The sequence below is a fragment of the Nannospalax galili genome, unplaced genomic scaffold (genome assembly GCF_000622305.1).
Source record: "Nannospalax galili isolate Female #2095 unplaced genomic scaffold, S.galili_v1.0 scaffold180, whole genome shotgun sequence".
NCBI lineage: Eukaryota > Metazoa > Chordata > Mammalia > Rodentia > Spalacidae > Nannospalax > Nannospalax galili.
The window spans coordinates 1,469,031-1,538,846 of record NW_008348199.1 but is presented as its reverse complement, the minus strand read 5'-3'; the positions used below and the strand labels follow the sequence as shown (position 1 = coordinate 1,538,846).

The following is a 69,816-nucleotide window of genomic DNA, read 5'->3' as shown; positions in this document are numbered from 1 at the left end:
CAGCATTCCTCCATGGCCTGTGCTCCAGCTCCTGCCTCCAGGTTCCTTCCCTGAGTTCCTACCTTGGGCTCCCTGATAAACTGCAACCTGGGAGTTGTGAGCTGAATAAACCCTTTCCTCCCCAAGTTGGTACTGGTCAGAGTGTTTTGTCACAGCAATGGAGAAACAAACTAGGATACCAGGCTAATGGAGAGTCCTGACCCACTCCAGCTTATATACATGCAGGCAAAAAACTGAGACACATAAAATAAAAACCAGTCAATAAAAGGAAAGTTGTGTGTGGTGGTGGCATCTGTCACCCTAGCACTGGGGGAAGCAAGACAGGTCCCTGAAAGTCAGTGGCGGGCTAGTTTAGCTGAATCACTGAGCTCCAGGTTCAGTAAAAGACCCTGTGTCAAAGACTAAGATGGAGGGGCCGATAAGATGGCTCAGCAGCTAAAGGTGATTGCTGCCAAGCTTGATTGACCTGAGTTTGAGCCCCAGAGTCTACATAAAGAAAGAGAAAACCGACTTCACAAAGTTGTCCATGAGCTTTGCATGCATACTGTGACACGCAAACGCATACATACAAATAATATATAAAATTAAAATTAATAACAATGGAGGGAATGATTAAAGAAGGTGCCAACATCATTCACACATGTATGTGTGGGTGTGGTATATGTATGTGTACATGTGCACCCTCATACACATGTGCACATACATATACCATACCCACACATACAAGACCCCTCCACATAACCACATGAACACACACATACACCACCTTACACACGCAAATCTAGATAAAATAAGCACAATAAAAGACAGAAAAACTTGGTGACGTCTGCACTTAACTTCTCACTTCCCTTTTTCCCCAGAGCCTCTAGGAGCTAGGAGACCGACCGTAACGTCACACAATCTGGAGAAGAACAGAGACAGACCCAGGCACTGAAATCTTCTACAGAACTTTAAAATAACTATTAAAATGCACTAAAACCTCTCCCCCAAAAATGATATCCCAGATAATAAATGGAGGAATTTCAAGGAAAAAGAGTTCTACTAAAGAACAACATGGAAAATATGCAAATGAAAATATACTAATGAGCTTCCAACCAGACTGGAGACGGCAAAAGAAAAAGTGGGTGAATTTGAAGAGTTCAATAAAAATTAACCGAATGCAAGCACGACAGGGCAAAGTTTTTCTTAAAACCAGAGCCTCAGTAATCTACGGTCCTCTGCAAGAATAGCAAGTGCTCTTAACCACTGAGCTATCATCTCCTCCAGCCCCAATCTTTTTTTTAAAGATAGGATCACTCATGCCGTCCAAGCTAGCTTTGAATTTGCTATATAACCAAGGATGACCTTGAAATCCTAATCTTCCTGTCTCTCCCTTCCAAGTGCTGAGACTATGCTGGGTTTAATGCCGTGCTAGGGACAGAATCCAGGGTTTTGTGCATGCTGGGCAAATACTCTAAAAACTGAACTAGAGCACCAACTCCAGAATAAAGTTGTTTGTTTTTTGTTTCTTTGAGACAGAGTCTCACTATGTACCCTTGGCTGGCCTGGAATTCACTGTGCAGACCAGGCTGGCCTGGATCTCACAGAGACCCACCATGCTCGGCAGAATAAAGAATTTTTGGAGAACATATGACTTCAATAGATGCAAAAAATATCAATCTTTAAATAAATTAGGAATAGAAGGGTACTCCAGCAACTGCTAAAGAAATTCCAAGAAAATCTAAGCTAACAAACAGTGAATGAAGTATAAGGCTTTCCCCAGAGGCGAGGAACTAGACATGAATGTCAGCTCTCCGCACTCCATCTCCCCTGGACCTTGAGATGCTAAACATGGTGGTCTTTGTGCTCAGAGATTCTCATACTGAAAACCAGGGGAATCTCCACAAGGTTTCACAGGCCTGGCCCCAGGGAGGGAGTAGAGACCTAGAAGGCCAGCGGGCTACAGGCCCTCAGCCCAGACCATGAGACCAGGGACCTCAGGGCAAACTGTGCCTGCACTTTCCTGGGAGGTCGGGCTGGCTGTACTTGGGACCGGAAAGGCATCACTGAAGACAGATTGCTGGCAGGCAGCCTGGCCACAGCCGGCATCACTAATCCTACCGGACAGGATGTGACTGAGTTCAGGGAACTGCCTGCCAGGCTTTCAGAGTGCACAGAGGGAGGGGGCTGTGAGAGAGCAAAAGGCTTCAGCCAGGACTCTTTTATCCCCAAGTTCTATTTCATGGGGTGGGGGTAGAAGAGCTGTCAGTGAAACTTCCCACAGGGAGGAGTGAGGGAAGGGCCCCCAGGCCAGAGACTCAGGAAGTGAATTTGGCCCACTTGGGGAGCCCCTAGGTCCTGCCCTGCTCACCTTCTCTGCAGGGACTTAGAGTCTAGACTCAAATGCAAGGTCCTCAGCAGGCCAGCAGCTGGGGGCTGGAGGCTAGCTCTACAAGTCCCAAATCTGAGGTCTGCTCTTTGAAGGTGTCTCCTCAGCTCCAAGTGGGACAGAGCTAGCTGAGCCTGGAGCTCCCCAGAGCCTCTCTGGGTTTAGCACAGCCTCAAAGCAAGTGGCAGAATTAGCATCTGGGTCTGGCTCCCAGCCTCCCAAAGCTTACCAGAGCAGCTTTGACACTCACTCACCCCAGTCCCAAACCCTGCCTCACTGCAACTCATGGAGTCACACCCAAACTCAGCCCACAGTTCAGGCCAGTGCTTAAGACAGGACACTGGGTATCTGGGGTGCCAAGGACCAAGAGCCTGGGGTCAGGTAGAGAGGAAGGCTGGTCCCTCTCTGCCAGAGCCCCCAACACTCCAGCTAGCCTGCCAAAGATGGTCACTACCTGGGTCACCTCTTCCTGACTGGCCCAGTCCAGTTACTAGGGGGCAGCAGCAGGTCAGCTGGTCAGCTGACAGTCATCACCCGCAGCCTCCTGCTGCCATACTGCTCTGAGTCTGACTGAGGCCACACTCAGTGGCTGGGGACAGGCTGCCCATGGCTGAAGACCGCCCTCAGGGACTACCAGGCACAGACAGGCCTAGCAGGCAGGCTGGATCCTTGTTGGAGGTTAACAGGGGTGGGCAAGTTAAGAAGGGAAGAGACGTTGGGCATGGTGGTGCATGCCTTCAATCCCAGGACTTGGGAGGCAGAGGCAGGCAGATCTCTGTGAGTTCAAGGCCAGCTTGGTCTACATAGTTCCAGGCCAGCTAGGGCTACAGGGACACCCTGTCTCAAAAAGACTAAAATAAAAAGGAGGGGACTCACTGGAGGCTTATGGCTGAGCTGGGGGCCTTGGGGAAGGTCTAAGACTGAGACTCTGCCCATTTTCACAGGGCAGAGCAGTTCTGACAAGCCGTCTTTAGAGCCTTGTTCCCAGGGCAAGACCGCAATTCTGCAAGTCTGTGGTTTGTGACATAGCTGTGGTTTCTCTGTTGCCCAGCCTGGGGCTGTGGACATTCCAAAACATGGACAGTGTTATTATTATTCATTCAGAACATGGAAGATCTTACTTTGTCTGCCTCCATTTCCATCCCAGAGGGGCCCTGTCTGGGGCTGGTGCCCTTTGGCAACACAAGGGACAGTTCACTGTTTTAGAGAATGGAGTCCTCAGAGCAGGGGCAGGGTCATGCGGGGCTCCGTGGCCGCCCCCCGCCCACAGCATCTTGAACATTCAGGAAAATTCCTAAGCATGCCACATACTAAGATGGAGGCTCTCCGAGGGGTCTATTGGGGGCTATGTTCTGTCCAAGCTCCCGAGGTACTGGGTCACCGTACCTCGGTGGGCTTATTACCCAAGTTAGGATGAAAGCTTGGACTCTGGATGCCCCACCAAGTCAGGCTCAGTAAACCATCCTTACAAGGCCAATTAAAGGTACAGTAACAGAAAGCAAAAACAGAGATTTATTTAACATGGTGACATTGGAGACAAACAGAGGCCCATAACCCCCAGGTCTATCTGTCATATACTAACATGAGGTTTAGGTTTACACAGAAGGCAAGAGCTTTGCATAGCTAAACAGTGCTGGTCAAGGTATGGCCCCACTCATCTGTCTAGGTTCCAGTTTGTCCTAGGCTAGTCTGGCAAGTTGTCAGAATGGTATGAAATCACTTTCCAGGGGTCAAGCTATCCTTCTGGCTGGTACCAGCTTTAGCCTCTTCCTTCTCCTAGAATGAGATTCCTAGGGGGAAATTCTAATATCCTGGGGTGTATTTTCTCGATAGTCTGATGGCCAAAGGGAGGGCCGTTAAGAGGCTTTTTAGAGCATCTTCATCTTTGCCAGGATGGTTACAGGCTCAGGGGTTGGGGTGGGGCAACATGGGAAACCTGGGGCTGGATAGGGCTTGCCAAAGACGTGCAGCTTGATTACAAGGAAAAAAAACCTGGTACAAAATTGTCTTGGAGGGTTCACTCAACTGCACCCCAGGGGTGAGCCAGCACCTCTGGACTGGATCCAGTGGCAGACCCAGAGAGATAGCCAGGGGCATCTCCCTGACCCCGGCTGCCCTAGCTTGGAAGGAGAGGGAAATCCATGGGTCTGGCTGGACTCCAAGATCCACCCAGCTCCCACGGCCACTCTGTTCCGACAACCAACATGGGCCTGGCACAGAGGTGTGAGGCACAAGTGTGGATCACAGGTGCAATGCACAGGTGTGAGGCACAGACATGGTGAAAAGATGTGTGGTACAGGTGTGCGACACAGACATGGGGCACAGGCATGGCATAAAGATGTGTGGCACAGACGAGGGGCACTGGACTGGGGCATAGGTGTGAGACACAGGCATAGGGCACAGGTAAGGGGCACAGGAATGGGGCACAGGTGTGGAGTACAGGTGTCAGGCACACCTGCAGGGCATAGGCACGAGGCACAAGCGTGAGGTGCTGTCGGTTCATTTCAAAATGTAAATCTGTGGAGTTAGTCGGTCATTCAGCAGGCAGACCTCCAAGCATCTACCACGATGTCTTTGGGTTAGGTGGGCAGGGCAGTTGGTGCTTAGAGGTGTGTAAGGCCTTGGATTCAATTCTAGTAACATACATATGAGGAGGTGGGGAGAGAGAGAGAGAGAGAGAGAGAGAGAGAGAGAGAGAGAGAGAGAATCATCACTTCTTTTATGCTCCACAACTCACTCATGTAGCTTCACGGCCAGGACTGAGAAGGGCCTTCCCTCAACCCCTGCACATAAAGCCCAGACCAAACCCAACAAATGAGCCCAAAGGTTAAATTAAATCTCAGGTTCAAACGTGGAAGCCAAGCCAAGCAGGGAGGCAGACACACAGAGGGTCTGTTCATCCCTCCTTAGAAGCCTTGAAACGCTCCCCTTCAGACCCCAGCATGCTGCACAGCAGCTGCCTTTTCATCTGAGACCAGACTGGAAAGCGGAAAGGTAGGGGCTTAGCTGGGGGAGGTGAGGCCAAGGGCTGATGAGGTCGTATGGTCTCCCCTAGAAGATTCTGAAAGATGTCCACAAGGAATGGAGGCCCTCAGCCAAGGGAGGTGAACATGGTGCCGACCAGCCGACCAGGTCAGCCAGGCTTCCTTAGTTAGGACTTTTATATATGTAACATTTAGATGGCAATTAGGCACCCAGGGAAGGAAGCCCCAGCGGGTCTCACCAGGCTGGGAGTTCTCCCTGGGAGGTCACAATATAGGGGCCCTCAGGACAAGTAACTTCCAGTCCTGGCTGAGCCCTGGGTTCTCCGTGTTCCTACCAATGGCCTCACTTAGGGGCTCAAAAGCGTACAGCTTTATCTTCCGGCTCTGGGGGCTGTGGCCAAGCTGAGGGTCTCTCTCCTTTCCTCCCAGCTGCTGGGGACATCTGCAGCCCTTGTTGCCCACCCTTCCTCCACATTCAAAGCCATTTTGTCTGCCTTTTTATCTGTTGTGCTGTCATTTATACCTGTCCTCCTCTCCCAAGCCCCGGTGATGGCCTCAGACCTAGTCGGATAACTCAGGCTAGGGGGTCCCACCCCAAAATCTTTGTTCATAGATGCAAATGCCCTCCTGCTATAAAGAATATACATCACTAGGATCAAGATAAGGATATCTCTGGAGGAGAGGCTAAAACTCAGCCTAGCACTGTATAGTCTGGCACCACTCAGCCTAGCCCCTCATGTGGCCCAGGTAGGTCTCCCACATTCCACACCTCAGGTCACAGAACCATCTGTCTGCAGGCTCTCACCCACCCCTCACAGAGGCATCAAAGGCCCTGTTGACCAAGTGGGGAATTAGTAGACCCCCCCCCAAAAAAGGGCCAGCTCTCCAGAGGCTGTAAAGGAAGGAGGGAGAAGTACGTTTTGCACAGGGACTGAGACTAGTAATGCATATGCCTTTAATCCCAGCACTCCAGAGAGAGGCAGATGGGTATCTGTGAGTTTGAGGCCAGGCTGGTCTATGTAGAAAGTTCTGGTCAACCAGGGCTAAACAGTGAAACCGTTTCTGTCTCACACTGAGATTCACAACATTGTTGTGACACTATTCCTGGGGAGGTAGAAACAAACATCTACTCACCCCAGATAGGGGAACAGATCAAAGTAAGAATACCACCAAAATCACACTTGGTGAGCCATGAGTTTTACTGGGGTTACTTATAGTATGAGGGAGGGGTTACTTACAGGAGCAGAAATGACTCACCAAGAGCTGCATTGCTAACATCCCATCTGACATGGGTGACAGCTCACACACAAGGGCAGGAAATCTGGAGCACACTGCACAACCTGCAGACAGCTCAACACTTTACATCTTTGAACTTCTTTTCCAGGCTTGGCTTCTCTAAGATGGTCTCTCAGCAGTCCTTAGGTCTTATATATGCTTGGGAGGGAGGGACTTCCTGGATTTGGTCAGCTTCAGGGACTTCCTGAAGCCATAGAGTTGTTTACTTCCTGAGCTTATGCCTCACTGCAGGATGGGATGTTCAAAATATCTTGCTGTTTACCTCCCTCTAGAGTCAGTTTAACTCCTTTTTAATAGTCTGTTTTACCTCCGAAGATACAATGTCTTACCTTGGAGGAGACTGATACACACAGACTGATTTCCCTCAGGTGCAGATAAACAGAATCTCACCAATACCTCCAGGGCTCAACCAGCCTATAAACAGAAAAAAAGAAGATGAACTGGTATGATCAGAATGGACTGGTGTGATCAACGGGCACAATGCATCCCTTCCAAGGGACAAGGAGCCTGAGGGTCAGGGTAGACAGACTCCTTAGCAAGGGACTCCACCCAGCTGCAGAGCCTGTACCATGTGTAGCCAGAAGGGAAACAGGAGGGAAGTAAAGCAGATGTGGGAGCTACACCTCGGTGGGTAGAGCGCTTGCCTGGCATGCATGGAGCCCTGGGTTTGATTCACAGCACCACATAAACCCAGTGTGGGGCACACACCTACAATTCTAGCACTGGGGAAATGGAGGCAGGAGAATCAGAAGTTCAAGGTCATGCTGTGCAGCAAGGTGAGTTCAGCCTGAGTTACATGAGACCTTCTCAAAAAATAGAGGGCTGGGGGATAGCTTAGAGGTTAAGAGCACCGGCTGCTCTTGCAGAGGACCTGGGTTCGGTTCCCAGCACCCACAAGGTAACTTACAACTGTTTGTAACTCCAGTTCCAGGGATCCATCGCTCTCTCCTGGCCTCTGTGGGCATTTCAAGCACATGGTGCACTTACATACATGCAGGCAACATACACACATAAATAAAAATTAAAATTTTTAATGAGTAATAAATAAAAATGAAATCAAATATTGTCATAGGTCTGCAATGTCAACACTCAGGAGCCAGAGACAGGATAGTTTGAGGCCAACCAGAGCTACATAGCTAGGTGTCACCTCCAACAGATAAGTAAGTAAATAAAATGACCAAAATGAAATACAGTGTCAACATGAAATGATAGTGAATGTGGAGAAAGCAGTAACTGTCCATGGCAGATGGGGATGGGAAGTGTGCAGCCCTCTGGAAAACCATCAAGCTTCCTTCCACACTGAACATACAAGTACCATACGACCCAGTAATTACACTCCTGGGCATTTTTCCCAGACAAACAAAAACTTATGTTCACACAAAAACCTATATAGGAATGTTTATTGCAGCTTTGTCACATTCTGCAAACTAGAAACAACCCAGATGTCCTTCAGCAAGGGGAGGACTAAACACTGAGACATGCGGTCCCCTGAAGACAAATCCAAAGTTAAAGAGACTGGCTATGGGCACCTGGAACCAGCTGGCAGGAGTCACAAAAGGACAGCAGCCTGAAGACTCCGGTCCATCTTGCAGAATGCACACCAGGTGAAACCTTTCCTTTAAACCTACGGAGACTTGAATAAACATCTATCTATTCACCCCACATAGGGAACCAGCAACAGAACAAAGCTAGGAATGCCACCAAAGCCCAACTTGGTGGACCAATGAATTTTTCAGGTGAACCTGGAATTTCTTACAGGAATATGGGTGAGGGGTTACTTACAGGAACAGTGGGGCAGTTCAGGAAATCAGGAAACCTGGAACCATCGTACAACCTGCAGGCAACTCCACAGGTTTGAGAAAAAGCCTTCCAGACATCAGCTGCCGCTCTGTGAGCCTCTCCCAGCAAGCCTTACAGGTTATATATCCTTGGGGGAGGGGGGGGAACAGGGATCTTTGGTATCTGGTCAGTTTCAGGAACTTCCTGAGATTTCAGAATTGTTTACTTCCAAGTCTTAAGGCGCCTCCCAGTAGGATGGAATGTATCAATTTACAGTGTGTGGGTGTGAAAGAGAGACAGAGATGAGAGACAGACAGACAGACATAGGGAGGGAGGCAGAGAATATGTGAGTGTAAGCACCAGCCCCCATGTGGAAGTCAGAGGACAATTTGGGAGGAGGTGGGTCTCTCCTTCAACCTTCTTTTGAGGCCAGGTCCTTACCTCTCTACTGCTGTACCCCATGCTAGCTGGCTGGCGAACTTAGAGCTGGCCATACAAGTGCTGAGATTGCAGGTGCACACCACGAGGGATCAAACTCTAATTGCCAGGCTTATGTGGTGAGTGCTTTTGCTCTCTGAGTCATCTTCCTGGCCCCTGTATGTAACATTTCTGAGATGACCAGGTTGTAGAAATGGAGAACACAGGGCACAAGGACATCTAACAGTAACTTGGAATATCCTCATGATAACCAAATGCCCTCTATCTTGATGGTTATTTTTCTCAGTGCCCTGGTTATGATATCAAACTACAGTTTTGCCAGGTGTTACCGACAGGGGAAACAGGGTAAGAGAAGGCGTAGTTTCTTTCCATTTCTTTTCCCAACCCAGTATGTAGCCAAACATACATCCTCCTGCATCTGTGTCCTGAGTGCTGGGATTACTGGCACAGGACACCATACCCAGTTTATTTCTGTGTTAAAAAAATTTTTTTTACATTTATGTGTTTATTGGGGGCATACTTTATTATTTATTTATTTATTTATTTATTTATTTAGGGGGCATGTGCCATGGCCTGTGGAGGCCAGAAGACAACTTGCAAGAGTTGGTTCTCTCTTTCCACTTTGTGGGTCTTGGGGATCAAACCCAGGTCATCAGGCTTGGTGGTAGATGCTGGCCTTGCATTATTTTCTGTAACTATGTGTTATAATTATCTCAAAATAAGAAAGTTTGTGGTTGGAGAGATGGTTGAGTGGTTAAGAGCACTGGCTGTTCCAGCAGAGGACCCAGGTTCGGCTCTCAGCACCCACAGGGTGATTCACAACTGTCTGTAACTCCAGCTCCAGGCCTCTGAGGGTATTGCACCTATGGGTACATTTACATACATGTGGGCAAGCATACACATAAAATGAAAATAAGTGAAAATGTTTAAGTTAAGTTTAATTTGAAAAAAAGAAGGATTGAGTGTTTGTGGTCACATACCTGGAGACCTATTAGATGACCTCAAAGTCCAATAGTGGCTGAGCCCAGTTGTTAGGTAAGCTCCCACATCCCCCCCAGCACCTGGGGGATCTCACCCCTCCAAACAGTCTGCTCAGACTAGAAGCCTCTGGAACACCAAAACCCCTGGGTTTGGTCTGTATGGCTCTCTGCCAGGTAAACTCTCCCCCTGCCCTCCAGGCAGGCTGGCTCACTGCTGGGCCCTGTGGACCCCTGGGCCCACTCAGGGTCTGACCCCTTTCCAGGGTGTGGTCACCAGGAAGGCAGGCACCTCACCCATCACCCATTGCCCATGAGGACTGCTTCTGGGGTTGGGTGGGTAAATGATGGAAGAAATGTGAGTGCTGAGTATGGACACAAATATGGGCCCAAACTGCATTCCTAAATGTTCCTACCACGTCTACATGTGAAAACAACCAGCGACCATCCGCACTCAGCCTCCACCTCAGCCTCCTGGATAGACTTCCTGGCCCTCACTCCTCACCTGCCTCCACCCCCTGCATCGGAACAGAAGAGGTTCTGGGTGGGGTGAGAGAGTAAATGCAGGGTAAAGAAATCCCTCTGAGACCTTAGAGTGTGGACGCGGGTGTGGAGTGCTAGAATGGAATCTAGGGTGATGGGGGGGTGCTCGGTGCTCCCACCAGAGCAGTCCTTTAATGCACGAGATTTGGGAATGACGCACCGTCCTGATCCACCAGGAACTGTGGGTGTAGGACCCAAGGCCACGGGATACTTTGTGATTTGCTTTGAATCAGGGGGATGCTGACGGCTACAAGCTTTGAGAACCTCAGCCCTGGGCTGCTTGCAGATTTGCAAATGGCTGTCCTCTTTGGCCCGGGGACTCTGGACAGGGACTAAGTTTGTCAGATTTTTCCTCCAGGCTCAGGAATGGGCATGGGGGGAGGGTCTCGATGGGCGGTTAAGGACTGTCAAGGGGTAAGTTCTGGGCTCCTGCTTGGAGGCCCCCCTCCCGGGGATAGGGTTGCAACCCCCCGCTTCCAGGGCAGAGTGCAGTTCAGGGAGGGGCCGCGCGGCTGGCTGGGTGGGTGTGTCCCTGGCCTGGCTCACCGCACCCCTAGCGCGCCCCAATTCAGCTGCAGACAAGGCCTCGGTGGGCGGGGCCTCCGGGGGCGGGCCCTTGGTGGGCGGGGCCTCTGCAGCCCCTCCCTCGGCCCGGCTCTGCGCGGTGGCGGCGGCTGCGGCTGCGAGGGGACCGAGGTGAGCGGCGGGTCCCCGAGAGCAGGTGGGAGGGTCCCGGGCGGGGGGCGACACGCGCGGCCTGCGGGAGGCGAGGCTCCGGGCGGCGCCGCGGGTGGTGTGCGTGACGCGCGTGTACGCCCGAGTCCCCTGAGTGCCGGCCGTGGTGGGGTAGGGGTGGGGACGAGCTGCCCAGCAGGGGCGGCCCTTGCAGGGGTGCATCCCCCCTCCGGCATCTTCCAGGGACCCTCCGAGCTCATCCCTCGGAGCCCCCCGCCCCGCCCCCTTCTCTGAGTGTCTTGAGTTTCCGTCTCTGTGGGTGGGTCTCTCTGGGGTCGGTCCAGCCCTTCTGTCCAGCTACCTGGTCCACCGCCCTCCTTGCATCCGCGTGTGCCTCCTTCCCTTCGCAGCCTACCCCTCTCCATTGCCCCCATCTTAATAGAGCAAACAAAGATGGTCCAGGGAGGGGCACCCTTGTTTAAGAGCCATTGCTGGCTCAGGCACCCTCTGGCCTCTGGTCTGGGCCTTCAGCCACCTCCTGGCAGGAAGCTGGCCTTGTCCAGCCGATGGGGGCAGTGGGCCGATCCCTCACACGCAGAGGCCCTAGCATTTGGGGGTGGGTCTCCCTCCCTGCCCCTTGACAGGCAGGAACACCTGGCAGATCTGCCTGGCCAGGGCCTGGCCAAATCGCATGATCCCTCCACGATTCCTATGAGTAGGGTGTAATAGTGCTTTCTAAGTTTTTCCTCACCAGAGCCAAGGTGAGAGAGAAGTGCTCAGCTGGGGGAGGGTCTGGGGCCTCCCAGCCACAGGAGGCAGACTGGGCTCTGCCCCTGAGCCTCTTCCTCCCAGAGGCCACCACTTCCCTGTCTCATGGGTGGGCGGGGCTGTGGGGACCTTGTATCATGACATAGCAGGTGAACTGGTTAGAAATGCAGTGGACTGGACTGGTTAGGGATGCACTTGGCAAGAGCCTGGCAGTGCCTGGCCGTGCCTGCCTGTGTGTACAGAATCCCAAAGGCCTGGGGCCCATTCCCTGGACTAGACCCAGAAAGGTGAACATCCCTCTGTGGCCCCCACCAGAACCCAGCCTTGGTGAATCCCTCGTAGGGTAGGCTAGGTGTTCTCCAAGTTAGGTGTCTGGCCATCCATTCCTCCTCCATGAGAGTACTTGGTTTCTAAAATGCAGGCTTTCGGATCTGCCTGGAGCTTCTGCTGGGAGCCCCAGAAATCTGCATTTCCCTGCAGCCCCCCAGCCCTGCTGTGGTTCACATTCAAGTGTGAGCCACAATGAGACAAGGAAAGCCACCTCCTGAGGCTTGCTGGCAGCAGGGCAGTCCCAAGAAGGGCTCCTGCGAGTGGCCCAAGCTCTGCTGTGCCCCTAAGCCAGCCACTGCGTTCTGTGAGCCCCTTTCTCAGGGGATACAACCTCCCGAAGGACCCTATTGCCAGGTCTGGGGTCCTCAGTCTTTTGATGAATTGTGGGGCATGGGCTCCTGTGAAGCCAGGTCAGCCTGAGTAAACCTCCAGGCCCGCTGCTGGGGGACTGGTGGCCCTGGGCGAGTTGCTTTGCTTCTCTAGTCTTCAGTGCCCTCATTTGAAAATGGGGACTCAATATTCCTACTCATGCTGGGACAACCGGATCCAGTGATGTGCGGTGCCTGGTGCATCACCAGTATGCAGGACAAGGAGGTACTAGCCACAGGGTGGGTGGTGGTTGTGTACAGGGTGATTGTGCTAACGGCCTGGGCCTGTAATCTGGATAGTCACATTTCCTCACCAGCAGGAAAAGTGTTTGTGCAGACGCTGGTTGGCAAATGGCTTTTGTTTCTAATGGATGGCTTGAGAGGCCTGGGCTGGCTGGGCGGAAATGGCTGGGGAGGCAGAGCAAGCATGCTGTGTGACACCAGCTTCTGTGAGTGAGGCCGTCTAAAGGGTGACAGCACAGCCCCCTAGATAATTCCTGACACAGTCAGGTCAGCCCAGGTGTCCCAAGTTCTGCACAGTGTTCTCCCAGAGCGTCCAAGAGGAGCTGTCCTAAGCCTCCCGCAGGGAGATGGGAAAGTCATTCATTCATAAAGACCTTCTGGGCACATGTGCCATAAGGATTCAGAGCTGGAGGCTCAGATCAAGATGGCAGCGGTCACTAGTTTATATAGCGGGGTCAGGGAATCCAGTCCTGAAGCCCATGTGGCTTCAAGACCAGCCATTCACAAGTCAGAGACAAGAAAAACCGGGAAGCAAAACATTGGACCATTAGGAGTCGAGAGCATTGCCCAGAAGGAGGTGGCTTCTTAGTGACAATACAGCGTTATGCTTTCTTTTAATCACACTCCTCTTTCATGTCTTAAAATTGCATCTTGATGCACAGATTTTTCTTTAGAAGAGATAGAGTCTTGTCTAGGGCTGTAGCTCAGTGGGTAGAGGACACAGAGGCCTGGGTTCCATGCCCAGCATTACATAAACTGGGCATGGTGGCACACACCTGTAATCCCAGCACTGGGGCGGTGGAGGCAGGAGGATCCACTACCTAGTAAGTTTGAGACCAGCCTGGGCTAAAGACCCTGACCTTACCTTAAAAAACAAACAGGGGCTGGAGAGATGGCTCAGCGGTTAAGAGCACTGCTCTTGCAGAGGACCCGGGTTCGATTCCCAGCACCCACACGGCGGCAATGAACCGTCCTTAACTTGAGTTCCAGGGGAGTCCGAAGCCCTCTTCTGACCTCTGTGGCATCACACGACAGGGGTGCACTCACATTCAGGCAATACACTCATACACATAGAATAAAAATAATAAATAAAAATATTTTTAAAACAAACAAACAAAAAAGCCAGGCATGGTGGCTCACAGCTTTAATTCCAGCCATTGGGAGGCAGACGCAGGTGGATCTCTGTGAGATCGAGGCCAGCCTGATCTACAGAGTGAGTTCCAGGCAGGCTGGAACTAGAGAGATTCTGTTGAAAAAAAAAAAGAAAAAAAAGAAAGAAAGAAAGAAACTTCACTATGTTGCCTAGACTAGCCTTGGACTCCTGGGCTCAGGTGATACTCAGGCCTCAGCACCTGGCATGCTGGGCTTGGAAGCCTGGGGAGGTGGGGGAGGAAGGGCCAGGAGGAGGAGACTGTGGGATGAGGGGACAAGGAGAGGCCCAGAGTCAGGGCTGCTTGACCTGTGAGCCGTGTTTCTCTCCTTTGCAGAGTGAGGATTGAATACAGGACTTCAAGGACTAAGTTGGGACTCTGAGCAGGCTGCCCAGGTGGAGTCTGCCCGCCCTCACCAGGCCTGTGGCCTAGGCAAGTTCCCCAGCCTCTGGCTACCTCCTGCTTTGTCTATAAAATGACGAGAATGGCCACCACATGCCTTAATTGTCATCGTGCGAGTTATAGGATGGACCCTGCCAAGAGTGGTCTCTGTGAGTGACCTGTGAGGAGGGCTCAGGGAGGTGTTTGGGGTGACCATGGTGTAGTGATGCCATCTTACGGTGCTGTGGGCTCAGGGGAAGCCAGCCTCGCCGAGCTATGGTGTCACTGTGGGTCTGTCTAGGCATCAGCACTGGGGTGGCTGAGAGGACCAGGCAAGGACGAAACAGGTGCCCACTCAGTACAGAACGCAAGGAGCCCTCCAGCTGCCCTTGCCATCCATAACCACCTCAAGGAGGGGGGCAGAGTCCAGCTTTGATATCCCTGCTGATGTCTTTGTGCTGAAGCATGTGGGGAGGGGACAGGGCAAGGCCCCTTCTCAGAGAATTGCCAACATGCATGTCCTGTTCACAGGCCTTGTTATGTTCGGTTCTGTCCTGAAGCTTGGCCTACCTTGGAAGGAAGGGGTGTCCCTATGTTTCTAGCATCTGCTCTGTAATGGGCCCTTGGGGGCTTTCCCTGGTTCCGTTCACTTCCCAGCAGCCCAGGAGGTAGTCATGGCTGTGCCCAGGCAAATTTAGGCCCAGGGTCAAGCAAGGGTGTGAGGGTCTGGACCTCAGACCCAGGTCTTTCTTCCCATTTGCCTCCTGATAAGCTTTAAGGTGAGGCCAAGTCTCCAGGAAGCCTCCATGTAGGCTTCTTAGGCCCCAGCGAGAGTCCCAATCATTTTTTTTGGGGGGGGGGCGGGGGAGATTCTCAAGGTTTTCTTGCTGAGCTGGTTGGAGGCCATCATTAAATTGCAAAAGCATTTTGTCCAGCAAAACAGCTTACCAGCCATGGAGCCCAGAGGACAGCCCTCCTCAGCTCTAGACCTAGGTCCGAGTTCTGGTCTAATCCTGGACATTCCCTTTGAACCTGAGGAGTTACTCTCTGTGTGTCAATTTTCATTTTTCTAAGAGTTACTTATTTTTATTTTATGAGTGTTTTGCCTGCATGTATGTAGTAAGTACATGTGCATGTACAATCCCTGAGAGACCAGAAGAGGGTGTTAGAGTCTCTGGAGTTACAGTTGTTAGCTGGCATGTAGGTGCTGGGAACTGAACCCAGATCCTCTGGAAAAGCAGTCAGTGCTCTGAACTGCTGAGCCGTCTCTCCAAGAGCAGCACACACCTGTTTTCTCATCTTTAAAACAGGCTTTCTAGGCCAGGTGTGGTGGTGCACGCCTTTAATTCCAGCACTTGGGAGGCAGAGGCAGGTGTATCTCTGTGAGTTCAAGGCCAGCCTGGTCTACATAGTGAGTTCTAGGACAGCTGGGGCTACAGGGAGACCCTGTCTCAAAAACACCAAAAAAAAAAACAAGCTGTCTTGTGTGGCTCTGGAAGGGGATGCAGAGTGGAGTTACGATCCTGCAGTGCTGATAGCCGACATAAACCTGGGCTGGGGATATGCTGGGAAAGCCAATCACAGACATGTGGGTCTGCCCCTGTGTCACCCCCTGCAGGCCCTATGAGGTCATTGCACTATGGTGACCCCATTTTTCAGATGAAGAAGGTGAGGCAGAAAGGTCAGTACTTTGTTCAAGATCACATAACTTGTAAGACTCAGGCCTGACTCAGGTGACCCAAATGCTGCCCATCATGGCCATGTCTTGGTGGAGAGACACACAGCTGCTACTTGATTATTCCTGGTGTGAGGCAGCTCCCTGCCCTGTGATAGGGTTGTTAGTCTACGGCTTGAGTTAGGGGCTGAATTCAGCCCCTGGTGCGTAGACTCAACTGGACCAGGAGATCAGGCCCTGCTAGCTGGGAGGAGCCAGGAGGCTCACCATGGAGAGGGGAGACCGCCCCCCAAGTCACATCATTCATCTTGCCCCTCTCCAGTCAGGCCTGGGACTGAGAAGGTACCAACAAGGAGGGTGGATGGGACACGGTCCTGTGTCAGTCATGAAACCAGTTTAACCGTGTTGCAGGAGGCCTCCAAGGAGACTGCAGTCCCTCTGTGCCCACACCCTCAGAACAGTGCCCTTTTGTGGGAGTTTTGTTTTGTTTCTGAGACAGGATCTCACTCTGTAGGGCACACTTGCCTGGAAATCGCTGTGTAGCCAGGCTGACTTCAAAGTTTCAGCACTCCAGCCTCAGCTTCCGGGGAGCTGGGATGATGGGCGTGATCACCATGCCAGCTTTATGTTTTCATTTTCCAGTTTTTTGCAAATATATCCTCGGTGGGGTTGTTTTTACAGTCTCATCTGCTCACATGGCCGCAGCCAGCACCTGAACGTGTCCTGCTTTTTCCGGTACCTAGCACCTACAGCATCTCCCGTGGGCATCCCCTTACTGCTTCACACACCCCCGTCTGTGATGCCCCCCCAGGGCACGGCAGTGTGAAAGTCTATGACTCTAGGAAGGACCCGCCAAGTGGGAGCCAGAACACTGCATCCCAGTGGTTCTGGGAGGAGCAGGCGAAGAGGTAGATGAGATGGGAGTGTCTGCCAAGCTGCACCAGGCTGTGTGGTGGCTGCTGTTGCCGTGTTATTGTTATGTATGGCCTTCCTCCTCACTAAAGTGCACATGTCTGCAAGCAAGAGCCAGGTCTCACATTCCCATGCCCACTGAACCTGATGTTCTGGGTCCCAGTTAGAATGAACCTCTGTGTGGGCTACGTGCCAGGAGAAGCTGCATTGACCCATCCTGGTCTCGTCCCCTGTCAGTGGGAGACATTAGTTAGCTTCATTGTATATCCAGGTTGCAAGATGGTGATATGCCTTCCCAGAGTTATAGGACAGGAAGGGACAGCCCAGAAGGCTTCCTGGAGGAGGCAGCTGGCACTGGCCAGTAGGATGAAAGAACAGAGTTTGGCTGGAGTTCTAGGTACAGTGAAGAAGAGGGGCTTTGTACAAGGAGACAGCTGAGTCCAGCACCCGGCAAGGCAGAGTAGGTGTGAGAGTTGTAGGGTCATGGTATGCTAAGCCAAACTGGCCTGATGTCATCTTCAGCCAGGGACGAGAGGAGCCACCCAGCTACCCCTCTTGGCACCTGCCTGGGTATCATCACCTTGTGTTTGGGCAGGAAAGGGTGTACTATGGCTTTGAGGATCTAGGTATCCGCCTGCGGCCTGCTTTGTGAGCGGTGATAAAATATTTATCAAGAATCTGGCAGTCGGGCTTCCCTGCGCAGGGCACCACAGGCAGCTCCCACCGACGCTGTAGCTGGGCAGTTCCGCTGAGTCACAGCCCTGGAGCCCTCTACGCAGCCCTCTTGCTCACTGCCCTGTGGCCACGTGGATTCCTCATAATATGTAAGCCACCGGGTGGCCCCACGGCCAGGGCATCAAGCATTGTGAGTGTTGAGCCAGCTTTGGGCCTCCCTGGACCAAGGTCACAGGCAGCCAGGCCACGGTCCTCCTACCCTTGCCCACCCTGCAGCCTCTGGCTCCTAAGCAAGGTAGGTTCTCTGTGTCTCCATCTAGCATGGGGAAACGGAGGCTCCGTTTCCAGGGTGGGTCGGGCCTCATAAGAGCTGGCGGCCAGTGGTGATTTGGCATCTTGTCTGTCTGACCTCTGCACTGTCTCCAAGGAGCCCAAGTCAGTCAGGACCGGCTTCTGTGACCACCCTCATGGGACGCGGTGCTGTGGCTTCACGTTTGTGCTTTTTTTGGTTTTCTGAGTAGCGACGACAACAAAAACAGCGGCAGATGGCACCTTCCTTCTGCCGCGTAGAGTGCAAGAGCACCCGGGCTGCTGAGTCGTCTGTTCACCCATTCATAAAACACAGTGTGCACGCTCTGGCCAGCAGTTAGCTTAGGGGAGCTCTCAGAAGCAGAGAGGGCTGTGTTCTGTGTCTAGGTCTTGGACTTGCTATGCTGTGTGACCTCGGGTAGGTTGCTCCACTTCTCTGAGATTCATTCTTGGATCTGTGACTTAGGGATAAGTCACTTTCTGGCTCTGCTTTGTGTCCTCATATCCCTGAAGCCTGATGGGCCTAGATGGGCCTCTGGAAAGGCTGATATCCAGAAACATCCCGGCAGAGCCTGCGATCGGCTTGTCGGGCAGTAGACCAGGGGCTTGAGGATAGGACTCAGGGTGGGTGAAGTGTTTCTGAGGTTCTTGAGTTCCCCTAGGAAGCTCTTCTGTCCTTAGAGCTGCTGTGGGTAAGTGAGGGAGCCAGCATATGAGCCACTAGTGGGGACCCTGTGGGTGGCCAGGCCAGTGCTAAGCCCCAGTTCTGGCCAGGCCATCGTGCCCCTGGCTATCTGCCATACCCGCCAACCTCATTCCTGCCTGCTCTGCCTGCCCCTTGTGGGCCTCTCTCTACTGCTGGCCGTCTTCCCCTGCCTGCTTCTCCTCCTTCTGGGTGATGTTTCTTCAAGCCCCTGCAGGAAGACATCTTCCTCCAGGAAGCCTTCCTGGTTGCACCACTCCACCCCAGCGGGGTGGCCCAGTGCTCTCCGGTGCAGGCCCTGGGGTCCTGCTCCTAGCTCTGAGAGGCCCTTACCACTAGTACCTCTGTACCTGCTCAGGGGGCCTCACCGTGTAGCCAGGGTTCCCAACTTTGTGTGAAAGCTCCTGAACTCAGGGTTCATCAAGGTTCCGTAGTGCTGGATAAAGATGGAGGAGGAGGGATAGGTGTCCAGTGCAGCAGGATGAACCTCCGAGTGGCTCTGGGGCAGGGGACCCCCGCCCCCGCCTGACCGTGCAGGTTGCAGCATGTGGCCTCTGTTTTTCTTGCTTTCAAGGGTGATGGGAGGGTGATGGGGAAATAAGAGCATCTCAGCCTGGGAGACAGGTGGGGCTGCGGGAGGGAGACACCTTATCTCAAGGCCAGTGGGCATGCCCAGTGTCTGTCCACACCAAGGAGCAGGAGGGGCAGGGCAAGCTGGGGCTTACACACATGTACAGCCAAGCATGGAGAAGGACTTAAGGAAATGTCCTGCTGGGGCAAAGACTTTCTCAAGTGGTTCCTTTCTCTGTCACCTTCTGCGCTTTAAATTTGTTTCTAGAGTTCTTTCAGTGACTTTGGATGTATTAAGAATCTTGTGCTAAACCCTGAAGAGAGCTGTGAGGACATTCAGGGACACGGACTGATGAGGCAAAGGCTGACCAACCAGTCCGTTAGAGGAGGCTCAGCAGACACGGTCTGATGGGAGAGGCTGACTGATACCGTCTGACAGAACTCAGTGGCTGACCAAAGTAATTCTGAAGGTAGCTTTTTAGGGAGGCAGCTCAATCCACAGAACTGGACTCTTCTCTAAGCATCCACCTGAGGGACTTGTGCCTGTCACTTCCAGGTATCTACTTAGATGAAGGCTGCTCACCTGAGGCCAGCCCTCCTCCAGTCCGGCTCCCAGTGCTTTGCAAAACATAGGCACGGTTCATGTGACATGTCCCTTCCTTCATCTGTTTTGGTAAATTCAGGTTAAATGTCTCAATAATCTGATGCAGAAAACTTGGCTTCTTCAGTCAAGGAAAAGGGGAGGGACGGGGCAAAGCACAGCTGAATAAATGCTAACTTATTTAAGAAAAGAAATGGACCTTCTCTGTTGCCCTCTCACTGCTCCCTAGAAGTGTGGCACAGAACCTCACTTGGAACCTGTTCTTCTCATACTGCGTGCCCCAGGCTCCTCCAGCCCTTCCCACTGCCTGGCCTACTGTCAGGGGTCTCCTGGGCCTGAGGGCAGAGTGGGGTGGGGAGACGGGGACCATGCTGGATTTGTTTTCATTCAATAAACTGATGGAAAGGAACCCGGCCATGGAGCCCCAGGACCCTTGGGCTGCTCGGGGCCAGCCTGGGCTGTGCAGCCACAGAGGGCCTGAAGAGGACTGGTAGACATGTGATTAAATTGTCCTGCCCAGAGCCCTGGTGGCTATAGCAGGTGTTTGGCCAGGAGGTGGCAGCCCAGTGCAAGGCCTCCCATCTCCCCATGAAGAATGGGCCAGGGGCAGAGCCCAGGAGATAGCCCAGTGGGGACGTGCTTACTGTGGCCACTGAGAAGCCTGACCTGGCCCAAAGTGTGTGTGTGTGTGTGTGTGTGTGTGTGTGTGTGTGATATTTTTTTTTTAACTTGGCACTTGGTGGTTTTCATACTGCCTGGACCTCTGAATTGCCTGGGTCCACAGCAAGATTTACTGGGTAGGGGAAATCAGGACTCTGTGTGGTGGCACTGAGCACTGTGTGCAGCACTGAGCACTGTGAGCAGCACTATAGAGGTCAGCACTGGCCTGGGCGGAAACATGGTCGGGGATAGGGACAGGAGGTTTTTCTGGAACTTTGCCCCCAGAGGCACTGGTGCTGAACCAAGGCAGCTGAGGACAGGGAGGGTAGGGGTAGGAGGAGGAGACTGGGGAGGGGAGAAAGCCATGTGATCCAGGACTGGGACTGACAAAGCACAGGGAGAGAGGAGGGCTGGGAGGTGGGCTGAATCCTGTCAAGGAATCAGAGGGCTTCTCTTCTGCCTGCCTGCGAGAGGCTGGGGGGTAGGGACGGGGGAACCTGGTAGCTGGACAAGGTGGAGCCAGAGGTGATACCAGAGGGGTGGGCAGGCCAGCTGTGATAATGATGTCAAAAGACAAAATTACAAAGACTTTTTTAAGATCACAGCTGGCTTTTCTTTGTGATTCCGTTTCATTCCATACGACTGAAGGAGTAGAGCCAGTGAGAGGGCTCAGTGGGTAAAAGCGCCTGCCGCCCAGGCTGATGACCTGAGCTCCATTCCTGGAATCCACATGGTGGAAGGAGAGAGCTTCTGTTCTCTGACCTCCATACGTGTGTCGTAGCACACACGTACCCACAGCCACACACGCACACGTGAAATAAAGAAGTAAATGTAATTTTGGCCTTCTGATCAGCTTCTCTACACGAGGAGTAAAATCACAGGTTTAACAATCCCTGATAGCCTGTGCTTGCAATATTTGGGAAGCTGAGGCAGGGGGATCACTGAGAGTTCGAAATCAACCAGCCAGGGCTGTGTAATGACTTCTAAGCTAGCCTGGACTATAATGTGAAACCATGCCTCAGAAAACAAAAAATATTAAGGTTTATTTTACTTTTATGTGGTGTGTGTGTGTGTGTGTGTGTGTGTGTGTGTGAGTGAGAGAGAGAGAGAGAGAGAGAGAGAGAGAGAGAGGAGAGAGAATGAGAGAATGAATGTGTATGTAGATGCCCTCAAAGGCCAAAAGAGGGCATCAAATTTCCCTGGAGCCACAGCTACAGGCAGTTGTGAACTGAGCTGCCCAGTATGGGTACTGAGACCTGACCTTGGTTCTCAGTTCATCTGCAAGAGTAACCAGTGCTCATAACTGCTGAGCAGTACCCTACCATTCTAAATGACTCTCCTTTGGGAGTGGCCTGTCCCTGCAGCACTGAAGTTCCCCACTGCTTGAGGTGGTTCCATCCCTCATCACAAAGATGTTTGTCCCTCAGTTCTGTTGTTGCTGGACTCCAAGGTGACTTCAGGTTTAGGACACTCTAAAAGCTGACAACATAGACCTTGATTGTTCTTTGTACCTTCAGCATTGAAGTGAGAAAAGATAAGCTGGGATGGAATGCCACTGACTGACAGGTCTGTGCAAGGAAGTAATTGGGTGACCCAGAGTGAAGGACACGGACAGGAAATAGAGGAAGAGATGCCAGGCTTTGAGATACCAGGCTTTCATCCTTCTTTAATTGACCAGGGAGGGCCTGGGTGTTTAGCAAAAGCAGCTTCTAAGTCCCTATTGCAAGGACACTTCCCTGACAATGATTACTGTTTCCAAAAAAGAAAAAGCAGCCCAAGAGAGGTGGAGTGTGGGACAGAGACAGAACCTGGGCAAGGCTGGGTGGGAAGGAGGTAGGATGCTGAGGATCCTAGCAGGAGTGGGGAACAGGGCCTAGAGGGCTCAGAGGGAGAGGAAGCAGCACCCCAAAAATGGAGGCTGGGCCTGGCCTGCCTAGGGTCCTGGATGCCAGGCTTGGGAATTTTAAGTTTTCCTTAGAGGCACAGGGCATGGTCTATAGACTAGGCAGGCAGGGCAGGGATCCCATGTGGGGGGCTCAGGGATCCTAGCAGGAGGCCAGGTTACCCCCCTTTCTGAACCCATAGGCTGCTGGTCCCTGCAGAGGCTCTAGAGGGTAGCAGAGAGCCAAGGCCTTAGAGCCCTAGCATGGTTGGCCCAGCTGTTCCCAGAAGGGGTCTGACTTTAGGGAAGCAGGGCACAGAACAGGGAGGGACTCCAGCAGACTCCAGCATCTGCCTCTCACCAGCTTGTGACCCTGCAGTGACCTCAGGATTTGGAACCTCAGCATGAGCCAAGCTATGTCCTGGGCTGGGTGTGGCAGGTACCTGGGAAGAGTCTCTGCCGTTCCTGGTGCCCAAGTCCACTGGGAACCCCACCTCCCACCCCACCCCTGCAGAAAGTCTCACCTTCACACAAACTGGAAGGAGCCTGGCTGTGCCTAACAGGGTCCACCTCCACCTTTTCCCTAACCCTGTGACATGACCCCTCACCCAGCCCAAGGACGCTTAATCCACAGAGTTTTTCTCAGGGAACAGTTTCTTGGTTACAAAAGTTGGGGGTGGCTTGGGGAACACCACCCTGGGGAGTACCCTCCCCCATTCCAGCCAGCCCCAGCCAGCCCTAGCACTTCAACCAGGAAGTAAAGGACACAGGCCAAGGGTTGGTTCCGCCAGTTCCCCAAGTCAGACCTGGATTCTTGACAGGGACCAGCACTTCCTACCTGGCAGGGCTGGGCACAAGGTTCAGGTAACCAGAGAGAAGACAAACTTTCTCCGCCAACACCACACCTGTGCACCAGCATCTGGGGTAGCGTCAGAAGAAACTGATTCCCAAGTCAGATTCATTCTTTCCAAGGACTTTTTTTTCTAGGAAAAAGCTGCTGGCAAAGAAGGTGCCTTGTGCAGAGCGTGGAGAGGGAAGGCTGGCAGCCTGCTGGTCCCTGCTGCTGGCCTTTTGGGCCTGTCCACCACGCAGTCTGCCTTCTGGGCTGGGGCAGCTACGTGGAGCAGGCCAGCCACTTTAAGAGCCAAGGTTATGATGCCTTGGGCAGAGGAGACGGCTCGCTTCCCAAGTCTCCTGGAGTCTGTGTTTCTCTACTGGACAAAGTGGGGTAAGGGGTGAGGGGGTCTCTGGCATGCTCAGCATTGGAGTGCAAAAGAGTTTCCAAGGGGCTTGAACCTGGAGGAGGGTGTGCCTTGTTTGAGGACAGCAGTGTGTTGTCTGCTCAAACTAATGGGCTGGGAACTTAAAGCAAAAATTCATTGAGTAAGTTCTAGAAGCCTAAGACACTGGAGCCCCTCCTGTCTCCACCAGTATCTGGTGGCAGCTGGTGGTCCTTGACCTTGAGCTCCCGTGCCTGCCTCCCTCATCACGTGGCCTTCCCTCAGAGTGTCCGTATCCCAGTGTCTCTCTTACAAGGACATCAGTTACTTTACTCCAGTATGATGTCATCTCAGTCTGATGACATCCGCAAGGCTCTGTCCCAATCAGGTTACACTTTTGGATACTGGGGAGGAGTCTTCACATGGTATTGGGTGTCTGTGTCTGTGCCTGTGTGTATCTGTGTTTGACAGAGGGACTCACTGTGTAACCCAGGCTAGCCTTGAATTCATGGAAACCCTCCCTAGATTCTGAAATTACAGGCATAAACCACCACACTTGGTGTCAGCATGTACCTAGTGGGGACTTCAGGAGTGTGGTCTGAGTAGCCCAGGACTCAGCCAGGAGGCAGACTGGATCTAACTTGACCTTGTGATACTGGATGAGCTGATGAGTCATCCTCAGGAAAGAAGATGGCAGGGGCTGGCCTAGTTCTCCCTGACCAGAGCCTTCTGCTAGCACTGCCTTTGTTTGTGACACTGGTTAAGGAAATAGAGGCTGCTGGTCTTGCAGGGTCTGCTCTATGTTGGGTCCCTGATGGCACACACAGTCCTTGGAAGGGATAGGAAGGATCTGAGTATACGACCTTGAAGTTCACCCACCTGGGTTTGAATCCCAGCAGGCTCATTTTGGGGTGTGTGATGTTGGGTAAGTCACTTAGCCTGTGAGAGCCCCCCAGCTGGCTCACCAGCCATCTTTGGTGCCAGGAGTGGCTGCTACCTTTTGATTGTACAGAAATTAAGGAGTAGAGGCTATGTCTTACAGTGACGCATTCACCAGTGCTGGGAGCATTGGTATTCATCCCCCTTGTCCTCAAGAACAAGGACGCTGATGTCCAAGGAGGTGAGGGGCTTCGGGGGACGGTTTGTGCGGCCGGATCTCCCTAAGGGAGTCAGAGCATCTGACTCTGATGCCCCAAGATCCAGTCCCAACTAGAACCTAGTGACAGCACAACTAGGGTTCTAAAATACCAGACAGAAAGAACCTTTGGAATCTGGTATTTGAGACCTTCACAGATGGGGAACAGGCTTGAAAGGAGAGTCTCCAGGCATCACATAGATGAGGACAGGGTGTCAGAGGTGAGGACCTTTGCTGGTCAGAACCCCACAGATGTCCCAAGACTGGAAGCCAGAAACTTCAGAGGGAAGAAGCGACCAGGGTAGAGGATCGGGACCAGCTGGCTGGGTGGGGCCCGTGGCTCTGTGGAAAGGAAAGGCAGCATGGGGCTGAGGAGGATACAGGTGAGGTGGTGGCAGATGGCAGAGCAGATGAGACGTGAGCTGACCCCAGGGTGGGAGAGGCTCTGTCCTCTTGTACCTGGCTGTATTCCCAATACTAGACAGGCTGGATATAGTAAGTGATCAATAAATGTATCTGTGGCATATTTTTTAAGTGCAAGAAAGTAGCCCTTGGCTCACCAAATTTTGGTCTTCCAGCTCTACCACTTGAGCAAGCAATGTAACCCCACTCAGCCTGTTTCCTCATTCATGAATTGGGGGTAAAAGTCAATACTGGCTTCAGTGAAATAACTTGATATTAGGGTCTTCACCCCAGGCTTGGCACAGGGGAGTCCTGGGAGACCCCCTCCATTCATGAAACAGTGTTGCTCTATAGGACTAGTCCTTCCTGCCTCTGATGCTGACTGGCCATCTGACCTTGGGGTGCAGGGAGACCGGCCCTCTAAATCCCAGCCTATTCTCATCCCTTTAGTAACAGGCTCAGTGGGTGTTAACAGCCCTAGCTCTGGGTCCCTTCCCACAGTTCCTCTGTAACAGCAGAGGTTGCCAAGTTCCTGGTGTGACCCTGTGATCTTATGATTGTCGGCCCCACCACCATTCTGCATATCCAAGGAAGAGGTGGGTCACACGCAGGGAGACAGAGCCAGGCACACCCTCATGACCCTGCTGACCTTTCTCTGGCTGTCTGGGAACTGACTGTCACAAGTTTGTTGGGGGAGCAGATGATTCCAGTCAGCTTTGGGGGAGTGCCAGGCCTTGCCACCAGAGGGCAGAAGTGTTCTCATGGAGCCAGTGGGAGGAGAGCAAGGTGGGGGCATGCTCGAGGGAGGTCAGTGACAGTGACTGGGGTCTCTCTCCTGTTCAGCTGGCCAGACTCCAGCTCCACCCCGGCCACTTGCTGATCCTGACTTTGGACCCGTGCCCTGGCCTCCTGGAGCCACAGTTTCTCCGGCTGTATAATGGGACCCCCTCATCCATGGGGGGTTCTGCAACCTGTATGGAATGGGATGGTGTGCTTAAGCACTGCCTCTGTGTCCAGCCTCTTGTCTTTCCTACCCCAAGCTGGGGAACCCCCCCCCAGCTGGCTCCTTCAAAGTAGGCTTTCTGACCTCTTTAATTGACATGGGAAAAGGGCAGGTGACATCATACCATGAGCCTGTCCCAGTAGACTAGGAGTTGGGGATCTAGACTTGAGAGTACTATGCAGATGAATCCTCTGGGCTAGCCCCCCAATACCATCACACCCCAGAAATCAAAGGGGCCTGAAGGGAGTGTGTGGCCCTAACAGATTCAGGGTCTCTCTTCTTTGCCACCCAAATTCTCCAACAGCACTGGGAGAAGCTGCCCAGGTGGGCATATGGAAGTCCTAGAGGTCTGCTGACCTGGTAGAAGGGCCGGATGGACCCCAATCCACCTGCTCACCCAGGGCTCACTCCCAGCAGGAAAGCCCTGAGACTCTTTGGGGGTCTCACTTGGTGGTCCCTGTTCCCCGCCAGCTAGGTGTGGGTTGGATGAAGCTTAGGCCCTGGGGAAGGAGGGTGTGAATCTGAGGAGGGTCACTGGCAGCTTAGGAGAGGTGTTCACTTGTCTCCTGTGTCTTTAACCAAAGTTCTTAAGGCACAGGTGGCTGTCTCCAGGGCCACCCCAATACAGCCGTTCAATCCTCAACCCCTTGTACCAAGCTCAGAAGGTCCCCATAGGTGGCTAGAGGGCCCAGGGGGCATGTGAAACCCTTAAATTACCTGCTTGCAGGGGCAGCAGGTCCACCAAGAGCTGCCAGACAAGGGATCTTTGTCGGCCTCTGCCTCACCAAAGCTGGTTGCACAGGCTTTGAGTTTATTTTTTTCTCTGACACTGCAGGCTGCAGGAATACATTCAGGGACTGGACTTGGCCCCCAACTCCCCAGCTGTCTGCTCTGGAGTTTGTGATGGCCTTGGCTGTTCCCAACCTCTGCCTTGGATCTCTGGGCCCCAGGACGGCTTCCCCTTGCTGCCTGCCACCAGCCCCGACAGCCAGTGCCACCACACTGCCTGCCACCAGCCCCGACCCCCGCTGCCACCACACTGCCTGCCACCAGCCCCGACCCCCGCTGCCACCACACTGCCTGCCACCAGCCCCGACACCCGCTGCCACCACACTGCCTGCCACCAGCCCCGACACCTGGCGACACCTGCACCCCCGCGTCTCTTGCAGTCGGCTGGTGGGTGTAGACAATGTAAGTCTGTGCTGGGGTGGGATGGCTCTTTTCTTCAATCTCACTTTTATCTTTTCCTTTCTTTGAGACCTGGTCTCCTAAGAGCCTGGAATTTACTACGGAGCTCAGATTGGCCTCAAACGCAATACAATCCTCCTGCCTCAGCCAGGATTACAGATGTGCACCCCTACAACTGGCTCTAGAGATGTCCACTAAGTCCTACAGCCACACACCCTTCCACTATGTTATTTGCCCTACTTTCCAGACCAACCCCCTTTCCACAGTGCCTCCGTTTCCTGTCCATCATGGTCCCCTCCCTCAGCTCGGGCCTCCCATGTTCCTCTCGGTTTCTCTTCCAGAGCAGCCCATGCTGCCTTCCTCTCCTCAGTTGGCCCCTCCTGCTGGACAGGCAGTCTGAGGTCAGCCCTGTCACTTGCCCTGCCTGACTCCTCCAGCTGTGACGTGATGTCATCTACACAATTTGTGCCCTACTACCTTGCAATCCAGGTTATTTAAAAAGATGCAAATTTTCTCATATTTTAAGCCAGCTTACAATTCGAAATTGGGCTGTAGTCATAGCTCTCCTGGTGCACATAGGGTTCATGGGCAGCAGCTTGGACACATCCTGTATGGGGCGAAAAACCCCATACCCTGACCTGGGTGTCCTAGTGGAACAAGGGAGGAGCCAAGGAAACAGAGGCTGTAGACAGGTGACTCACCAAGGCCAAAGCTGGTCCAGGGGCTGAGAGCACACACATAGGCCTCTCAAGGTCAGTCCTGTGGGGCTGTGACAGCCCCCCCCCCCGCCAGGCTATGCTGACCACCACCTGCATACCAGCACCAGCTGCTGGACCCTCTTTCTATTCTTTCTCAGCTCAGTACTTTCATCTAAGGTTTTTTGTTTTGTTTTGTTTTGTTTTTTAATTAAAGGAAATCCTTGTCTGTTTGTGACCATGGAGTGTGGTTTGGGGTTTATGTTCTGTGTATGGGAGTGTGGCTGGGGCGTGGCTGGGAAGCCTCCAAGCCAGCTCCTTCCTGCTCTCTTGAACAGAGCTCCTAGCCAACCTGCCCCACAGTCCAGTTGATGAAGCGCTTTACACCTGCCTGGGTGAGCGCTCTTGCTTTTGCTTTGCAGGGGGGAGGAACTGAGGCACTCCCTAAACTCCACCCCTCAACCCTTACATCTCATCCTTACAGGCCTGGGTTCCTTGTCACCAGATCAGCAAAGCCAGTGTCAGTCACTGTCACCTCTACCTTGCTTGGTGGTTGGTGGGTGCCTCTAGTGTTACCCTCCCAGCCTGGTCCTCACTGGGGCCTCTGGGCAGCGGGAGCCATTGATGTTAAAGAGGAAGGGGAGCTCAGCCCTTCTCAGGCTGTCACGTCACAGCAGCCCCAGGCTCTTGGTAAAAGACTCTGAGAGTTTGGGGGTGGGGGGGCAAGTTGTCTGTGCTCGACTGCTTTACCCCTCCTCAGTCGGTGTCGCCACAGCAGACCCAGACTCTTGGTAAAAGACACTGAGAGTGTGGGGGTGGGGGGGCACGTTGTCTGTGCTCGACTGTTTTGTGTGTGTGTGTGTGTGTGTGTGTGTGTGTGTGTGTGTGTGTGTGTGTGTCTTTGAGATAGGGTTTCCCTGTAGCCCCAGCTGGCCTGGAACTCACTATGTAGACCAGGCTGGCGTTGAAGTCACAGAGATCCGCCTGCCTCTGCCTCCTGAGTGCTGGGATTAAAGGCGTGCACCACCACGCCCAGTTCTCAATTGCCTCTTAAGATGGGTGCAGGGTCCAACGTGCAGTGGGTGCTCAGAAAACACTGGTTGGGATTTAACATGGCTCCACTGAAGGATCTCCTGTTGCCCCAGGGCTGTTCTCAGAGCAGGCAGGCAAACCTGGTGGGAGTCCCAGGAGTTGGGCTGAAGGCTCTGTGCCAGGCCCTGGGCTCTGTGCTCATGAGGCCTGCATCAGGCTCTGCCTGCCATGATTGGGGGCAGAACCTCGGCAGTAATTTTGCCAATGGAGGCATCCAAAAGTGTTCTGGATGTCCCAAGGCTGTGGTATCCTGTGCCAGAATCATTCTGCCCAGCCACAGGGGCTTAGGAGACTTGCTGCCTTCTCCTTATCAGGAGCCTAGGATCCAGGGTGGGGAGCGTCTCCACATTCCATACCTGTAGCTCCCAATGCAGCAACCCTCTGGACAGCCAAGGTCTTTGCCTGAGGGGACCCCGTCCCTGGCTTCTGTCCTGAGTAGGGGGCCTAGGACAGGCTGGCCCATGCTTGGCCAAGGTAGGGTGGGGCTGCTGCTGAAAGCTTTGATCTGCAGTGGGAGGAGCCTGTGTCCACGTGAAGGGTCTGCAGGGATCTCTATGGTCAAAGCCTCCTCCACCCCCTGGGAGAGGTGACTGTAGACTGGGGACACTGATGGGGACTTGTGGGTGCCTGTGCATGTGCATGTGGGCAACCGCGGTGTTGGGAGCCAGGTGGGCACTTGGGGTTGGACTGTGTGTCCCCTTTGCGTGGTGGCTTCCAGTGGAAAGGAGGGATGGGGCTGAGCTCGGAACCCCTGGCAGGGCTGACAGGTCTGGTGGCATGGAGGCCTCGGAGACTCCAGATCCGCCCTCCCAGCACGAGGCCACGCCCACCTCCGGGCACGCCCACACGGACGCCACGCCCTCTGGTGGAGGCCCCGCCCCCGGCCTGCGTTTGCGCCGGGCGATGCGGACCGCGCTCCGAGCGCTCCACGCTGCGCCGCGCGGAGCAATGATTAACCGGGCCCGGCTGGCGGCGCGCGGCCCGGGGCCGAGGAGCAGGGTCCGGGCGGGACCCCGTGGGGAGGCCGGGCTTCCCGCTCGCGGCCCGGTCTCCTCGTAGAGGGCGCGGCCCAGCGTGGGCCCGCGGCGTGGCGTGGCGCAGGGCGCGCGTGGGCCGGGGTGAGCATGAGGACTCTCCGCAGGTTGAAGTTCATGAGTTCGCCCAGCCTCAGCGACCTGGGCAAGAGAGAGGCGGCGGGTGTGGACGAGCGCGGTACGCAGCAGCGCAGGGCCTGCGCCAACGCCACCTGGAACAGGTAAGGGCGCCCGGCCGGGCCGCGTGGGGAGGGACACGCGGGACACGCGCGGCGGGGCGGCACCTGGCACGCAGCTCGGCCCGCCGCCGGAGTTTACGGGCGGGGAGGGAAGTTAGTGCCGCGAGTCTCCGCGCCCAGCCCGCCATCCCGCGTGGCGCGCCCAGCCCGGGCCTCCCTGCGTGCGCCCCGGTGCTCGTGACGCTCCCGGAGCGGGGCTGGAAGTCGGTCCCATCCCGAGCACCAGCACCCGAGCCTCGCGGGTTCCCGGCGGGGGTGTCGCTGCACTCACTTCCTGTGTGTCGGGCGTGGGCGGTGGTTTTCGCCTCCTCCGCGCCGGACCCCTCTCCTCCCAGCTGTCCGCGGGGGTGCGGCGGCTGCCAGACATTCCTTAGGGGACCCTTCGGGGGCCCATCCCAGACCAAGGCGGATGAAGCCCCTCCCCGAGCTGTGTGCGGAGAGTCGGAGATAGTTCACTTGGCGGGATTCCCCAGCGAGTCTGCTCCCGGCCCTTTCAAAAATACTTATTTCCACCCAAAGGAAAATAGGGATGGAAGGAAGGGGGTGTGAGACGGGCTGTTCCGGGGTCTGTGGATGCTGCCCCCTCACGCCCGCACACACACACACACACACACACACACACACACACACACACACACACACACGAGTGCACACATGAGGCAATGAAACCTTGCCAGATGCGTCACCAGCTGTGGGCTCCACCTCCAGGGACCGGGGCTGTCACTTGGACGCACATCTCCTGTCCATCTAGTTTGTGAGGGTCCTGGAGACACGGCTGCCAGCTGGGACCCCTGTCGGCAGAGGCGGAACACAGTCAACTCATGGACGTGGCTTCTGCCCTCCACTAAGTGGCAGATTGCTTGAGAGCTGAGGCTGCCTGCCTCAGTTTCCCTGTCCGTACTGGGCCTGCACAGCTCTCCCCCGGCTTGGATGGGAACAGTGGAGGAAAAGAGGACTTCTGTTGGCCTGGAAGACCATACCACTGCCTTTGTTTCTGGCCAGGGTTTAGTGGAGCCAAGCGCATTTAGTTCAAAGCTCAGTTCCACTTTTTTCCTGCTGTACAATCTTGAGCAGTTTGCTTAACATCTCTGGTCCTCAGTTTCTTTCTGGATAACATGGGTGAATGAGTTTGTCCACCTTACTGGGCTGTTGTTGGGATAAATATAAATCGGGACTGGAGCAATGGCTCAGCTCTTACAGAGGATCTGGGTTTGAGTCCCAGCACCCACATGGCAGCTAACAACCATCTATAACTCCAGTTCCAGAGGACTCCAATGCCCTCTTCTGACATCCGAAGGCATTGTGCGAGAGACACATGCACGCAGTACACTCATACACATAAAATAATAAATACAATTTTTTTTGTCCTTTTATTCTCAGAGGTGAGGACCGAACCCAGGGCCTTGTACTTGCTAGGCAAGCACTCTACCACTGAGCTAAATCCCCAACCCCAATAAATAAAATATTTTTAAAAAACATATAGTAAGGCCCTCCTGAGCATAGTGCCTGGCACACAGTAGGTTCAAGTTCAGAACTCAAGTCTAAGCGCATTCCTGGGACTTGTGTCAGAGTGGCTCTATGGAGTCACCAGCAACAACTTGGTGGGCATTCCCTCACCCCATGTGGGAGAGCCTGATCTACCCTGGCTCAGAGGAAGAGGTCACCTAAGTCCTTTGTAGGTTTTTCCTTTGGTGGCTTGGCAGACTGCAGAGCCCTGTGGCCCCTTCATGGTACCTGCCTGGCCTTTGGGTGGGATACTCCCCTGCCTTGAGCTTCAGGATCCCACTGTGTCCCACACTCCTATACTGTGCCAGCCCATTCAGTGTCTTCACCATGTCATCATCCTAGCCAGCAAGGGAGATTCTGCCCTGCCCCAGCTCAGAGATGTAGGGGAGCCCAGAGCACACAGGCCTCATACCCCATAGGATTGTATGGCTTGTTGCCTGTTCCCCTCCCCACAGCTGTGCACTAAGACTCAAAAAAGGTGAAGGAACTTGAGATGGGCCCAGCATCCCCTCCCAGTCCCTGCCAGCCCACCCACCTCCCTATGTGTTCCTTGGTCCAGGACAGCAGTTACAACTTGCAGGTTCTAGCTGGCCAAGCTCTGGCTCTTCCTTCTGAGCCCAAGCATACCCCCTTTAACCTCTGACCCCATTAGTATCCCTGGATCCTTGGAGCCATGCTACATTGGACCCCCACAAACAATAGGAATGTGTTCTGTCATGGCTGGACATGGGACTTGGCCTGGCTGTCTCCCTCTGAGGGCTCTAGGAAGGATTCTACTTTGCTTCTGCTGGCTCTGGTGCCTCATAGCTTGCTCTGATCCTGCCTCTGCCTTCTCAAGGCCTTCTCTATCCAAGTCTCTTTGGTTTTGTAGAGGCAGTGCAGTGGGGTTTGGTTTTTGTTTTTGTGATGGTTTCTCTTAGCCCAGGCTGACTGAACTCACTCTAGTCTGATCCTCCTTCCTCTACCTCCCAAGTGCTGGGCTTACAGACATGTGCCACCTCACCTGACCTAAGTCTCTTTTGTTTGTGAAGTCACCAGCCCCCAGTTCAGGGCCACCCCACCCCAGGAACGCTATCTCAAGACTTGAACTCAGTACAGCTGCCAAGACTTCCCATTCAGGTCGGAGGCCTCAGCTACACAGGGACATCTGGGGACAGTGTCCAGCCCACCACAGTGACCCTGGTCGCTTCCCTGAAGTTCCCGCCACCTCTGTTGCTTGTCTACTGTGGGTTAAAAATACACTGAGTCTCGGGGCTGGAGAGGTGGCTCAGAGGTTAAGAGCACTGGCTGCTCTTCTAGAGGACCCAGGTTCAATTTGCAGCACCCACATGATGGCTAAAAACTTTTAATTCCAGTTCCAGGGAATCCAACGCCCTCTTCTGGCCTCTGTGGGTATTGCACACACAATGCAGGTAAATCCCTCATACACATAAAAATACATTGATTGGTGCCAGGCTTGGTGGTGCACACCTTTAATTCCAGCACCTGGGAGCAGAGACAGGTGGAGTTCCAGGCCAGTCAGAGCTACATAGTGAGACCCTGACTGTAAAAATAAAAAATAAACCATGCTCTCTGTCCTAAGAATCCAAGTACTCAGCCAGTTGTTTATCCGTTCATTCACTCCTTAATCCTAGCTGGGCCAGGCTGAGGTCTAGGTTCCACAGCAAACAGCCTGCCCTGGCCTGGAGCCCCCAGACAGAGCCAGAAAGTAAACAAGGATGCCAGAGGGGAAGGTAATTGCAGGTGGCACTCAGCACTGGGAGGAAGCAGATCAGGGGACACTGGCTGCCCGGCCCCTGCTTCCTGTGTCTACCGAGGGCATGAGAAGTGCTCTGAGTGAAGTGATGGCCGGGACAGTCTTGATGTCCTTCCTGCCTGCCTCGAGAACTGTCTACTACAACTACCTGGTATTGGGAGCTGTTTCCAAAGCATCTGCTGCTGTTTTCCCAGCAGGTTTAAGCTGTTTCGAGCAAAAGGACATGATCGGCCCAGCCTGCTGATGTGCCCCTGGATAGACTCTCTAGCCCCAACCTGGCTTAGTGACTTGCCCTCCTGTCCCAGGCCTCCAGCCCCTAAGGGCTCTGGAGAAATCAGATGTCCAGGATCCAAGTAAACCAGCTAAAGGGACCCACCTCTGTCCCCCAGCACGTGGGGGCCCTAGGCAGGAGCTGAAGAGAATGCACCCCAAGGTGCTGGACACTGAGCATGGTATGTGTGTGCTCTCTTCCCCAGTCCGCCTTCTCCCAGGTGGGCTGCCTTTCTCCACATACAGAGGAATGAGGCCACAAGAAGAAGGGAAGGTGATCAGGATCCCCTGATGTCATCATCTGGGGTCTAAACCAGGTCTGAGGGATGGGGATTCCAGTGTCCAGGGAACCTGTGAGTTCCTGTCCCAGTTGGGACAAGGTGTGTGGCAGGGAAATTGATGAGAGCTATGGTCCAGGGCTGGTGGTCCTGACTCAGATGTGTACGAGGAGAAGGGCCCTCAAGACCTTACCTTCCTTCCCGGAGTCCTGAAAGACTGGGGCTGTGACTGCTCAGACACTGGCCCCCATAGAGTCCTCTGCACCCATGTTCCCCAGCACCACTAAAGGTGGGCTTGAGTGAGTTGTTCCATCCCATAGCCCTTGAGGTGGGGCTTTAACACCCTCGACTTACAGACAAGAACTCGGAGACCATCCAGGCCCCCAGTATGAGAGGAAACAGAAGTTAAATCCCACTCATGTTTACCTCTATAGTGTGTTGTACTCCCCAGCCTTGGGGGCCTTAACCAAAGAGGACCGGACAGACCGGGCCCTGGGTTGGTGGTGTGGGGGTTGCAGACTTGGGCTGGTGTTCCTGACCCTCATCTCCCTTGCTTGCTATCTCTGTCCTGGGCGTGATCAGCAGGGCTGTGGTCCCAAGGTGGTCGTGCCCTGGTTTTAAGCCTGTGGATATGGCCAGAAGAGTTAGCAGATGTGGTTAAATTAGGTTCCTGGGCTGAGAAGATGGCCTTAGGTCTGTCTAGGTGGCTCTGTGTGGTCATAGGTTTTGTGAGAGGTGGGGCACGTCAGAGGAGGAGGGCATGACCAGGGAGCAAAGACCCCAAGGCCAGTATTACTGGCCTTGACGATAAGGAACCAAGGGATACAGGTGCTTCTAGAAGCCTGACCAGGAGGAATGTATTGCTGGAGCCTCCCCAGGAGGGAGCCCTGTTAACAAGATCTTTAGCCAGCTCCATGAGATCTCTTGCCTTCCAGCTGTCTGCAGGTCCCACTTGCTTTTAGGTCTCTAGCTGGTTTTTGCAGTCATAGGATGCCTGTGTTGGGCTCAGGGATTGACCTTCCTTCCTGGACACTAAGAACCTGGCTGATAGGGGGACACAGCTTCTCCTACTGTCCATCCTCTAGGCACTGTGAGGAGGGTCCCTGGTGGATAAGAGACCCCTGCAGCGTCGCTGGCTTGGGCCAGTGACTCATTCTGCCCCCTCCCTTCCCGTCTGGGCAGGTGACACTGTAGAGTCAGTCTGCCCTGTTAGGCCCAGCAGAACCCAAACAGCATTAGGTAAGTGCCCCGAGTACTCTCTTACCCAGGCAGGGCTGGTCCTCAGGGACCAGCCCTTTCCTCTCCATCAGGAACAGGGACTAGGCTGCCTCTTTTGACAGTGGATCTCAAGCTGAGCCATTGGTAGTGCTGGCTCCTGCTTCTCCTTGTGCCCTTACTGTCTGCTATGGGACCTGACCCACCTGCCTTCCTTAGACCCAGAGCCTGTCCTTCCCTGGGAGGCTAGAGTAGAGGGGTGGGGCTTCACACCTGGGGACAGGGGCATGGGTGGTTCTCTCTGGGCCCTCCTCCTGACGGCCCTCTGCCTCCTGTGGTTTCCTGGGGACCCTGTGCAGATGCTCTGACAGGCGTGCCACTCTGGTCAGGAGGCTGTGGCCTGGTTAGGCCGAGTTTCACTTCTCTTTCAGGACAAGTCACATGGTCTCTTCTGGCCCTCCCCACCCTTCCTCTCTCCCCAAGTAGTGCACAAGGTTTTTTTGTTTGGGCTTTGGAAAGCCCTTAGAGCCTCATAGAGCTTGGGAGAGTCAGAAGGAACGGAATCTAACCTGTTTACCCGCAAGGGTGAAGGCAGTGGGGCTGTGGGACAGAGTCTTGGCTTGCTTCTGGCCCTGCTGGATATAGTAAGCTGTGTAACTCTGGCAAGCTCCTTGGCCTCTCTGAGCCTCCGTGTTCTCTTCTGTAACCTGGGATCTGGCCACCACCACCATTTGTTGGTATTTAGAAGGACAGTGAGGAGAGGATCAGGAGGTAGCCCCTGGCCCTGGTATTGCCAAGATGTGGTATGTACCCAATTCACCAGGCTGAGGATTGTACTCCCCAGGAGTTGGGCAGTGTGCTTGCTCTCATTCTCTGGAAGGCAAGGAGCCCTGGAAGATGGAGCAGAACTCAAATCCAGGCCACCCAGGTGGGGGTGGGAGGCTGGGCAGAGGTGCAGGAGCAAGTGGAGGGTCGAGACACACCTCCACTGGCCCAGGGTGGCCAGCTCAGCCATTGGCAGCCTGGGGTGACGCAGAAATAGTAGCCAAGTTGCCTTCCCAAAAGATATCCATGGTCAGGGTGCCCCCCCACCACTGAGTGCAGGAAGGGAAGCAGCCTGGGGCAGGAGGGCTCCTTGGCACCTGTGCAGTTGTTTGCCAGGCCACAGGAAGTCGGGGAAGGGGAGGACCTTACCCAGGTACACTGATGAGGGATGGGCATCATGGTATCAGAGTGGGCTGGGGTCCCTCCAGATGGTGTAATGGGGGAGGAAGGCCCCAGAGGCTGGTACGCAGGCCTTGAGGACAGAAGGATTTGTGCCTGGGATGCTGGGAATCACAGTGAGCCTCCAAGGTTGGCCCTCCCCTGCTTTGGCTCCCAGGACATGCTGCTATCCTGCACCCTGAACTCCTCTGTCTCCGTGAGTGAGGCCCCGCAGCCTGGTAGGGAAGGTTCTTGGGTCTTACCACAGACCAAGTTCAAGGACAGAGCCGCGGTGGGGTCCGGGCACAGTCCTGCACCAGCTTTCTCATCAGAGCTGGTTGACTCAACACCATAATGGAAAGTAAATAACAGCAATGACTAAGGCCTTGATCTCCCCCCACACTTATTTGTTTGCTTGTTTATTTATTTTGCAATAAGGTCTCACTGTGTATCTCTGGCTGGCCTCAAATTCACTATGTAGACCAGGCTGGTCTTGAACTCACAGCCGGCCTGCCACTGAGCACTAAAGTTAAAGGTGTGTGTCACCACGCCTGATTTTTTTCCCCTCTTTTGCTGACCAAGAGCTCACTGTGCAGCCCAGGCTGGTCTTCAACTCTAGCACTGTCTGCAAAGCACAGTCCTCCAACCCAACATGCCCCCAGCTCATTAAGCCCATGTCTCTATGCTTGATTTATCTCATCCCGTTTAACAATAAAAACCGTCCTACACAGGAAGAGGTGTCACTGACCTCAGTTAATGAGCGAAAAAGCAGACAGAGCGCTCTAGCAGCTGTGGGCTCACTGCCTTCCTGGATCACTGGGTGCCGCTGGGGTTTGCATCCTTTGTGTTATGAATGGGGTGCAGCTGCACTGGCACCCCGTTGCAGGCCTGGATCACTCAGCTTCTGACAGGGGGCAGTTCTAGGCTCTTGAGCCCAACCTTTTGCTCTCACAGTGGTGTGGGTGGGTACCCTTAGGATCCCCAAGTCAGGTAGGTGTCCAGGCCTGGTCCTGTGTGGTCTCTACCAGCTGGGACTGGGAAGGTGCTAGCTCCCCACAGAGCTTGAGCTCAGCTCAAAGCATTCTTGGCCTGTCTGGGACTCTGCTGTTCCCTCTATAACACGGAGACCGGAAGTCCTGCCTGGACCCTGCCCTATGCAGGGGTGCTGCTCAGTAGAGGGAGCAGTGTAGGGCCAAGTCATTAGCTCTGTGACCTCTGGTGGAAAACTCAGCCCTTCCTTGTCTGCACAGTGGGCAGCAGTCAGAAGAAGGGCGGAGTTGATAAAAACACAGGACACCAGGGATGTGGTAGCTACCACCTGCTCTGTGCTGTGAATGGCAGTCCAAGGCCAGTGTCCCCTCTAGGTTGAATGTGTGGTAGCTGGTCCACATAGTGAACTTCATAGCCACAAGTGTGTCCTGGGGAGGTGACAAGAGCCTCCAACACTGGTGCCATCCTCCTAAGTCTGGAGTTTGTGGTGTGACGGGGGCAGCAGGTGCTGGGGTGCAGCGTGCATGGAAAGGGAGAGAGGGCTTAAGGATCTGCGGTAAAGAGAGGCTTGTCTGGCCAGGCATGGTGGCGCACGCCTTTAATCCCAGCACTCGGGAGGCAGAGGCAGGTGGATTTCTGTGAGTTCAAGGCCAGCCTGGTCTACATAATGGGTTCCAGGCCAGCTGGGGCTATAGGGAGACCCTGTCTCAAAAAGGCCGGGGAGTGGGGGGGAGGGAGGGAGGGAGGGGCAGTCTGATGTCAGAACAAAAGGGCTTCCAGGTATGGCAGTGGTTGCCCCACCAGAGCTATGGCAGTGCCTGGGGGCTTGGTGCACTGTGGGGTTGAGACACTCAGGATGCCTAGGTGTAGGGGACAAGTTTGTGTCACCTGCAGGACTTGGAAAGGACATCAGGAGTCAGTAAGGAACTGGAAGGTAGAGTGAGTGTCAGGGTGGCTTTGCCTGGAGCCCAAAGGCAAGCCAAGCGCTCACTGGACACTGAACGAGGTGCTGTTTGAGCCAGAGGCACGGCCCCCTGACGGGCAGCTCAGGACCTCACCTTCACAGGTCTTATACATAGTGGTGGAGACAAATTAATCCAGCAGTCACAGAAACATGCCAGGACATGACTAGGCTATAAGAGCTGAGGGAGCTGTAATCTGAAAGAAGGAACTGAGAAGAGGGAGAACCAAACAGGCATGTGCAAAGGTCTTGTGGCCGGCAGCAACTTTCCTAGCTAATGAAGAATGAGCTATGTAGGGGTGCTGGGGTTCAGCATGGTTTAGCTCAGAGGCTCCCTGAAGTTCATGGTGATAGAAGCTTCCATGCAGGACTGCTCAGACCGGTCCTTGAACCAAATTCAGCCTGTGGCCTGATTGTATGAATAAACACAGCCACACATCCAGGCCTTCACAGCAGCTGCAGGTACCTGGGTCAGCCCACAGAACTTGCACGCCTGACCCTTTGGCCCTTTCTAAACCTTAGCAGCTTCCTGTTTTGAAGGGTTTTAATCAGCAGGGGTCTGGACAGGGTCAGCTGCACTGTTCACACTGGGGGCCAAGGCTGTTGGGGTTGGGGCCTCACTGGCTGCCTGGGAGCCATGATGGGCTAAATGAGGGTGATGCACAGATGGGGGCAGACAGAAGCAACAGTGTAGAGACAAAGTCCGGCGGGCGCAGACATACAGAGGCCCAGCTAGGAGGAGCTGGGAGAACAGGAGGCGGGGTAGCCTGCCCAGGTTGGACTCCAGGGTATGTGGTAGGGCCTATGACCCACCAGGAGGTCAAACCTGGAGTTACAATAGTGTATAGGTAGTGCCAACTCTTAGGAGGGGCTGAGCAGACAGGACGGGAGGAAGGCCTGGTGGGAAGTGGGAGGGCCCATTGTCTCTTGGTGACCACTCTTCCGTTTACCCACAGCATCCAGAACGGGGTGATTGCTGTCTTCCAGCGCAAGGGACTGCCTGACCAGGAGCTCTTCACCCTCAATGAGGGTGTCAGGTGAGTGTCTGCCTGTCCTGGGGTGGGAAGCCACCAGGCCCCTGGTCCCCAGGCATTGGGGGCCAGCACTGGGCCAGGACAAGGACCCCCTGGACATCAGCCATTCCTGCTGGCCTGAGGACTGGCACCCCACCCTCCTGGAGACAGCCTTCTAGGACCATTAGGGTGGAACTTAGTCACTCGAGAGAATGCCTAGTTCCCAAAGCATGGAGCATCGAAAAGGATATGTACTCTGTCACAAAGAGGAAGGGCCCACCTGCTTAATGACCCAGTGTCTTCCGGAAACACAGTCCCAGCCACGAACGCCCCTCATTTCCTGTCACTGGCCAGGAACCAGGTTGTGAGGCTTCTGAGGAGAGCTCTCAGGCCACCACTATGAACAGCTATGGCTGCTGGGAGCCTGCATCAATGAAAGAGCCTGGAGCTCAGAGTGGCCAGGCGTCCTGCTTGTGGTCACGCAGCTGGTACAATGGTGGGTTTGGGCTCTATGTTGTTCACCTCCAGCCCAGACCCAGAGTGCCCTGTCCCAGGTCATAAGTAGTCTTGGAACAATCAGTAGCAAGCTTTCCCCTTGTTATTGAAGGCAGGGAGAAAGGAAAAGAAGACAGGGTCAACCATCCCACACCCATGCTCACCAGAACGAGCTCTTACATGGGTAAACTGAGGCCGAGGACAGAAGGGGCCTGGGCAGAGTCACAGAGAACAGGAGCAAGGGGCTTTCCCCAGCCCACTGATAGTCACTGTTCACGATGCCCTGCTGCTCACAGCCCGTCTGGCCAGCCCAGGGTGCCTGGTTTTCCTAACACGCTTCAGCTCTGGGAAATCAGTTTGCAGCAGCCTAAAGAATTGCTTGGCCTATGCAGGGCCCTGGGTGCCTTCCTCTGCACCGCATACACACGCGCACATGTGCGCATGCACACAAAGAATCTGCTGCTACTCTTACAGTGAGCAAAGGGGACATTTTAAAATACACAAAGCAGGTGGAGCCCAGTCCCCACCCCCGATCCCTCTGGTATTGGGGAACTCACTTCCTCTCCAAGAGGCCCCCAATCCTAGGGGCTACCCTGCTTCCTGGGGTGTGTGTGGGATAGGACACAGAGAGGCTGCCTTGTGCCCTGGCTCCTGACTGCGGACAACAGGCAGAAGTCAGAGTATGGGAGACTGGATCCTGGGTGTAACTTGATCTCGGGGCAGCTGGTTTTTAACCAGTGCAAAACAAAAGGCCAAGAATCCTTAAATAATGGTGATGGGTTTTCAGGGAAGCCTGGCTCCATGCCAACAAGTGCTGAGCGTTTTCTGTGCCTTGAAACTCTTCGCTGTCCAACACAGCCCTGAGGGGCCATGCCTTGGTGTTTGCATTTTATAGAGACACAGTCACAGATGGAGAGTTGAGTGGCTTGCTGACTGAACTAGAACTTGGGTCCCTGACTCCAAGGCCCATGGCCTTTCAGAACTGCATTCTGCTTCATGCCAGCCTTTCTCCTTCATGTGGCCATATTAAGTTAACTAGGTCTTGACCTGGGATGTGGCTCAGTAGGTAGAGTGCTTGCTGCATGAAACCCTGGACTCCATCCCCAAGATGCCATACATCAGGCGTGGTGGGGCACACCTGCAATCCTGGCACTCGGGAGGTGGAGGCAGGAGGATCAGGTGTCCAGGGCCAGCCTGGGATACGTGAAACCCTGCCTCAAACACACACAAATTAACTGGGTGTAATTATGTGTCAGTTCTATAACTGGTCACTGATTTTTATCCCATGAGAGTCTATAGCTGGAGCTATTGGCCACTGCATGCAAATAATGGGTCCCTCACTATAGTAGGGTCCATTATGGACATGGCTGGTGGTAGTCCCTTGGCCATGCCCCAGGCCTGGATAGGGATGGTGAGCTGTAATTGAGGACTTGGCCGTGTGTGGTTTGATGACAGAAACGCCTCATCAGTTTCCCCGTATGTGATAATCACAGAATATATATGACCTGCACAAATCCAGGCATAGATCCAGCTCCAGGCCTGTGGCATATGGTATAGCCTGTCCAGTGCACCCCAGCCTACAGTCTGGATAGCAGATCACTGTGCTTAACACTGGGCCACTGTGACATAGTGCTGTGTATCTGCACATCAAGAAGGTACAGCAGAGGTGCTCGGTGATGAGGCTGAAGAGATGGTTCCTCTTTCAGGGGACTGGCGTTCAGTTCCCGACACCCACGTCTGTTGGCTCACAAGTGCCTGCAGCTCCAGATGACACCCTCTTCTAGTCTCTGGGCATTTGCACATATAAACACACACACACACACACACACAAAATAAAAATAAATCTTAGGGGAAAAGATAAACTCAGTGATAAGTTTTTAGCCCTGTGGTTATCCTGTGTGACCCTGTAGCAAGGTGTCCTTGACAGACCTGCCTCTTGTCACTGTGGCACATAGCTGTGTAAATTTGTATTCGGGTAAAATTCATACACCATAAAATGCCCCCTCTTAATGTGTCCAGATCAGTAGTTGGAGCATGTTCATGTGGTCATATGACTCTCACAGTACTCCCATGACACGTTCATGACCCCAGAGTCCCTACCCACTAGCTGCCACTGCTCATGACCCAGCCTGGGCTGGCAAGCATGCCCACATCTGTTGCTTTCCTGCTCTAGACATTTCATGTGACTCATGCTACACGCTGAGTGGCCTCCCGTGTTGCCTCTGCACCATCCCATGATGCTTTCAAGCTCCGTTTGTTGGAGTGTGGATCTGTGATAGGTTTGAACAGAGCAGGAAGCTTTTAATGCATCCACTTGGTGTCTGATCTTGTGGGTGTGATAGAGTGCTGGATGTTGCTATGAGCATCAGGGCACAAGAGGTTTAGGGTTGTGGGAGTGTTTGGTTTTGGTTTTTAAGACAGGGTCTTACTCTGTCACCCAGGCTGGCCTTGAACTCATGATCCTCCTGCCTCAGTCTCATGAATGTCAGGATTATAGGTGTGTACCACTATGCCCAGCTTCCATGTGCAAGGTTTTACATGGACGTGTGATACCATTTCTCCTGGCATGTGTCCTAGCCAGGTCCTGTGGTAACTTAGGTTTCAGTTTGTCGAAGCTACCCCACCCCCACCCCCCAGTTGTGTGAGCAGCAGCGAGGATTGCTGTCCCATTGCCACCCACTCTTTCTGGTTGGGACCCTAACAACACCATGGGTGCTAGGGTGAACCCTTGTGGCTTTGGTTGGCATCTCTTGGTGACTTGGGTTGGAGAATCTTCCCAGTGCTCACTGGCCGTTCCTCTGTCCTCTTTGGAGAGGTGCTGGCCCCGTCCTCAGCTGCTTGTCATCGAGTGCACTGGTTGTCAGTGTTTCTTGGTCTAGCAGGTGTTTAACCTGAAGCCCTTGGGCCACGTGTCCTGGGATAGTTGTGAATGTGGCCCAGAATAGCCGTGGATGACACCTCATACACAGTGTCAAAGGATTGGAAGCCCCTGGTAGAGTCTAGACCTTACTGGTTGTCACCTGAGACCTTTCCTCCCACACCCCACACCCATGTCCCCTAACCTCCTTAGTGTCCTTTGAAGCATAAAGAGTTTTGGTGTTAAGGAAGGCTGGTTGCCTGCCTTCTCTCTCTGTCCCTCTCCCTCTCTTTTGCAATGATACTCCTGCCTCTGCCTAACTCCTGAGTGCTGGTATTACAGGTGTGTGCCCTGTGCCAGCCAGGTTGTCAGTCTTGTTTTTAATCCACAGAACCAGGGCACCAACTTTGGGTTCCCTGACCTGACTCTGACCTCGTTGTGCATCTTCCCAGCCTTAGTTTCTCCTTCTGAAGAATGACCACTGTGTGTTCAAGGCCAGCCTGGGCTACTTGGTGAGTTGGAGGCCAGCCTGAGGTACATAGCAAGACCCCCATCTCAAACAAGCAAACCTTACAAGAATAGTTTGACAGCGTTCATCAGAGTGTTGCTGCTTCTAATTTACAACATGTCTCTTGTTTCTCAATGCTCGGTATAATCTTCAGCAAATTACCTGAGAGGCAACAGTTTATTGTAAAATACACTCATGTTAAATGTGGACTACCAGGATGCTAACTTCAGGGTTCTAAGCATGTCCAAAGTGGGCCCAGCTGAGCTGTGATGTTCAGTAGATGGAGTGAGTGCATGTAGGTTTTTTGTTCGTTTACTACATGCGTGTTATATATGACAGGGTCTCACTTAGCCCAGGCTGGTCTCAAGTTCGATGTATAACCGATGATGATCTTGAACTCCTGGCCCCTGCCTCCTGAGTGCTGGGGTTACAGGGGTGTGCCTCCACACCTGGTTTTGTAAGTGCATTTTGGACGCGGGCATCTTCAGCTTGCAGGTATGGGGCAGCACCCTCCAGTCAGGGAGCACTCTGCCTGCCTTCACTCAGGTCACCTTGGTTGGCCAGGTTCTCTTTGTTTCTTTGTTTTTGCTTGGTGGTTTCTTTATCCTCACACTTCCTTTAGCTTGTCGTTACATGTTCTAGGGCTTGAGCCCAGGGCCTTGTACGTGTGAGGCTAGAACTCTGCCACTGAGCTGTGTCTCCAGCCCTGGTTTGTCTATTTTTATAAAGCATCTTGGGACTTACCACTAGAGAGCAAGGAGATGATGTGACCAAGTGCTCTGTGCGTGTGTGCGTGCATGAACTGGTAGACAGGAGATCGAGACCAGCCACAGAGTGACTTTGAAGGAAGTGCCATGGTTGGCCACCAGTCAGGATGGAGAGAAGCTTATCAGGTGGTCACTCAGTCAGGGTCATGGGAACTGGTGTCATTGAAACCCCAGTAGCTAGAATTCCTAGATGTCAGAACTGTGCAGGTGAACGTTACCTGTAATTCAAGACTAGTTCTAGTTCCCGGGTGGGAAACAGGAACCTGAAAAGTGAAGACTTCTGATCAGTTTGGCACTGCACATGAGGATGTGTGGAGATCAGTGGCCATGCATTTTCAGCCTGCGATCATTGTGGAATTCAAGAAGAGTTGTCAGCACTGTTCACAGAGTTGAGACTTGGATGCTAACCCAGCATGGGCTGTGTGTGTGGCCTAGGGCCATCATTTGGCCTCTCTGAGCCACTTCAGCCTCAGCTGTATGAGGGGAGCCCCAACCAGCATCTTCCACTGGGACCCTCGGGCTTCTCTTCTTTGAGTTGGGGAAGTACTTGGTGAGCCAGCCACTCTGTGGGCCATGGAGAGAGACCATGCAGGGACCCATGTTGCTGGACCGAGCAGGTTGGTCTTTGGCTGCCTAGATGTCTCCAGCCCTAGGCTCCTCTGATCAGTACCACATGGCCTCAACTCATTCTCATCTCCCTTCCCCCCACAGGCAGCTGCTGAAGACAGAGCTGGGGTCCTTCTTCACTGAGTACCTGCAGGTAGGTGGGCCTTGCTGGCCACAGAGGACAAGTTGCCCACTCTCTTTTTAAAAAACTTTTTTATTTACATTTTATGTGTACGAGTGTTTAGCCTACATGTATGTAAGTTTACCTTGTGCATACAGTGCCCAAGGAGGCCAGAAGAGAGTGTCAGATCCCTAGATCTGGAGTTACAGATGACTGTTAACTATCATGTGGGTGCTGGGAACTGAACCTGGGTCCTCTGTGAGAACATCCAGTGCTCTGGACTACTGAGCCATCTCTCCAGCCCCAGGTTACCCATTTTTGGTAGGTATGGAGAGCCTCCACCCCTATCTGCGGAGATTCTGAGGATACACTAGCTGTAACCCAGTTTCCCACCCAACCCATGCAGGTTGTTGTGAAGGTTAAATGATAAGCTGTAGGTGGGTCCTAAGGCCTGGCACACGAGGGGTCTTGAGGGCTCAGTGGAGTCAGGGTGTAGAGCAGGCTGAGTACCGAGGCATCTGTCCAGGTGCCACAGTACATGGAGTGGCGCTTGTGCAGTCAATTTGTCACTGTGGATCCTGGGGCTCAGGGAGATGAGGCTGCCCGCTCAAAACCACACAGCCAGGAGAACTGACAGCAGCTGCTCTTTGACCATTGCGGGCACCCGTGTCCCCATCCAGATGGGGCGCTCACACAGGCTCACAGCAAGGAGCCCACCTTGGCTAGGCTAATAGGTGAGACAGGATGGGCCTGTGCTTTCTCACATCACAGGGCTTGAGGGTTTTTAAGAATTATTAATAATAATATGAGTCAAGAGTCTTTCTGTGTTAGCCCAGGCTGGCCTCTAACTCACAGTCCTCCTGTGTCAGCCTTCTGGATGCTAGGATTGCAGGCACATACCAGCATGCTCAATTAGAAATACTACTTGGTGGCTTTATTGGAGTCTAATTCACACCGCATGCTTCTCACCTTTAAATAGGTCAGCGGGTTTTAGTATGTGTGCCAAACTATACAAATATTGCCACAGTTTTGTTTATTTATTGAGACACAATCTCATGTAGCTCTGGCTGGCCTCAAACTCCCTGTATAGCCAAGGATGACTTTGAACCTCTGAATCCTCCTGCCTCTACCTCCTGGGTGCTGGGGTTATAGGTATGTACCACCACACCAGTTCATGCTGAGCTGGGAATTGGAACCCAGGACTTAAGCCATACTAGGCAGCCACTCTAGCCAACAGGTATATCCCCTGCCCACACCTTTAGAGCATTCTAGCCAGCATGCAGTCATTCCTAGCCCTCTTTCCACACCACCCACAAACACATGTACCTTCTCTCTGTAAATCTGCCCATACTGGGCATTTCCTATTGGTAGATGCATGAGATGTGTGGCCTTTGGCATCTGGCTTCTTCCATTCCGTATCGAGTTCTGAGGTTTGGCCCTGTGGCGGCCTCTGCCTGTGTTCTTCATGTGGGCACATCCTGTTTCCCTGCTCAGCTGTGAGTGGACACTGGCTGGGGCCACTTTCGACTGACGAACCCTCAGCATGCGCAGGTCCCGTGTGTAGTGGCTAAGAGGCCAGGCATCCCTCTCCCCTCGTAGTGCTGTTTGTTGATTTGCTTCTGAGGCAGTGTTTCGCTGTGTAGCTCAGGTTGGTTTTGAACTCCTGACAGTCCTGCTTCAGCCTCCTGAGTGCTGAGTTGGAGGCGTGTACCACTATCACCATACCTGGTGGCTGAATGTGTACAGCAGGCTGCACATCTGGCTCAGCCCAGCACTGGAGGCCTCAAGCTTGGTCTGTCCGTTAGAGGCTCTCCCTATAGCCACCTCCTGTCCTGTGATAGCCAGAGCAGGGTCAGGGCTTACCTTGCAGGGTGGCAGGGGTTTTAACTGTAGCTGAAGGGTGGGGTCTTGTGTCACTGCCCCTTGTCTGGGCCTCTGCTGCTTGTTGGTAGATTCTGGGGGTCCAGCTAGCCAGCCTACTCTGGGACTCCGCAGGCTAGTGATGGCACTTCCATCGACTTTCAGAACCAGCTGCTGACGAAGGGCATGGTGATCCTGCGTGACAAGATCCGCTTCTACGAGGGTGAGTCTGGGACCACGTGGCCAGGTTGGCATGGAGGTAGGGGACTAGCATGGCCATGCCCGTGGCCTAGTTATAATTGGTGTCTGAGACAGTAGCACAGCAGGTTCTAGGTGAGGGGTGGCTTTCTGGCTAGGAGGGCTTGGCAAAACAGAGGCTTGGGCAGCAGGATTGAAGTCTGTACCCAAGAGGGGAACTTGGGGTTCCCTGTCCCCCAACATTTTGGAGCCCAGGAGGACTGTGAGACACCAGGGAGAGGCCCTCTGCTTTATCTCACTGCCTGCTGGGACCCAGCTGCTCACCTTTTCACCACGTGACAGAATACCTGACGAAAACAGCTCAAAGGGCGCCGTAGCTCCGTTTGTATTGCTTGATCAAATACCCTGACGACAAGCCACTGAGTGGCGAACGGCTTTATCTGGCTCATGTTTCAAGGTACAGCCTGTCATTGGGGGGAAGTCAAGACAGGAGCTTGTCCGTCCACAGTCAGGAGCAGACAGACAGGAGCGCACGCTGCCTGCTCGCCACCCCTGTGCTCAGCTTCGTTTCCCCTCTCTGAGTTCAGAACCAACCCTCACCCCTACCCCCAAACCCCTCCCTGGGGAATGGTCTCACGCACAGTGGGCTTGGCCTTCCTTCATCAGTTAATAATCAAGACCATCCCCTACAGACACTCCCACAAGCCAACCTGATCTGGATGATCCCTCATTGAGTCTCTTCCCAAGTGATTCTATATTGTGTCAAGTTAACGGCGCTAACCAGTATGTTTGGCTCACAGTGTAGGACGCTTGGCCTGATCACACTGAGTGTGAGATGGGGCTGAGTTTCATGGCACAGCAAAGCTGCTCAGTTCTTGGTGGCCAGGAAGGAGAGAGACAGCAAGAGGAAGGGACAGGAGCAAGGCATATCCTTCAGAACCCTTCTCAGTGTGTGGCTTCTCTCATGGTGACAAAATACCTAAAAAGGCAGCTGCAGGAAATAACTACTTTGCTCATAGTTTGAGAGTACCCCTCACCATGGTGGTAACAGGCACAGTAACAGGAGCGCGAGGCAGCTCGTCACATCTGCAGTCGGGGAGCAGAGAGACATGCAGCTAAAATTCCTTCTGGGAGGTACAGACATTGTCCAGCAGCTCCCTAGGTCCCTATGACAAACAGAGGTCCAGTTTCACAAACTGCGGTTTGGGAGAGCAGTAAGTTCATGGGGTTTCCTCACAGGAGTGTGGGTGTGCCACACTGCACTGAAAAGTTTTAGTCCAGGCGTGGATGTGACCTCCCCACCACTGCAGGAAATGGAGAAAGCCTCCCTAGGGCCTCCTCAGCTTCTATACCCTTAGCCCCTACTGGTTGGTTAGGAGGTGTGGCTGACTCTCTCTGCCCCTCCTTTCTTTAGGAGCTAAACAGTTAAGTTTGGCTGTGATGATCCTAGGTGAGTGGGTGCAACCAAGCTTGGGTGAAGGCATCTGTCCATAGTCTGCTGATTGGAGGCCAGTCCCATGCAGCCGAATGAATGCTGGGGCCCAGCTCACATTCTTCTTTTTATATAGTCCTGGATGGTGCTGCTCACAATGAGGGTGGGTCTTTCCCTCCTCAGTTAAACCAGCCTAGAAACTCACAGACATACCCAGAGGTATGTCTCCTAGGTGATTCTAAATCCTGTTGACAGTATTAACCATCGCACCTAGTGACCCACTTCCTCCATCCAGGCCCCACCTGTAAAGCCCATTCAGCTCCGAACTGGTCTATGGGTCAGTCCAGTGATGAAACCAGCACCCTCAGGATCCACTCCCCTCTGCAGCACTGATGGCTGGGAACCAAGTCCATAACACACGGGCCTTGGGGGCTACTTCATATCCAAACCCTGAGAGGACTCTTGTTGCCTGGGAGACAGACTAGAGAACTGGCTAGGGTAAAGGTCCTTGTTCCCACCTGGGGACAGCAGAGGTAGTGGGCAGTTTGTTCTAGGTCATACTGCAGGGAAGGGGCTAAGACAGGATTTGAACCTGGCGCATAATGCAACGGCATACACCCCTGGTCCTTCCCAAGGTCCTGCAATCCCAACCTGCCTCCCTGCCTGACTCGGGTCTCATCATTGGGTAGAGGGCCTTGACCTCCTGCTGGTCCCTGGCACTTCAGACCCCAGGTATTAGAGGGTCTTGGGGCAATAGCCAAGGTATGCTTCCTTTAGGGAGGGATGGGTGTGTGGCAAGGCCAGTGCCTAGAGGATTGGCACACACCAGTTCTCATTTGCAAATTCCCACTGAGCATCTGGCCTTGTGCTGGCTTCATGTCCTGTGAGCACCTGAGAGGTGCCTACTGTATATCAGGTCCTGTGCTAGGTTCAGATGAATGTTAGGAACATTTGACAAGCGCCTATCATGTGTCGTGCTTTGTGCCAATTGTGGGTTCCATAAGCAGTTGGCAAGCACCTGCTGTGCACCAGGTTCTATGTTGGCTTCAGACCCTGAACATTTTACAAGCACCTACTGTATACCAGTCCCTGTGCTGGCTTCGTGCTATGAGCATTTGATAAGCACCTCCCTACTGTGCATCAGGCCCTCTGCTGACTGTGGACTTTGTGAGCGATTGTTGTGCACCTCTGTGGGCCTGGTAGCAGGTATGTGCTCACTCTGTTATAGTCTGTCCCTGGCCTGTTGCATCTCCTGGCTGGTTGGGTGCCCCAGCAGCCCTGTGAAGGAGACACAAGCACTCAGTTCTGCTCAGGCCACAATGCAGTACTTGTCAGAGCTGGATGTGGAGCAGGTGGCTGGTCCTCGGGGTTATACTTGTCACTCACTAGCTGTTGGGTTCCTTTGTCAGTCCTTGCTGGGCCCTGAGCAGAGGGCTGTCAGCCCACCTCGGGGAACAGGAAGCTGAGGCCCAGAGGCCTGCCTCATTCCAGGAGACTCCTGTTCATCATCTGCCCACATGTGTCAGGCAAGGCTAGCCAAGGCAGGACTGAGAAAACCCTGAAACCACTGGACTTGAGCAGGAGGCCCAGGGAGCCCAAGTCCAGGGGCTTTCTGGAGAAGTCAGCAGCCAAGCCTACAGCTTGGCACCAGGAGTGTTTGGCACCTGAGGAAGAGGCCTCCCACGTCCTCCTGACCAGCCTGACACAGCACATTCCCCGCGGTGCCTGCGCCTCCCACCAGCGCAGCCAGGGGAGCTGAGTCCTCAGAAAAGGGCAGCTTTGTGAGGTCTGTGAGGCCTCAGCTGGGTAACTCTGGGCCTCAGGGAAAGGACAGAGGGCGGTCCTGAGAAGCATTGTCTGACCTGGAGGCCTTGGGGCAAGCAGCAGGCAGCAGGCCACTGTGAAACATGACTTACTTACTCAACATGTCAGCCACCAGGGCCACCTACTAAATGGTCAGTTGAATGATCTCCATCCATGTCAGGGCCCCAGGTAGTCTCTGGGGACATAGAGATGGAAAAACTCCATGGGGACAGAGACATGGATAAGGTAGTGACAGGCCTGCATACTGAAGATCAGGGTCAAGGGAGGCCCTGGGGAGGGCAGGGCTCGTGCCACCTTGGTGGCCCCTGGATAGGGCCTCCACGTGTGTCTGCTGAGGAGCCCCCCCCTGTTAGACTAGTGACAGCATCCATCTGTGCCCTGGTCAGCCACCTTGGCCTCCCTTCCCAAGGTTTACCCCATGAAATTCCTTCTCCCTTGAGATACTCCCTGGAGCCAGCTGTGCCCTCTGTGTGTGACTGCTGGAGGGGATGCATGGGGGGGCAGGTGGTGGGTACCTACCCCCTCTGCAGCCTCCAGTGAGGCCTCAGACGTGAGCCCACAAATGGCGATTCCTGGAGGTTGGGCCAACTAGAGGCAGAGGGCAGAGGGCTTCCTGCAGGAGGACCTCTGGCCTGGCACCTCACAGGAATGTACCCAGCTAGCCACTTGGGGTCACAGTAGTCTTATGCTGTCAGGGCTGGGATCTGCTGTCTCTCACTTAGCCAAGGACCTGAACCCCATGTAGCTTGTGTATCCATGCCCCAGCAGCCCAGCGTCTTCCCCCTCCCTGCGCCATATAGTTAGTCCTCCCTGTGTCATTTCCCTGTGGTCGTCCCTGGGTGTCTGTGGACTGGAGCTGGATCCACCTGGCTCTCTCCTACTGGTTCCCACCACTCTGGAACTGAATAAAGGAGAGCTTGACTGTCCAGTGACAGCCAGCATGGAGCCCCAGCCTGTCACACCCAGGCTGGTGCCTCTTCGCTCTAGTTTCCTCCTCCTCTACTTCTGGCTGAGGACCAAGCAAGGTGCACGCACTCACACAAGCCATGTCACATTAGCAGCAAACACTGGGTGCTTTGACATAAATCCCTAGGGACTTCTGCCCAGTTCACAGATGGTGCTGCTGGGTCCAGGTGGAAGAACTTAGGAAGGTCCCCAGCAACCACAGAGCAAGGCTTCAGGTCATGTGTCTGACTCTAGCCTCTACTGACCCCCCTTCCTAGTAGATAGCCCAACCCACAGTCCCAGGCAAGAGCCCAGCCAGGGAGGGACCAGGCCATTCTGGGCCTTGGTCAGCATGCGGCTGCAGCCAGGACCTACATTCTGTGTCTTAGAACATCTGCTTTCTGCAGCGTGCGCGCCCCGTGGGCTGGAGGATGGCCTGAGCTTGGTGGCTCACTGCCCTGGCCAGTGCCCAGGGCCACCCCACAGCCAGCCGGGACTGAGCAGCCTTTCTTCCTGTAGGATGGCAGGAACTGAAAGGACTTTGTGTGTGGAGCAGGGTTCCACCGGGCCATGAGCATCCGCCTGCCCCAGGCATTCCTGCTGCCTCCTGGTCCCTGGAACCAGGTGTAGGCGTCCCTGGAGCCAGGTGTATTCCACTCTGGAGGACTGGAGCCAGCCTGCTCCATGGACCAGATCCCTGTGTTCCCTACACCCTCACCTTGCATAGACTTGAGGCTTTCTTTGGGGGAGAGTTCCACAAGTGCTGGAAAGCTAAGTAAGACCTTCTTGGGGTGCCTCCTCGTTCCCATGGAAACTTGGAGATAGGCAGGCTGGCCCGCAGTTGAGGACCCTTCCCTGGTGCTCTGCCTTGGCGATATGCACTGGGCCTGTTTGTTCTAGACCTAGCAGCCCTTCATCCCAGTCCTGTATACCCTGGTGGATGTAGGTCTGTAAGCCACAGAACCTAGAGCCAGTTTGGGGCTCCCTAACTGCCCTGTTCCCCAAGGGCCACCCACTTGGCAGATGGTGCCACCCTGCCTGGGGCCAGCCTTGTCCCCACAGCTTGTCCAGGTTCCTTTTTCCTATACAGCTGCTTTTTTTTTTTTCCTCCTTTGGTGGAGGATGGGGAGGGGTTGTCACATGTCAGGAGATGTCCGTCTGGGAAGTCAGCTCAGATAACATGTCCTCTGAGAAGCCCTCCTTGCTGACCCTCTGGGCCCTCAAGGCGGGGAGCCAGAGACTGCAGCCAGTGTCACTGACCCTGGAGGTCACCCCCTCACCCTTTGTCTCTCCCAAGACCATTCTGTATCCTGCTTCCCTGTCACGTAGCAGGTCTCTATAGCTGTGTCCTAGTCAGACAGCAGAGTATAGGAAGCAGGTAGACAGACTCCCCGGGCACTCGGGGCTGTTGAAAAGGTCTGACAAGATTGGGATGGGAGCCCAGTTCTTGTGCAGGGCACACCCAAGCAGAGGGACAAGAACCAGCTGCTGGCGTCCACTGCTGCCAAGTCCTGGCCTGAGCACTTTTTTGACTTAGTCTCCTTTGACCCCTATAGAAGGTGGGCCTTGTCACCACCCCACACAGGGAAGCAGAGGCATGAGAGGTAGAGCAATAGGCAGGGGCAGATGAGGCCTCAGCAGGGACTCTGGGCACTGCCCACACTTGCTTAGCTCCTGATCCTGGGTGGCTAGGAGGGTCTGCCAGGGTGTCTGGACATGCTGAAATGGCTCCTCCTGCCCACAGGACAGAAGCTGCTGGACTCGCTGGCAGAAACCTGGGATTTCTTCTTCTCCGATGTGCTGCCCACACTGCAGGCCATCTTCTACCCTGTGCAGGTGTGTGCCTGACACATGGGGGTGAGGGGAGCCCTGGGTGCCCACTGCATGGACCAAGGATGGCTCTGGGAAGGAGGCTCTTACGGCCTGGGGGCCCCTCTGCTCCAACCCAGGCTGCCTCTTCCAGGCACACCCATGGCCCTTCACATTCTGTCTCAGTCCCTGCAAGATCACATCATGCTGCTCCTGGGCCTAGATTTGTGAAACACAGCCACAGAGCAGGGCTCTGCCCACCATGAGAGGCCTTGGGGGTCCTTGAGAGAGAGATCATGTGGGAGAGAATGAGGGAGGGGCTGAGGTCATGGAGCCCATTCCCAGCTCCCACCCGAGACGTGGAGGGGAGAGATGAAGCCATGCGTGATAGCAGTGGTGTCAGTGTGCCGCTCCCTGTGTCCACAGGGCAAGGAGCCATCAGTGCGCCAGCTAGCCCTGCTGCACTTCCGGAACACCATCACCCTCAGCGTGAAGCTGGAGGATGCACTGGCCCGTGCCCACGCCCGAGTACCCCCCGCCATTGCACAGATGCTGCTGGTGCTGCAGGTGCGATAAGGGTTGGGAGACCTGGGATGCAGACAGGGAGATGGTGGGAAGAGACAGACAGCAGAGAGGGGTCAGATTAGGCTTCAGGACTGGGGTATGAACTGGACCAGAAGTGTATTCCTCATGGTAGGGGTGGGTCTTCATGTCCTGTCAGTCACTGGGGCTGGGGAGCATGCACCACGCACACACACTGGTTCCAGATACTTGGTACAGTTGACCTTCCTCAGGGAGTCCAGCTGTTAGCAGCCCACTGGTGTAGCTGGAATAATGGCCCTGGCCCCAGGAATGGGAAGCCCTGGGCCACCAGCCTGCAGTGGGCACAGCACCTTACACTGTGCCAACTCTCCTTACTGTTACAAGAATGCAGGGTCTGCCAACTGCCCCATTTTGTCACCCTGACTGACCCTCACAGGTGCCAAGTCCCCAGTACATGTGGAAATACTTTGAAAACTGTGGTCTGTGGATCAGGTCTGGGGCAGAGGGAAGTAGTCAAGATTCTGTAGCATGAAAGGGGCTACAGTGCAGGGTTTGCAGGAGCCGAGCTGGATGCTGGCCTGTGAGCAGAATTTCCATAGATTTGGTCTGGTCTGATTGGGTAGAGGCTGGAGCCATCAATCTTACCTTCTGTGCGAGAGGAAGACCTCCTAACAGGAGGGGCATGGTAGGTATGGAGATAGGTAACGGGAGCCATGGAAGGTTCAGTCCCCAGGGGGCTAGGGGCTGGGATTTCAGGGGTGGGAAATGGCAGCCACGGCCTGCATGGTGCTGCCCCCTGCTGGCTGCTATGTCTTGTGCCACTTTCTGGTTACTGCTCCACTGTCCAGGAATTTAGGACCGCAGCCTCTACCACCAGTGCCCCACCTACCAACTGTCCCCATTACCTGTCTCCATGCCTACCGTGCCCCTTTGATGTAGTCTGCCGTAAACTTGTCCCATGACCTCATGTTTGGCCTCCACTGTTTAAAGTTTGGAGTGGATCTCACTTTACAGCTGTTGGTTGCCGTGTATTGAGGCCTACTATGTGCCGCTGACGCTCCCCTCCCCCATCACAGTTCCTCCTGGGGGTCTGAGTGATGGGGTTCTGGTCACACTCAATAGCCATGTGCCAGAGGCCCCAGGCCTGTTTTTCACTTGTGTCAAGGGCAGGGGAGATGTAACTTCATCAGACTTACAGAGGTGTGGCTGGAGAGACGGCTCAGCAGCTAGGAGCATTTGTTGTTGTTCTAAAGTTCGGTTTCCAGCAACCACATCACGTGACTTACAGCCTCCTGTAGTCCAGCTCCTGGGGAATCTGATCCCTTTGACTTCCACAGGCACCTGCACTCTTGTGCACCACACATAGCTCATTAATTTAAAGGGTTTTTTTATTTTGCAGGCTGGACAGATGGCTCAGTGGTTAAGAACACTGGTTGTTCTTGTAGAAGACCCGGGTTCGAATCCCAGCACCCACATGGCAGCTAACAACTGTCCATAACTCCTGTCCCAGGGGATCTGACAGCCTCTTCTGACCTACATGGGCATTGCACGACACGGGTGCACTTATCTACATGCAGGAAATACATGCGTACACATAAAATAAAAACAATAAAATTTAAAGGTTTTTTTTTTTTTCTGTTTTTGAAGCAAGGTCTCCTTGTAGCCCCAGCTGTCCTAGAACTCACTATGTAGACCAGGCTGGCCTTGAACTCACAGAGATCTGCCTGCCTCTGCCTCCCAAGTGCTGGGACTATAGGCGTGCACCACCACGCCCAGCTTAAATTTTATTTTTATGTGTATGAGTGTATTATCTGCATGTATGTTAGTGCACCCATGCTGTACAGTGCCCACAGAATCAGAGGAAGGTGTCAAATTCCCCTAGAACTGGACTTAAGGACATGGATGATTGTTAGCCTCCATGTGGGTGCTGGGAATTGAACCTGGGTCCTCTGCAAGAGCAGTCAAGTGCTTTTAACCGGCTGAGCAGCTCTCCAGCCCCAATTTAAAGTGTGGGTTTTTTTAAAAAAAAAAAAAAAAAAGAAAAAAGAAAAAAAAAAACCTTCGAAGATTTACAAAAAATATTTATAGAAATGGAATAGGAAGGGATATGGTGGCACATACCTACAATCCTGGCTCTAAAGCGTTGAGGCAGGAGAATCTCAAGTTCAAGGCTAGCTTGAGATACATAATGAGATCTTACCTCAGGAACATCCAAGGGCTGGGGATGTGACTGACCTTTGAGCAGATTAGGGGCAGGATCTCAAAGGATAAGCTAGGTCCTCCTGGGTTAGGCCAGCTCATGTCTCCTAAAGCACCCCCAGGACCCCAGGGCTTCCAGGGTAGATCCTCCTATGGCATGGGGTGTCCAGCCATGGAGGGAACTGGAACAGCAAGGAGTATTCTCCCACCCGGGGGTTCGGGGGGGTCTGCAGGGACAGGCTACTTGGGTCCAGGTATGTGAACCCCACTCTCTTGTTGCAGGGAGTACATGAATCCAGGGGCGTGACCGAGGACTACCTGCGCCTAGAGACTCTGATCCAAAAGGTGGTATCGCCATACCTGGGCACCTATGGCCTCTACTCTAATGAAGGGCCCTTCACCCACTCCTGCATCCTCGGTAAGGGCCCCCTGGGGCTAAGGCCGGGGTGACAGTGGTGATAGAACCAGGATTCCTTGGGGAAATCTGCTGTAGTCACGAAACAAGGCTGCCCCTGGTGTGTGCTGACCTGGACCCACCAGGTGGAGAATGTTGAAGGGTGGCTGACACCCCCAGAACAGGAACTGAGGACTCCCCACAGAAACCCGCCATTCAGAGAGCCTCCTGCATCCCTAGGGTGCCAGTCTGTGATGCAAGTAGACAGAGGGCAGCCTGGCATATCCCTCAGAGGCCATGTCACCCCCTTGTTCAGCAACATTAACTTGGGCACCTACTGTGCACCAGCCCGGAAACCAAGCCCCACTCTCACAAGCTCTGGTCCAGCAGAGAACATGGGCCAATGAGTCCCTCTGGTGACTGCTGGGCTGCTGAGTTGGGGAGTATCCCAGACCACAGGAACATCCAGGATACAGGGTTAGAAGGCTCACCATTATTTGGGGCGATAACTATGGCTATAAAGCCCTGTAGTGGGGTATCTAAGCTTGGGCAAGATTCTGACAGCTGAGAAACATCCACCTACCAAACCTTGTGTGGCTCAGGACAGTGGGACTCTGCCCCATGGAGGGACCCTCTGGCCTCCTGGTCTAATGCCTTGTCTCGCTTATCAGTGCCACCCCATGGCCACTATTGGGAACTGCAGGTACATACATGGAAGCCTTTCTCCTACCTACATGGTCCCACTGCTTGCTCAGCCTGAAGCTGAGAATGTCAGATCAAGTTCTCGAGCTGAGCAGAAGGCTTTCGCTCCTGGCAGGCAAGAGCTGGTAGGGCTAGGCCAGCACCGGCAGCTGCCAAGCCTTTTCCTGCATGGCCCTTGGAGGATAGATGCTTGGCCTGAGCCTCTACCCAGAGGCAGGATCTGAGATGGGCAGGGAGCATGGGGGCCAGCAACCCCCATCCAGCATATGACTCGTCTCTCCCTGTAGAGAAACGCCTTCTACGACGCTCCCGCTCTGGGGACATCCTGGCCAAGAACCCGGTGGTACGCTCCAAAAGCTACAATACACCACTGCTCAACCCCGTGGCCGAGCACGAGGCAGAGGGTGCAGTGGCCGGCAGCACCAGCATCCGCAGGCACTCTGTCTCTGAGATGACGTCCTGCCCTGAACCCCAGGACTTCGTGGACACACCTGGCCAGGGCCCTTCAGGGGACTTCAGGCCGTCTCCAACACCTCACTTGGGGCCCTGCCCCAGCAGACTGTACCCCCCTGTCCACTCCCCAGAGCAGGACCCAGCCCATGGCTCTCCACTTACCTCGAGCCCAGAGACACTAGTGGACCAGATCCTGGAGTCTGCAGACTCAGACTCCGAAGGGATTTTCATTGACTTTGGGCAGGGAAGTCATTCCAGTGTGTCTGACTTTGAGGCGACTGGGGGCCGGCAGAGTGTGGTGTGAGGACAGAGGTCAGCCTCATGTTTTTACCGATCTGTATGTTTGCGTGTCTGTGTGGTATGTGAGTGTGAGACTTTTTTACACTGTCCTGACCCTGCCAGCCCCCTTGTCATAGCCTTGGTCACTTTATATAACCCCGGTGCATTGGAAGTCCACTTCCCCTGCCTGCCTGGGGCCTGATTGAGGGGTCCAGCTGGCGCCACCCGAGTGCACACTCGGTCACCTCATATGGGGTACACAAGGTGTCCTGCCTGCCCCAGCCTTCAGCGTCCACACCCACCCAGGAAAATGTGAAAATGGTGGATTCTGCCTACGCTGGCCCAACTTGGCCCCCACAGTGACTGGATTCAAGCCGCAGCCAGACCTGGCAGCCTGCCCTTCCTCAGTCTGGGGTGTCCAGGGGACAGGAAAGCATGGAATAAAACTACAGCTCCTGTCTCTTGTCTGGCCCCTGGTGTCCATCTGAAATCCCAGTCTTCAGACGGTGGAAGGGCCCAGAAAGCACATAAGACTTGAAATCTTAATAGGTGGTGCTTTGGTGCAAGACAGGCCCTACTGTAAGGGTCCTGGCTCCTGCCCCAGCCTCCAGCATTGGCTGGGTGTGACCCACTACAGCCCAGGATGGGGGGGTCACAGAGGACCTGGTCCTTTGTTAGGGTGTCGGAAGAGTTGCTAAAGACCCTGGCTTGGAAGGGACAGGCTAGCGTTTCCAGCTCCACCTCCAGACCTTGTTGCCAGCTAAGACCTAAACCTTCCCTGTCAGCAACTAGGTTGGTGCCATTTCCTGCCCCAGGTTAGTGGCCCTTGGAGTGTTCTGAGACCTGCCCAGCCTAACAGGAGTTATGCTTAGGGTGGGCCTCAGCCCCTTTAGGTGCTCCTCTTAAAGAGCCAGGGGCTGGGGGGGTCTTCCTGGTGCACCTGCTCACCCCCACCCCAGCACCCTTCAAAGCACACGCACCTGAGTAATGTCTGCTGGAGGTGGAGAAGACACCATCTCTGAGCAAACAGAGCCAGGGTAGGAAGCAAACCCTTCACCTGGTGCTTAGGCCAAGGGGCCGTGTTAGTCCTTAGGGTCTGCTGGAGAGCTGTTTAGCTGGAGGAACCCCTCTCTGCCAAGTAGGAGAGGCAGACCTGGAGTCCCTGCTCCTTCCAGTGGGTCCTGCTTCAGTCTCTGTTGTCTGCCATAGGGGCACAGGCTGACCTCACAGGGCTCTGGGGAGATGTTCCATAGGCACCTGGGGGAGCAAGAACCAGCCGCAGGCAGGATGTCCGCAGGGGCCTGAATCAGGTGGGAGAATGCTCAGCTCAGCTCAGCTGATGATGCCGAGATCCCTGAACCACCACCCTTGGCTCCCTGTTCAGCTGGCAGGTTGCTGCAGGCTCTCGTGGAAGCAGGATGGGCCTGGGACCCCTTGGAAAGGTAAAGATCCACCACATGAGGTTCCAGTGCAAGGAGAGGTGTTGACCAGGTGTGCAGAAACTCACATCAGATGGTGGCATTCATATACACACTGCTAGGATGTGGGACTCACCGTTGCTAGAGTCCTTACTGCCTCCTTGGAAGGGACCTGAGCCAAGTGGCCTGGGGTTTCTGCCGCATCAGCCCTTGGGGGACCCACACTGGCAGAAATAAGTTATTTTGTAGTTTGCAACCCTGTACCCCAAGCAGGTCCATCTCTCTTCTACTGAGCCCCTAGACCTGCTTTTCTAAGAAGCTAATGATAGGTCCAGTGGTTGGCTTCCTCTGCTGCTGGTTCCATGGGTTTTCTGGAATCCCAGCCTGTCTGAGACCTACCCACATCTCCAGACCTTCATGTGTTTTTCAGACACATCTGGGAGCAACAGGAGGCTGCCACCCACCAAATTAGTTTGGAGAAAGATGCTCAAAAAGGTATCAGGAATGACAATCCCTGCTTACACATTGTGAGGCTCCAACACACAGGAGAGCTGCCAGGAGGGCATGGACTGTCCGTCATAGGGTGGGACATCATCTGGCTCAGCCATGTGGCCAGGATGCTCTGTGCCCAGCCAAGTTTTCCTATGTGTGTGTTGGGGTGTGTGGGGGGGAGCAGACTGGAAAGAACTGATAAGATTGAAGCAGTCATTGAAAATACTCCGCAGGGAGGTGTGGGTAACAGACACGAGCGAGTACCACCCTCTGCTCTCTCGGAAACTTGCTCTGTGCCATAAACTCCCACAGAGTATGTATTGCTTTTTTAGAAAGCCCAAGTTGAACTCCCAGCACCTACATCAGGTGGCTCACAACTATCTGTAAGTATCTCCAGGGCGACATCCCTGGCCTCTGAGAGCACCCTCACTTGTGCACATTCCCACATACAGACACAAATACACATAATTAAAGCATACACACAAAAAAACTTAAAAAAAAATACATATAATTAAAGCACACCAAAAAAATATATATATTAAAGGAACACAGCCAGGCGTGGTGGTGCCTATCTGTAGTCCCAGCACTCGGGAGGCAGAGGCAAGTGAATCTCTGTGAGTTCAAGGCCAGCCTGGTCTACACAGCAAGTTCCAGGCCAGCTGGGGCTACAGGGAGACCCTGTCTCAAAAAAAGACCAGAAAAACAACAAAACGCAGAGTTGGGCATGATGGCACTCAGGCAGCAGAAGCAGGCAGATCTTTGTGAGATTGAGGCCAACCTAGTCTACATAGGGAGTACCTGACCAGCCAGGGCCACATAGCGAGACTGTCAAACAAAAATAGGAACTCAGACCATGTTAAAATTTGGATTGATCTTTAAGACAAAACTTGGATTGAGCTTCAAGACGTGTGACTGAGAGGGAGACTCTCTCAGCAGTTCTGTTCAGCTGCATTCCTTATGGAATGGACCATCCCCCACCCCGTGGGAACCCTATACTCAAGACTAAGAAGAGAGGTGATGGGACCACCTCTGACCAGCGAGCTCTGAGGAGCATGGATGGGGGAGCCTTCTGGAGTCCACCTAGGCTGTGTCTCTCTGGGCATGGGGACTGGTGGGCTGCTGGTGTGCAGGACCATTGAGGTGTGCACAGAGCTGGGGGAGGGCATTAAGCCCGAAAATGGCTGACGAGGGCAGCAGCACTCAGTCTGACCCGACATACACCTCTCCCCGGGACTCCGGAGATTGGTGGGGTCCCCAATTAGGGTAAAAGCTAATGGGACTGCTGAGCTGTGCCTGTCTAACCCCCTGAAACTTGGGGACAGTCAGGACCAGCAGCATGACTGAGCTAGCTGCCCTGATATCTGACAGGCCACCAGCCTCAGTTTCTCCATTTGTTGCAAGGGCCTTTCCAGATAGGACTTTCTGTTCTGGTGGCTTTTCTCTGCTTATCTGGACCTGTGGCTCACACAGCAGGGGTTGTTGGGCTACAAAGCCACATGAATTAGCTCTGCACAGAAGACCTTGTATATAGGTAGATGGGTACTTAGTGGGGTAATAGGGCTTAGTACTAAGCGCTGGCTTTGTCCCCAGAACCCTTCCCTTCACTGACAGATGTATTTGCAGAGAGCACAGACCAGCTCTTAACTAGCTGTAAGAAGCTATAAAAACGTAAAGCACCACCCACATCATCTGCAGGAATCTCCGATGCTGACATTTGGGTTTTCACTATGGGACGCCCGCCATCCTTCATTCCGCAGCAAGGAGGGCAACCTGGTATATGATATAAAACCGAAGGCTAGGGAAGACTCTTACATGTGCACCATGAAAGCAGACGTGGCTGGTTACAGGATGGTGGGGGCTCCCCAAGTTGCCAGGGGTGGGGAGCTATGCTCAGGCTTAGCTTCCAGGAAGAGTGCCCTGAACAACCACACACAGCTGGGTGAGAGTAGAACAATGACTGCCCCACCGGAGACTCCCACTGCACAGGAGACTTCCACCACACAGGAGACTCCCACTGCACAGGAGACTTCCACCACACAGGAGACTCCCACTGCACAGGAGACTCCCACTGCACAGGAGACTCCCACTGCACAGGAGACTTCCACCACACAGGCAGCTCCCTCCCCACAAGAGACTTCAACCCCACATGAAGCTCCAGTTGCACCAAACCAAACTCATAACAGCCACAGCCCATACCTAGGGTTGCAGGTCCGTGGCCTTGTAGCCCCCGTGCCTGCCCCGCCCCATCCTGAACAGGGTGGTCTTTGCAGCACAGTGCTGTGCCAGTCAGCCCCCCTCTCAGACGGCACCTCATGGTGGGGTCCATCACTGTTCATTCCCTGGTGGCAGAGGGGCCTGGGTTACCTAACTGTGGGTCACTTTGAGGCAGTGAGACCTATAAGGTGGGAATTCCATACAGCAAGGGCATTTGAAGGGTGAATACCACTGTCAGCCTAGGACACCAGTGGCCATCCCTGATGTCAATAGGTGTGAACTTAAGTTTCTGGAAAGAAGATGCACCCACAAGGCTGATGGAAAGATTAGAACTTAGGTGACTGTGGAGAGGTTGGAATGCTGCAGGTCCGGAGTGGAATTATCTTGGGCTATCATTGGCCCCTTCACGGCCATTTGTTACCCTCTGTCTGACCTAATGTCCTATGACTATCATGTGAAACCTTTTGGGGCATATTAACAGACCCCCCTAGGCGCCCCCAACCCAAAAACTAAGAATGTTTAATCCACCTACCTGATGCTTCCACCAACATATTTGAACATACTGGAACATGGAATTTGGGGTAATCCGGGCCATGGTCACTCATCTTTGGCTCCGGCATAAACTCTCATTTCCTTTGAGATGAGAGCCGTAGTTTGTAGTCAGTGGGGCATCCAGAGTAGGGGGCACATTGAAAGGGTTTGCACACTGGGCCCCCAGGATGTCACAGCACACTGTGGAGAAGGCCCGGGAGTTCATCCACACACAGTCAGTGCTGCCTCTGCTCTGAAACGGGGCAGGGCACTGCCTCTGACCTTGGCTACCAGAGGAAAGCAGACCCTTAGCCTGCAGAGTCCAGCGTCCTCCCAGTAGAGGGAGTGACTGGAAGATGGTCCAGATAATCTTTCTGCTGGCATCACCATGTGTCATGGGCTCGGAAATGCGGGTTTTCTGGTTGTAAGAAGGTTTCAAGGCCCGCCAAGAGGGAGCTCCTCATTGGACTGAGTGAGCCATTAGGGAAAAAGCAAACAGGAAGCCCAAGACGCAGCAGGTGGTCCATTTTTCTTTCCTTCAGTCTCCTGAGCACCCCCAGCATGCTCATTAATGTAGAATTTGCTGCTTGGGAGAGAACCGTCCTCCGACTTCATAAATATTTGTAAGAGCAAATTTAATAAAGCTGGTAGTAATACCATTCAGCTGCAACTCCATTTCTCATTATTATTTTTTCTTTTCTATAGCAAAGTGTTTGAAATGCAAAGTTATTGTTAAAGCAACAAAAGAGAAAGATTGATTACTGATGGCACCACGCTGGGGGAGAACAGAAAAAAGGAAGGGAGCCGGCCGCCGCGGCTGTGCAGTCCTTTGAGTTCCCTTCAGCCTTTCCCTTGTTTGAGTGACAGCACACACCTGTGCTCCTGGCTGCACAGTCGCTCTAGATTGTTGCTTTATTGTGTGAATTTTAATCCCGTGAAGCTATGATTGTGGAATTTGTTTGAGACGCTCATAAAGCAAATTCAAGAAGGGAGATGTCCCCACCCCCGTGTACTAGGCATCAAACCATGGGCCTGGTACATTCTGCTGAGCTACATCACCAGCAGCCTTGTGTTGGATTTAGGAAAATTTAGACATGAGAATCAGAGCCAGACCTGCCACAGGTAAGGAATGTGTTCCTTTATTCAAAGAACACAGCAGGGGGCCAAAAAACTTTTCCAAGGAATGAGGGTGTCTGCATCAAAGGCCAGAGTAGTTTGGATTTATACAGGAACTCTGTAGAACGCAGTTGCGGGAATTTGCTCAGTGTCGGGGTCTAGTGTCCTTGGGGGTCTCTCTCCCAAGATTATTTTCTCAAGCAGGCGAGCCATCTGTAGCACTAAAGGAGACAGGTGGGCACCATGAACAGTCTCCCTCAGTCCAGAGAGTGGCCAGTTGATAAGGTTTGAGCAAGGCCAGGCTGCCAATTTAGGGCCAGTTAGCCACATTAAGGAATCTCTGGTTATATTGCTTTCCTAATTAGGCTCATGGCTCTTCACAGATTCTATCACCTTGTCCCACAGGTGACGGTACACCTGTGGATGTCAGAGGATAACTTCTGGGAGTCCGTTCTGTCCTTCGACCATGTGGATCTGAGGGATCAAACTCAGGTTGCCACACTTTATTTGTTGAACCCTCTCACCGGCCCTTTCTCCCCGCTCATTTTTGTCTGTTTTTTGTTTTGATCAGATCTTTTGTGTCCCAGGCTGGCCTTGAACTTTCAATGTGGCCAAAGATAAACTTGAACTTTTGATCCTCATCCTTCTATCTCCTATGTGCTGGGAAAACAGGTGTGTGTCACCAAGCCTGGCCCATCTCTTAATATATATTGACTGGGAGTTTTCCCTTATTTTTGTCTGAAGTCTCTTGTCAATCTGTCTCCTGTTACGAAAGCCTCAACCATGAGCAAAAGACAGTGGAGATATGTTTTTATTGATCTACTTTTAGTTTATGTATGAGTGTTTTTCCTGTATGTGTGTAAGTGTACCACATGCACACAGCACCTGGGGAGGCCAGAAGAGGGTGTCAAATCCCTTGGAACTGGAGTTACAGATGGTTGCCTGGTCCTCTGCAAGATCAGTCAGTGCTCTTAAGCACTGAGCATCTCTCCAGCCCCAGGTAGAGACATGTTTACCTCTCACACTAGGGTCTTCAATGGCCCAAGCTTCCTCCTCTAGGGTGGTGTGGGAGAGGCAGAAATCCAGATTTTCTCTTCCCCACCATCCAGCAAAGCCTAACAAGATCCACTGGAAGAGCCTGCACTGGGCAGAGTTTTGGGAAGATTTGTGCTGCTTGGCTGAGACCCAGTTATTTCTGGAAGCTGGAGGTGGTGGCTTGCGTGGGTTGTCCTTGAAATCACATCACCAGTGGGATGTTGTCGATAGTGCACCCTTAGCTGTTGTGTAAAGGCCACCAGGGACCATGTGCTCTCCACACAGGGCAGCTGCCCACCTACCGGATGGAGAAAATGGCAAACAGCTTGATGCTGTGAGCATGGATGCCTGGCCTGGTGTGGGAACAGAACTCACAGAGATCCACCTTCCTGTCTCCAGGGTGGGATTAAATGTGTGAGCCACCATGCCCGGCCTGTGACACATTTTGAAGGAGCCAACAGGGCTTGAGGGAGTGAGGAGTCAAGGAGACTCCAAAGGTCTGTCATGAGCCTTTGGAGGAGTGAGATGGGAGGGGAGCCTGTGCAATGTCCCTCCAGAGGTCAGGTGTCCAGTGGACAGGTAGGGGCCTGAGCTTGAGGTTGGGATGTCAGCTGAGGTTGGGGTGTCAACTGGCGGGTCATCTCACGGGTTTGTGGACAGCAGGTGGATGGATGAAATGTAGTTTCTATGGAAGGCAGCCTGGGGACAGGGAGCAGAGAGGGCAGCCCGGAGGCAGGAACTGGAGCCATAAAGCCACCTTCTCCGAAGTCCACCTTCGCCTCCCAGGCGCTTTCCGGTAGGATGACAAGGTCTCCTCTTGCCTGGAAACAAGTCACCCGGCGGGGTATGTGTGGGGGACTGGGGATGGGGTCCTGAGTCCCCAGAGTCCCCATCCCAGGCTTCTGGAAGTCTCCTCCCCTCACCCCCGTACCCGCAGCCCGGGTCAAGGCCTCTTCTGGGACGACCAGCTGCTGCAAGGTGCCGCCCAGCCCGGGACGTCAGCACCTGGCCCGGAAGGTGCCTGGGGTCGCGGATCAAGCTTCCTTTTAGCTCCCCGCAAACGTCTGGCTTCCCGCCTCACTCCGAGCTCTGCGGATGCCGACGGACGCGGCAGAGGCCCGGAAGTCCCGCCACCTGCCTCCCGCCCCGGGGCAGAGCCACCTGTCCCGGTACCGCCCATCCCTGGAGCCGCCCGGAGGCAGGCGGGGCGCGGGGTGGGCGGGGCCTCGAGGGGCGGAGCCAGGTGAGCGGCGGGCGACCCAGGCCAGGTGAGAGCGCGGTGACCCGGTGAGTCCCACCGGGGGCCTGGCTCGGGTGGGGAGACCCCGGGGGGCGCGGCTCCTGGCGCACCCCACCTGCCCCGGTGCCCCTCCTCTCCTCCCCACCTTGTCCCCGTGTCCCGTGTCACCCTCGCTTTCCCCGGGTTGGGGTTCAGCTCAGCCTCGCCGTCCACTTTTCCCTTTCGGGGCGCTCGGGTCAGCACCTGGCACCGGCCCCCGGGGCACCTAACCTGAGAGGCGGGTGGCATCGTTCCCGCCTCCCCGATGGGAACACTGAGGCCTGAGCGGGTGCTGCGAGGACCGTGGGGGTCCGGGGTCTGGTCCCCTCGCCAGCCCACATGGACCTCCCAGTACTTCAGGCTGGAGCCCAATCAGCCGGCCTGGGAAGTTCCCACTTAGGCGGGGCGGGCTGCACCTGGTTTCACTTTCCCAAACTTGGCCAGGGCCCCTGGAGAATTCGAGAATTCCTCGGAGGTGCAGTCAGCGCCGCCGCTGGCCGCCGGGCTTTGCAGCTCAGGAGGAGAAACTTGCAGAGGCCACGGGGGGAGGGGTGGCATTCCAGCGTCCAGTGTGGCCGGGGTGGGGACAGGGCCCCGCGGTGGACGCTGCGGGCAGGTTCTGCCAGGCGTGTGCAGATTCTACAGCCCGTGCCGTCGGTGAGTTGCAGTGCGGACATGGGTCCAGGAGAGAACTCAGGGCTCAGTTGGACTCAACAGTTTTGGAAGCAGACACCCTTCGGTTGGCCTCAGTTGTTTCAGGATCTGTTGGTGAATTGCTTGTTGAATGACCTCCAAACCCTTCCCGGTCACCGCCAGGGTTGGGGGAAGGGAAAGGGGGCAGGGATGGAAGTCTGAGTCTGCTCCCAGAAGTCAGTTGGCTGCCCACCTGTTCCCTGTTCTCAGGAGCCCAGAGTTGGCTCTCTGATAAAAGCCAGCAGCCTGTGGGACACCAGAAGGGGCTTTCTTAGACAAGGAGGTGGGCTTTGAGCTGGAAGATGGTGGGAGGGACGCTAGGGAGGCCCAGTCCTTTGGTGGCTATGTGGCTCATGGGGTGGTGGGAATGGAAGTGTCCTGCCTTGTGCTTTTGTAAGGTCACCGAACAGCTTCATTGAGCTGTTCAAAGTCTGGGATTCTGGGGCTGGAGAGATGGCTCTGAGGCATAGAGCTCTGGCTGCTCTTGCAGAGGACCTGGGTTTGGTTCCCAGCACCCACATGGGGGCTTAGAGCCATCCATAACTCCAGTTCCAGGGCATTCATCACCCTCCTCTTTCCTCTATGGGCATTGCACTCATGGATGCATTTACATAAATGCAGACAAAACACTCATACATAAAAAATAAATAAACAAAAATTTAAAAGTCTAGGATTCATTAGACTAACTGCCCGGGATGCCCTGGTGTCTGAGTGCAGGTTGTGGCTTACCCTGTTGATGACGGGCATGGAGATGGCTTCAGTTAAAGAGGACAGCAGGGCTGGGGATATAGATATTACGTGTTTGTTCAGCATGTACAAAGCCTTGGGTTTGTCTCCCCATACTATGTAAACAGGATGCTGTGGCCCAAGGCTATAATCCCAGCACTCATCCCAGTGGAGGTAGAAGATCATCCTGGGCTACATAGAGTTTGAGGCCAGACTGGGATACCTGAGACCCTATCTAATAATAAACTAAAATAGACCAGGACTGCAATAGACCTGGAGGTACCTGGCCTTAGATGGTTTGACCACACTAGAAGCCCATCTGGCTTCCTGAATTACCCATATCTCCCTGATGGGGGACAGAGGGATGGGCTACTTCACAATGAGAAAGCTCTGGAAGGGGTGTGTGTGTGTATGTATGTGTATGTGTGTCTGTGCTCTGTTATACTGTTTTGTTTTGCTTGGAGACAGGTCTCGTTGTTTAGCTCAGGCTTGCTTTAAACTTGAGGCAATCCTCCTGCCTCAGCTTCCTGAGTGCTGCTATTACAGACATGGACCACTACAACCAGCCTGGAGGTCGAGGGCCAGTCAATGGAGAGCCAGGCTTTGAAGCTGCCCTGGTGGGAGCTGGATGGTGTGAGCTGGAGGGGTTGGAAGTCCCCCAGCGACTGCCTTTCCAGATGTCGAAGAGTAGAGAGACTTCACCACCATGGTCATCCTCAGCAGCCCGAGTTACCTTAGTCTTTCAGGGACCTTGACTCAAACAGACCTGGGCTTCATGGCTTCAACCCACAGAATTTCTGGACTAGACATTATAAAGCAGAGTTGGGTTTTTATTAAAAGTAGAAAGAGAAGTGCTCAAGAAAAAAACAAGACATCCAAGAACTTGAGTGGGAGCTTCTCAAAGAAGACTCAGTCATCAAGAGATCTTTTTAAAGGTTGTGTGCATATGCGTGCAGGTGCACATGGAGGCCAGAAGAAGGCACCAATCTCCTGGAGCTAGAGTTACAGGTGGTTGTGAGGTGCTTGAGGTGAGTGCTGGGAACTGAACTTGAGTCCTCTGCAAGACCCAGTACACTCTGAACCTCTCCAGCCCTCTTTTAGTCATTTTAATTTAAACTTCCCCTTAATATCCCTTGCCACGGGCTGGAGAGATGGCTCAGTGGTTAAGAACACTGACTGTTCTTGCAGAAGACCCGGGTTCAAATCCCAGCACCCACATGGCAGCTAACAACTGTCCGTAACTCCAGTTCCAGGCGATCCGACAGACTCTTCTGACCTCCGTGGGCATTGCATGACACGGGTGCACTTACCTACGTGCAGGCCATACATGCATACACATAAAATAAAAATAATAAAATAAAAAAAATTTAATCAAAAAAATTACTAAAAGAGAACAAGTATTCTGAATTATTTAGACAAGAGTCTTTAAAATGGAAGTGGAGAAAAAAGAAGATGGATGAGATGTGAGGGCTAAAGATTCAGAAAGTAGCTAAAACCCGGTGAGGATTAACCCAGAAAAAAAGCGGAAACAACACCTGGAAAGGAAGAGGGAGCCTGCGGTCAGTGGGCAGCATGGTCAGTGGGCAGCACGGTCAGTGGGCAGTGCGGTCAGTGGGCAGTGCGGTCAGTGGGCAGCGTGGTCAGTGGGCAGTGCCATCAGTGGGCAGTGCCATCAGTGGGCAGTGTGGTCAGTGGGCAGCGTGGTCAGTGGGCAGTAAGGGATTCTGTAGACAAATCCTTTTTTTTATTAATTTTTTAAAAATATTATTTTTATTTTATGTATATGAGCGTATTGCCTGCATGTATGTGAGTGCACCCGTGTTTTGCAATGCCGCAGAGGTTAGAAGAGGATGTCTGATTCCCCTGGAACTGGAGTTAAGGACGGTTCATAGCCACCATGTGGGTGCTGGGAATCAGACCCTGGTCCTCTACAAGAAGAGTCAGTGCTCTTAACCGTTGAGCCATCTCTCCAGCACCAACAAATCCATTTTTAACAAATTTTGAACATGGGGCTTAAGACAGTCACATAAGCAAAGAATTAAGATATACCCAAGTGTGCGTGTGAGCTTCTCAGGGGAGAGTTGCGATTAAGTGTCTTAGCGTTCACTATATGTACCACTTGGGTAGCTGTAAAGTTACATATCAGGATATTGGCTTAGATCTCTCTCTCTCTCTCTCTCTCTCTCTCTCTCTCTCTCTCTCTCTCTCTGACAGGTAAGATTATAGAGACACTCAGGAGGTATTTTGGATACATTAAAACCAAATGCCACCAGAGTTACACAAGGGACTAGGATGCATCTTTTATTGTAAATGGGGTTTCTGGTGAGAGATCCCTAGCATATTTTTCAGGTTTATGGCTGGAACTGGAGAAATATCTTAAGCGCTGTGAATTGTGCTAGAACTCTTGCTTTTCCGTAGGGGAGAGGCTTCAGGGCGAGGGACTCTGCCTTCCTGTGGGTCCATGTTTCTCCCTCTTTCTGTCCTGTTTCACAAGCTGTTAGCACAGTGGTAGAAAAATGATGCTTTCTGTTTCTTTATAAATAAATTCTTTAACTTCCCCACAGTCCCTTGATTGAACTTGATGGAAGGGTCCCACAGGCATCCAGAGCTTCCTGGGTGACCACTATGGGTGGGGACAGTCTTGACGCTTTCTTAGGCTTGGGCACTAGCTGAGCACCATGTGGAGCTTCTGGTGGCCCATTCTGCCCAGGTTTCTAGGTCGGGAAGGGGCCCAAGGCGAGTGACTCTCCCTAAGCCGTTTCTGGATCCCCATCCTCTCATCTGTCTTAGTCATGAGGCCCTGGAAAGTCAGGTCTATGCTTATCTGAGGCT

The 69,816-nt window shown here is 53.7% G+C and overlaps 2 protein-coding genes across 16 annotated transcripts in view; both read left to right on the top strand.

The window, feature by feature from the left end:
* The first annotated feature begins 11,011 nt into the window (after nt 1-11,011).
* Nucleotides 11,012-57,940, top strand: Prr5 (proline rich 5). 11 transcript variants are annotated; one of them, XM_008844714.2, is made up of 9 exons: nt 11,012-11,081; nt 30,165-30,278; nt 39,432-39,512; nt 44,827-44,875; nt 46,868-46,925; nt 52,846-52,937; nt 53,337-53,477; nt 55,935-56,070; nt 57,036-57,940. In XM_008844714.2, the coding sequence occupies exons 2-9, from the start codon at nt 30,175-30,177 to the stop codon at nt 57,503-57,505; spliced, it is 1,131 nt and encodes a 376-aa protein (XP_008842936.1). In that variant the 5' UTR covers nt 11,012-11,081; nt 30,165-30,174; the 3' UTR covers nt 57,506-57,940. The 11 variants fall into 11 exon arrangements, with proteins under 11 accessions (XP_008842936.1, XP_029424984.1, XP_029424989.1 ...); XM_029569124.1 differs by having other exon boundaries at nt 46,838-46,925; XM_029569125.1 differs by lacking the exon at nt 11,012-11,081 and adding an exon at nt 17,765-17,858 and having other exon boundaries at nt 46,838-46,925.
* Nucleotides 57,941-65,523: 7,583 nt separating this feature from the next.
* Arhgap8 (Rho GTPase activating protein 8) overlaps nt 65,524-69,816 on the top strand; it is a 59,319-nt gene continuing 55,026 nt past the window's right edge. For 2 of the 5 annotated variants that reach the window (XM_029569119.1, XM_029569117.1), the window contains exon 1: nt 65,531-65,554. The gene's annotated coding sequence lies outside the window, so the exon portion shown is untranslated. Of the gene's footprint in view, nt 65,574-66,120; nt 66,223-69,816 lie in introns of those variants that run through there. The other 3 variants (XM_029569118.1, XM_029569121.1, XM_029569122.1) reach the window with 3 other exon arrangements.

Coding starts and splice junctions, on each gene's coding strand:
- Prr5 (XM_029569123.1), top strand. CDS start 30,148: ATGAGGACTCTCCGCAGGTTGAAGTTCATGAGTTCGCCCAGCCTCAGC. Junction 30,279..39,431: donor GCCAACGCCACCTGGAACAG/GTAAGGGCGCCC, acceptor GTTTACCCACAG/CATCCAGAACGGGGTGATTG. Junction 39,513..44,826: donor ACCCTCAATGAGGGTGTCAG/GTGAGTGTCTGC, acceptor TTCCCCCCACAG/GCAGCTGCTGAAGACAGAGC.